This window comes from Cyprinus carpio, chromosome B20 (assembly GCF_018340385.1).
Source record: "Cyprinus carpio isolate SPL01 chromosome B20, ASM1834038v1, whole genome shotgun sequence".
Taxonomy (NCBI): domain Eukaryota; kingdom Metazoa; phylum Chordata; class Actinopteri; order Cypriniformes; family Cyprinidae; genus Cyprinus; species Cyprinus carpio.
The window spans coordinates 25,125,104-25,196,943 of NC_056616.1; the positions used below are offsets into that span (position 1 = coordinate 25,125,104).

General features: G+C 35.0%; 5 protein-coding genes and 1 non-coding gene across 7 annotated transcripts; 2 read left to right on the plus strand and 4 right to left on the minus strand.

Moving 5' to 3' along the window:
* Positions 1 to 2,029: 2,029 nt before the first annotated feature.
* Positions 2,030 to 12,991, minus strand: LOC109053681 (heat shock protein HSP 90-alpha). The gene is made up of 11 exons (XM_042747325.1): positions 12,759 to 12,991; positions 11,742 to 11,891; positions 8,816 to 9,182; positions 7,650 to 7,783; positions 6,588 to 6,896; positions 6,319 to 6,484; positions 6,035 to 6,225; positions 4,919 to 5,066; positions 4,569 to 4,837; positions 3,137 to 3,470; positions 2,030 to 2,422 (listed from the first exon to the last, which is right to left on the minus strand). The coding sequence occupies exons 2-11, from the start codon at positions 11,889 to 11,891 to the stop codon at positions 2,313 to 2,315; spliced, it is 2,178 nt and encodes a 725-aa protein (XP_042603259.1). The 5' UTR covers positions 12,759 to 12,991; the 3' UTR covers positions 2,030 to 2,312.
* A 244-nt stretch (positions 12,992 to 13,235) lies between these two features.
* LOC109053676 (heat shock protein HSP 90-alpha 1) lies at positions 13,236 to 18,796 on the minus strand. Its single transcript, XM_042747327.1, has 11 exons — positions 18,636 to 18,796; positions 17,105 to 17,257; positions 16,654 to 17,020; positions 16,443 to 16,576; positions 16,058 to 16,357; positions 15,796 to 15,961; positions 15,500 to 15,690; positions 15,274 to 15,421; positions 14,927 to 15,195; positions 14,513 to 14,846; positions 13,236 to 13,449 (listed from the first exon to the last, which is right to left on the minus strand). Exons 2-11 carry the CDS (start codon positions 17,255 to 17,257, stop codon positions 13,340 to 13,342), a joined length of 2,172 nt encoding a protein of 723 aa, XP_042603261.1. The 5' UTR covers positions 18,636 to 18,796; the 3' UTR covers positions 13,236 to 13,339.
* A 2,553-nt stretch (positions 18,797 to 21,349) lies between these two features.
* LOC109053673 (WD repeat-containing protein 20-like) lies at positions 21,350 to 30,276 on the plus strand. Its single transcript, XM_042746285.1, has 4 exons — positions 21,350 to 21,656; positions 22,463 to 22,645; positions 23,663 to 24,907; positions 28,774 to 30,276. The coding sequence occupies exons 1-4, from the start codon at positions 21,399 to 21,401 to the stop codon at positions 28,825 to 28,827; spliced, it is 1,740 nt and encodes a 579-aa protein (XP_042602219.1). The 5' UTR covers positions 21,350 to 21,398; the 3' UTR covers positions 28,828 to 30,276.
* A 1,349-nt stretch (positions 30,277 to 31,625) lies between these two features.
* On the minus strand, positions 31,626 to 38,660 carry LOC109077373 (alpha-1,6-mannosyl-glycoprotein 2-beta-N-acetylglucosaminyltransferase-like). 2 transcript variants are annotated; one of them, XM_019092958.2, is made up of 2 exons: positions 38,510 to 38,660; positions 31,626 to 34,245 (listed from the first exon to the last, which is right to left on the minus strand). In XM_019092958.2, exon 2 carries the CDS (start codon positions 34,035 to 34,037, stop codon positions 32,673 to 32,675), a length of 1,365 nt encoding a protein of 454 aa, XP_018948503.2. In that variant the 5' UTR covers positions 34,038 to 34,245; positions 38,510 to 38,660; the 3' UTR covers positions 31,626 to 32,672. The 2 variants fall into 2 exon arrangements, with proteins under 2 accessions (XP_018948503.2, XP_018948505.2); XM_019092960.2 differs by lacking the exon at positions 38,510 to 38,660 and adding an exon at positions 38,377 to 38,505.
* A 703-nt stretch (positions 38,661 to 39,363) lies between these two features.
* LOC122141055 (40S ribosomal protein S29) lies at positions 39,364 to 41,256 on the plus strand. Its single transcript, XM_042746912.1, has 3 exons — positions 39,364 to 39,512; positions 40,758 to 40,857; positions 41,150 to 41,256. The coding sequence occupies exons 1-3, from the start codon at positions 39,451 to 39,453 to the stop codon at positions 41,156 to 41,158; spliced, it is 171 nt and encodes a 56-aa protein (XP_042602846.1). The 5' UTR covers positions 39,364 to 39,450; the 3' UTR covers positions 41,159 to 41,256.
* A 373-nt stretch (positions 41,257 to 41,629) lies between these two features.
* On the minus strand, positions 41,630 to 41,711 carry trnas-gcu. Its single transcript has one exon. It is a non-coding gene; the product is annotated as a tRNA-Ser (tRNA).
* Between the last annotated feature and the right edge of the window lie 30,129 nt (positions 41,712 to 71,840).

A 71,840-nucleotide genomic window follows, 5' to 3' on the forward strand; every position in this document is an offset into this window, starting at 1 on the left:
TCCATCAGGCTGTCCCCCCGTCCGTCTTCTGCCCAAGGCACCACTGAACTATGACCCCCCCCCCCCCCCCCCCCCCCCCCCCCCCCCCCCCCCCCCCAGATCCCACATCCCCAGGTCCTTCCACCCCCTCCCCCCTCTAACATACGATGTCATGCACCAGTCACTTTGTGCAGCAGTGGTCTGCTCACTACCTCATTCACATGGAACTGACGTCATTCTACCACCTCATCAGTCAGTTTAATAAAATAACTGCTCTTAAGCTCTTTGTCACTTTAATCAGACTGAATAAGCTATTTTTTATGCATTGAAAATCTTTTTATCTGCACTGTTTGTTCACTGGTTTGCACTCTATCTGCCATGTGCCTTGCGCTGCTTTTATTTAACCTTATTTTTATTTTATTTTTTTCTATTATGTCTTTTTTACATTCCCTTATTGTATAGTTTTATCTTATATTTTATATTTGATCTAGATTTTTAGGCTGTACTGTTAGTGTTATCTGTATGCACCGGGGGTCTGAGAGTAACACAATTTCGATTCTCTGTATGTATGTACTGTACATGTGGAAGAATTGACAATAAAGCAGACTTGACTTGACTTGTGTGTGTGTGTGTGTGTGTCTGTGTGTGTGTGTCAGTGTGTGTGTGTGTGTGTGTGTGTGTGTGTGTGTGTGTGTGTGTGTGTGTGTGTGTGTCAGTGTATTTTGCGTTTTTTTGTTTTGTGTGTGTGTGTGTGTGTCTGTCTGTGTGTGAGAGAGAGAGCACACACACACACACACACACACACACCAACACACTCATACATTAGCAAACTAAACTCAAATGAACACATTCTGCACCTTCCTTTCTGATGCACTTCAGCTTTAGTTTGTTTTTATCTGATGAAGTTACACAAAGCGCTCGTGTCAGTGCAATGCATGTATTTTATTATTTTACACTAATGAGAACATTAATTACTCAGTGTTGGCATTCAATAATGTGTGCATAGTAAACATAATATTATTAACTTTATTTATTATATATATATATATATATATTTATATATAGTTATATATATATATATATATAACTGTATTTTGTAGTAGTTTTGCTGCCATCTGCTGGACACTCTCTGCATCGCCACAGATAATATTAGATGGGCACATTTGTTTTGTTTTGTTTCTTTTAGCTGCAAATTAGCTCAGCACATTACATTTACAATAAGGTTGTACATTTTTAAATTTTTTTTTTTGCTTTGCTTTTGTTTCTTCTTTAGTGACGATTTATTAGTATAGTATAGTAACTTTTTTGTTGTTTTTAAACACATTTAAACGTTTTTTTGTTTTGTTTTGTTTCTTTTAGTTGCAATTTACAACACATTTACAGAGTTTGAAACATTTTTGTTTGCGAATATTATAAAACATAATTGTTTTTTTAGTAAAAATGGTACATTTTTAAACATTTTTGTTTGGGTTTTTTTTATATATTTTTTATACAATTTATAATAAAGCACATTTTTTTAAGTTACAATTTATAATAAGATTTAAACATCTGTGTTTTTAAGCATTTTTATATTTTTTAAGTAGATGCACAATACATTTTCAGTAAGATTATGTAGTTTTTATGTCTTTGATCAATATTTTTAGGACTATTAAAACGTATATTTAAATTAAAAAGCACATTTGTACAGTAAAATACATTTATAAGTATACACCACTGTAATATTTAACTACATTTATACAGTTTTTAATGTGTGGCTTTGAAGTTTGCACTTGTAACAATTTTTATTTTATTGTAACAACTTACAAGGTTTAAACACTTAATGTTTTTACGTTTATGGCTGAGTCAATATTTTTATGATTCTAAATTATTTAATAACACATCATTGCCATGTTCAATTAAATTTTCGGTCAAAATTAGTCAAATGTCACAATCCAAAAAACTGTAAAGGTCCTAAAACAGCCTTAATCCTAAATGTTTTTGTTTTTAGTGATGAAATGTCAGCTAAAGCAGTGTTTTGTCTGAGCTTCATGAAGACAGTCATCAAACGATCTGATGTGTCAAGCTTTATTTCAGGATCCCGTCATGTCAATAATACAGTATCAGTGTCCCTTAAACACTCAAAATCAAAACTGGAATGATAATCAATAAATACAAAACAAAGTGCATACAAAAAAAATAAAATATACAAAAAAGGGAATGTGGGATGACGAGATGTTTCCGAAAGCTTCCTGAACCGAACTGAAATAAAGTGGTGAAGAACAACAAGAATAATCGATAATCTGAACACTAATCTTTTTACAGAGATACAAGCGTGAATGGGTCGGTGTGCGTCCTCAGTCGACCTCCTCCATGCGAGACGTGTCGTCGTCTCCCTCCAGCGGCGGCATGTCCTCCACGGGAGCCGAGCTGGGCTCTTCTGTGGACACGTCGTCCTCGTCGATGCCTGAAACGGTCGGAAAAACAACATATTAATGCTTGTTTCTGTTGCAATCGCATGCAGTCTCATGCATATCGAGCAGGGATGTAACCATATCAAACTCTCACGATGCAATAATATTGCAGTCCATGATATATTACGATATTTAAAAAAAAAATAATAATAATAATAATTTACATTAAACGTGTTCTTAACTAAAAGTGAATTGACTTGTAGCTTAACTTTAAAGGAGACTAGCCCTTTTTTTATTTGTGATCTGCTGTCTCAGTCTAAATTACACTCACACAGAAGCCAAACAAATTAGAATATAATAATAACTAATAAGTAGCACAGGTATATTTGTAGCAATAGACAACAATACATTGTATGGGTCACAATTATACATTTCTCTTTTATGACAAAAATCATTAGGATATTAAGATCATGTTCCATGAAGATGTTTAGTAAATCTCCTACTGTAAATATATCAAAACTTAATTATTGATTAGTAATATGCATTGCTAAGAACTTCATTTGAACAACTTTAAAGATGATTTTCTCAATATTTAGATTTTTTTGCTCCCTCAGATTCCAGATTTTCAAATAGTTGTATCTCAGACAAATATTGTCCTCCTAACAAACCACACATCAATGGAGAGATTATTTATGACTGGTTTTGTGTTCCGGGGTCACATGTTTCATATCGTCTGTGACCACGATGATCTCGAGTCTCTGACCCACCTAGTCCCAGTTTGATCATCCTGTAGATGCGGTTGGAGTGCGTCTGTGGGTCGTCCAGCGTGAAGCCCGAGGAGAGCAGCGCCGTCTCGAACAGCAGGATCACCAGATCCTTCACTGATTTGTCGTTCTTGTCTGCTTCTGCTTTCTGGCGGAGCGTCTCGACGATGGGATGATCAGAGTTGATCTCCAGGTGCTTCTTAGCAGCCATGTAGCCCATGGTGGAGTTGTCCCTCAAGGCCTGGGCCTTCATGATCCTCTCCATGTTGGCCGTCCATCCGTAGGTGCTTGTGACGATGCAGCAGGGCGAAGACACCAGACGGTTTGAGACCGTGACCTGACGCAGGGAGAAACAGAGCGATCAAATACATGCACCACTGCAACACACTTAGGGGCTTTCAAACTAGAAAACTAGTGTAAGAGATTAAACTAGATGATTAAAACAAATTATATTATATATTCTTTCATATAATTTCTCACACTAGAAATTCGTTTTATACATGAAAATATATAGCTGCCGTTTAAATTTTAGAGACACGGTGTCAATAATTTAAGATAAATTTGATTAAAATGAATCGTTTCAAATTAGATTGAATATATATATAAATGTGATTAAAACAGTACTGTACGGCTAAACAGTGAGTGAGGAAAAATGTAAATGTAACTGAAACTAAATATATACATTAAAATATACATAGCAACTTTTTTAATTTTAGGCACACGGTGCAAAAATTAGTTATTAAGAAAATGTGAGATTTAACTAAATAGATACATTTGATTAAAAATTAAAAAATAAATCAGGAAATTAATAAAATAAGTAAATAATACAGCTAACAGTGCATCACTACAGTGAGAGGGAAAAAATCAAATGTAATAGAATAGAACTAAAAATTCTCCACATAATATTTTACATATTTATATTATTTTTCAGAGTGTAAACTGACTCTTTATACATAAGAATATACAGCCTAAAAAAACTTAAATAAATAGAAAATAAAAAAGGTAAATAGATAAGACAAATAATAAAAAATGAATTTAATTTAAATGAATGATAAATAAAAAACAATAAAAAAAAAAAATATATATATATATATATATATATATATATATATATATAGAGTTAAAATAAATGATTATATATATTTATGTATTTAATTAAATAAACAAATTAGATAAGACAAATAATTAAAATGCAATTAAAATAAATGATAAAATATATTCATGCAATTTTTATATATATATATATATATATATATATATATATATATATATATTCATGCAATTTAATATATATATATATATATAAAAAATAAATTATAGAATGAATTTTTACAGTGTAGGTTGGGTTTTTATACCTGACACTACACATAGCCACTGTTTTAGGATGCTTGTGTCATCTAAAAGACCGAACACTCTTGGTTTAGTGGATCTTTACCTTCTCCACTTTCTTCTCCAGGATGTCTTTCATGATCTTGCACAGGTTCTCAAACTTGGCCTTCTTCTCCTCCTGCTTCTTCTTCTCCTCCTCGTCCTCGGGCAGCTCCAGACCCTCTTTGGTCACCGACACCAGGTTCTTGCCCTCGAACATCGTATGCTGCTGGACGCAGTACTCATCGATGGGCTCGATCATGTAGATCACCTCCAGACCGGCTTTACGCAGCCGCTCCACGAAAGCAGAGTTGGCCACCTGATCTTTGGTCTCACCTGGAGAAGAAGCACGCAAACGTTAGTTAAAGTCATTAATACAGTGATGTCCAGTGCATCGAGAGGTCACTGTGTCCACACCGGTGATGTAGTAGATGTGCTTCTGGCTGTCCTTCATGCGAGTTACGTAGTCTTTGAGGGACACCATCTCGTCTCCAGAAGCTGAGGTGTAATAGCGGAGCAGCTCTGAGAGCTTCTTCCTGTTCTGAGAGTCTTCATGGATGCCCAGCTGTGAGACAGAAATATAGATATATTATATTTATTGCCATGTTCACTGACAATTCATTTAAAAGACTGATTCAATTAATTGTTTAAAATACAATTAATATAATATACTATGGGATGAGAATGAAACTAGAAATGAACTCGTCTTGTGTTTTTAAAATATTGTATTTTTTTTTTTTTTTTTTTTTTACAATTTGCAATAAGGTCATTTTTTTTTTACTTTTTTTTAAAGAAAAAGAAAAATAGCTAAAATACAGCGTGATAATTTAACACAAACTAAATATTTTTTCATAATTTATAGTATAAACGGGGACTTTAAACATGAAAATTTTAATTTAAGGGACACAAAAAAATTTATAAAAACTAAAATTAAACTTAATAGATTAAGACATAATTAAAATTTTGATTTAAAAAAATTATAAATAATAAAAAGATAAATATAACTAACAAAATTGGTTATTAATTGAGCTGAATGATTTTAAACATTTTGTTTATAATTTTTTTTTTTCTTTTTTTCATACATTTAACATTTTTAGTTACTATTTGCAATAAGGTTGTACATTTTTAAGTTTATAAGTGAATCAATATTTTAAGACTATTAAAAATACGTGTCCCTGCAGCACAAAAGCAGTCATCAGTAGCACAGGTGTATTTGTAGCAATAGACAACAATACATTGTATGAGTCACAATTATACATTTTTCTTTTATGACAAAAATCATTAGGATATTAAGATCATGTTCATGAAGATATTTAGTAAATTTCCTACCATAAGTATATCAAAACTTAATTTTTGATTAGTAATATGCATTGCTAAGAACTTCATTTGAACAACTTTAAAGATGATTTTCTCAATATTTAGATTTTTTTGCTCCCTCAGATTCCAGATTTTCAAATATTGTCTGAGTGATTTGTTTGTCAACATTAACACTGTTTCTTTCCTGTTCACTGGATATCTGCGCTTGACTTTCACCTTGATGTTCTTGGAGAACTGCTCGTAGAACTTCTTGTAGTTGTCTTTGTCCTCGGAGAGCTCGGTGAAGAGCTCCAGACACTTCTTGACCAGGTTCTTGCGGATGACTTTCAGGATCTTGCTCTGTTGAAGCATCTCTCTGGAGATGTTGAGCGGCAGATCCTCAGAGTCCACCACACCCTTAATGAAGTCTGGGAGGAAAGAGAGATCGTGTTCAGCTCTGAGGCTGAGGTTACTGGGAATAAATCACCCTGGATGCGCTTGTGCTGGATTCGGAGACTTACTGAGGTACTCCGGGATGAGCTCGTCACAGTTGTCCATGATGAACACCCGGCGCACGTACAGCTTGATGTTGTTCTTCTTCTTCTTGTTCTCGAACAGATCGAACGGAGCTCTGCGGGGCACGAAGAGCAGCGCGCGGAACTCCAGCTGACCCTCCACAGAGAAGTGCTGCCCGGAAACAAACACGTTGAGTACTTCTTCAAACATGATAAACAAAGCAATGACACACGTGTTGTTTTAATATCTGTGCTGCACTGCAGTGTCTGGTCACCTTGACGGCCAGGTGATCCTCCCAGTCGTTGGTCAGGCTCTTGTAGAACTCGCCGTACTCCTCGTTAGTGATGTCATCAGGGTTACGCGTCCACAGGGGCTTGGTCTTGTTGAGCTCCTCCTGGTCGATGTACTTCTCCTTGATCTTCTTCTTCTTCTTCTTCTTGTCGGAGCTCTTGTCGTCGTGGTCCTCGTCGTCGGAACCCACGTCTTCGATCTCGGGTTTGTCCTCGTCCTTCTCCTCTTTCTTCTCCTCCTCCTCCTCCTCCGCCTCGTCGTCGCTCACCTCCTTGTCGCGCTCCTTCTCCACCTGAAACAACGAGACGACTTGATCATTAACACAAAAGCATGAAGCATTAACTTTAAATTATTAAAGTTATTATGCACATTTTAAGTATTAACTTTAATTTAATTTTTTTTATAATATTTACATTTTTAATACATGATAAAAAACTAAATTTAAATATTTAAGAAATATATTTAAAAAAAAAAATTGTTTTAATTTGTTCAGATGCATGACTTTTAACAGACAACAAATAATCATAATCATGCAAATGTTGTTAATTACTAAAATACTATCCTTAAGGTTAATTTATTATTATTAATGCATTTTTTATTATTTTAGATAATATTTAAAAATAAAAAAAAATTAAAAAGGATATTAAAAATATTTAATTAGCTTGTTTAAAAAATATTTAAGAAAGGTATATTTAATGTCATGAATCCACACCAGAGAAGTCTAAATATATTATTAATTAAATTACAGAAATATTCCCTCGAGTTATCTTACTGTAAATCTATTAATTATATATTTTTTAATTATTTTATATATATATATATATATATATAATTTTTTTTTTTAATATATGTAATTAGTATGTTTAAGAAATCTTAACTAAAATATATATTTAATTTGTTTAGCTGCATATCATCAGAGAAGCGTAAACATGCGAATTATAAATGATTGAACTATTATCTTTGAGTGATTAAGTCACATGGGGTTTGTCTGACACAAATGCTAGAGAATGCCTTGTTTTAATGTTTATGTTCTTCGGTGACGTACAAAGAGTGTGATGGGGTAGCCGATGAACTGCGAGTGCTTCTTGACGATCTCTTTGATCCGCCGCTCTTCGATGTACTCCGTCTGATCCTCCTTCAGATGCAGGATCACTTTTGTGCCTCGACCGATCGGCTCGGCTGGACAGAGAGAAGCATCTCCGTTAAACCTCAGGTACAGCTCGCATTCAGTATTTCAACCACAATCTGACAAATCATCCACTACATCAAACTAGGGCTGACATCTCCAATATTCGTCAAATTTAAAATAAAAATTCCAGTGCAAAAGCGTTGAGAATTTATAGCGTTTTTTTTCTCCCGTCCCACTGCATCTCATCATTTTTAATAGAGAAAGTACTCTTTGTGATCAGTTTTCGGTCTTTTGTATTAAACTATATATATATATACACTTCCATTCAAAAGTTTGGGATCAGTGAGACTTGTAATGTGTATAAAGAAGTCTCTTCTGCTCATCAAGGCTGCATTTATTTAATCAAAAATACAGAAAATAAACCGTAATCTTGCAAAATGTTATTACAATATAAAATAATGGTTTCTATTTTAATATCCTTTAAAATATAATTTATTTCTGTGATGCGCAGCTGTATTTTCATCATCATTACTCCAGTCTTCAGTGTCACATGATCTTCAGAAAATCATTATAATATGCTGATTTATTATTAGAATTATCAATGCAATATTTTTTTCAGGATTCTTTAAGGAATAAAAAGTTCAAAAGAACAGAATTTATTCAAGATATAAATCTATTCTAACAATATAAATCTTTGCTATCACTTCTTACCAATTTAACACATCCCCGCTGAATAAAAGTTTTAATTTCTTTCAAAAAAAAAAAGAAAGAATAAAAATCTACCGACCACAAACTTTTGACCTGTAGTGTATATAATACTATTTTGTTTCTAATTGTTTAAGCGACTTACTGTATATATGGTTTATAAGCATTATTTTAAACATTATGCACTTTTCTCAAAGACAAAAGTGTTACTTTATTGTTTTGAATAAACGTGCATTAGTAATATTTAGCTCGATGCGCCCTCTTGTGGCCTCAGGAGAGAAGACAAAGCTTTTGTTCCCAACTAAATTTTAAAATTGGTAACATTTAAGTACAAAATTAGAATAAGCCATTTTGACAGCCCTGAATCAAACACTCACAGTTGTCCACTTTGACGGTGAAGGATCCTCCTGCGGACGACTCCCAGGCGTACTGCTCGTCGTCGTTGTGTTTGGTGATGACCGTGACTTTCTCGGCCACTAGGTAGGCGGAGTAGAAGCCCACTCCGAACTGACCGATCATGGAGATGTCCGCTCCGGCCTGCAGAGCCTCCATGAAGGCCTTGGTGCCGGATTTGGCGATGGTGCCCAGGTTGTTGATGAGGTCAGCTTTGGTCATGCCGATGCCGGTGTCGATGAGGGTCAGTGTGCGCTCCTGTTTGTTGGGAATGATTTCGATTTTGAGGTCTTTTCCGGAGTCCAGCTTGCTCGGGTCTGTGAGACTCTCATAGCGGATTTTGTCCAGAGCCTGATGGAAAGTAATAATATTTCATTTGGTTTATCATATGTGACCCTGCAGCACAGAAACAGTCATCAGTAGCACAGGTATATTTATAACAATAGACAACAATACACTGTATGAGTCACAATTATACATTTCTCTTTTATGACAAAAATCATTAGGATATTAAGATCATGTTCCATGAAGATATTTAGTAAATCTCCTACCATCTTTTACCATCAAAACTTAATTTTTGATTAGTAATATGCATTGCTAAGAACTTCATTTGAACAACTTTAAAGATGATTTTCTCAATATTTAGATTTTTTTGCTCCCTCAGATTCCAGATTTTCAAATAGTTGTATCTCAGACAAATATTGTCCTCCTAACAAACCATACATCAATGGAGAGATTATTTATTCAGAAAGTTCAGAAAATTGACTCTTACGAGTGGTTCAGGGTCACATTTAAGACATAAAATGCATCTTACTATTAACTATTTACATGATTTACTTAATGAAAAACTACTTGAAGGCAACATGCTATTTTTAAAAAGACACTTTTTAATTCTAATTATTAATTTGCATTAATATTTTTATAAGCATTGTAATATTTTTTTGTACCGTGCGTCTTTTTTTGCCGTTTGCATGTCATTACTGAAGTAATGTTTACTTTATGAAAAAGACTACATGCCATTTTCTAAACTTTGATTTAATTGTAACTATTAATTTGTTTCAGTAGTTTACAGAAGTGTAACGGTTCACTCGTTTTCTCGATGCATCGATCTCGAAACATGATTTTTGAATCGTGGATTTCGGACAGTAATCGATTTAAAACACTAAGAATCTAATGTATTGCAATTTCTACAGCGATTCAGTGCTTTCCAAATATACAGACATTAAATTACTACAAGCAGGAATTAATAGAGACCTTGAACAAGAGCCACCAATAATAAACGAGTAAGAAGACATTAAATAAACAGTGAAGCAGTTTTACTTTTCTGTAGTTTCTCAATGGCTCTCGGTCATGACACGTTCAGACAATAAACACAATAAATAAATACAATGTATGAATGATGCAGTGCTGATAGACGTCTCTTTTATTACAGTACAGAAACTATAAAGCATATTTTCTACCTTATTCTGTGCAGAAAATTGTAATAAAGTGATAAATAATAGTCCAGCAGTGTATTTGATTTCCTGTAGCAAATTCAAAGAGATAAGAAAAGAATTCCTTGTAAAAAAAATAATAATACACACATGCATACATACATTAAATGATTGTATTTGACATTTCTGTCACTTCTGAAATGAAGGCTGCACTCCTGGTGTGACAAAACGTTAGTCTATAAATAATACTTTTAAAGCTCTTTTTTAAAATTGTGTCCACAGCTTGATTAAACTAGCATCTAACAATGAACAAGTGTTTTGTTTTTCCCTCTTACCTATAGATCTCTAACAATAAAGACTGCTGTGTAATCTGCCCCCTGACTTAAGCATTTAAAGAATCGAATCGTTAATCGTATCGAATCGTTCTGAATTTGCAAAAATCGTTCTTGAATCGTGAATCGATTCGCTGTCGACCCAAAGATTCCCAGCCCTGGTAGTTCATGTATAGATACATTTACAAGTGCGCTGTTTAGAAATGTACAATATGCATAAAAGCAGTCTTTCTGAAATTAAGTTGCATTGACTGTTGAGGATTTCTTGAAGCATTTTCATTGTAGCCTATTATTTCTGAACATATAACATGTGCGCTATAAGACACGTTTGTACAAGATGTAGCTGTAGTTCATGCATCTCTTCTGCAAAGATATTTAACAAGTGATCTGTTTGACATTTACATTGTTTACAACTTCATGTTTGCTGCACTTAGAATATAACTTTCTTTAATAAGACAGTTAATTTAAAAAAAAAGTCATTTGAATCATTGTAGTAACATTTTTAAGCTGACTAGTTAAAAATCGTGAAAAAATAAAGTTTTTTTTTTTTTGCCAAATCACCCAGCTCTAAATAATTGTAATAATCACTTTATAAAATGACACATAGCCTTGATTTTTTTTTTTTTGGTACACATTTTTTCTGCAGTAACATTTTATCGAAAAACACTTTTTTCATTTTTTTTTTTTAAATATTATATGATTTAAAAAATATGAATTGATATTAATATTTTTAAAAACACCTTCCGTTAAATTGCTTGTAGTGTATGTAATCAGCAATAAAAAACAACAATCAATTAAAGTATGTAAGTATGTAAAAGTATGTAAGTATTCAGTATGTAAAATTGCTTAAATGTAAACACAATGTTTACGTAATAAAAAAAATCCCTGAAGGATGAATGCACTTATTAGTTTGCATCAATATTTGTTGCATTGCTTGTAACATGCATATTTTGTTGTTGTTAATTTATTACTGACTATGCGCCTTCTTATGTTATTATAAATTATAAAAATTATTTCAAACAGTTTAGAAATCAAGTTGTGAAAACTTTAACAGCAAATTAGATTTTTCGTGGCGTTGTTGACAATATGTTGCCATTTGTTTATTACTATGCTACTTACTACACTATTATTACACAGTTACGCACATCTGAAGAGTTGGAGATGAGCTCCCTGAGGAAGATCTCTTTGTTGGAGTAGAAGGTGTTGATGATGAGAGACATCAGCTGAGCGATCTCAGCCTGGAAGGCGAAGGTCTCTGCTTCCTCCTCCATCGGCTGATCGTGTGCCTCCGGCATCTGTGCATGACAAACAAAACATATGACACACACACAACATCTGATGAGTATGCTGTTGCATCAGAGCACATATCTGAGTTACTATACATGAAATGCATTAGTATTCCACGTGCATTTGGCTGATTAATGTAGTATGCATCACTTTGTAACGTTCCTAAACCAATTAAGAACTCAAAGCACGGTTTAATTCAATTGCAAAACGGTTTTGCATTAATGATATTAATATATATGAAGCTGAAGAGATTGCTCGTGGTTCTGGAACAGCGTGTACGAACTCAAGCGCCACCTGTAGGTCCGAATGTGTTATTACAAGCTTCTAGAAACTACCAAACTCTCTACAGTAACATGCATTAACACGGAGCACATCACTTTAGATGTGAACGGGACACTATAATGCAACGAATTCAGTCTTTAAAAACACCAATGCATTCTGTCAGACTTTACGCATTACTTAAGTCAATAATAAATGCACTCATTTAAAACGCGCTCATTAATATAAGCATGCACGTGCGCTAATGACGTCAACGTTCCTCGAATGCGTTCGTTAGCGTCTTTATTGATCGTTAATCTTGTAAAAGCCTCGTTTAATCTCTCAGAGGTAAAACTAATCAACTCCAGATGGACTTATTCACGCATATACGCCTATTTAAATATACTAACAGCAACTTAATGATGTAAAACACTTAAAACTGATGTTAAAAATCGCCCGTGTGAGTGTGTAACGTAGTAGCATCACGACCGTTAAAAGACCGTTGAGGAATGAATGAAGCGCGAAAAAACGTCGAATATCCTCACTGCATTTGCGCGAAATGGCAATTAAGTTGAATGGTAATAACTTGGGATGTTATTGTGGTTCTGTATTCTTACCTTGAATGGTTTATTAGAGTGATTTAGATCAAACGAGCCTGTGAGAGTTTCCTCCTCAGCTGTCACTGAGCTTTAGGAGATCCTCCTGTCGCGTGCGTTACGCCGGTGGCGCGCTTTTATACGTCCTGACGGGAGCGTTCGAGAACGCGGACGCTCCAGAAATCTCTCGAATCTTCTCAATGCTTTCCTATGGGCGCAGGGGGAGGGGCTTAGCTGTCGATCATCCACCGCCTCCGTTTCGACAGTTAAAGGGGGCGGGGCCAAGACTGAGGGAGATGAAATTTCTAGATCGCTTGCGAAATCAGAAGAAATAAAGACTGACTCCAGATCATATATATTATAAGTCGTTTAATTAAAAACTTTCAAGTCAGGTTTACAAAAAAAAATCAAAAACAAAAAAATTGCTTATATTAGAAAAGCTCAAGGTACAGTAACTACACACAAAAAAAAAACATTACGAGAAATTTAATTGGCTTGTTAACTTTCACTTTAGGATGTGGAGATTGTTTTTTTTTTTTTTTTTTTTTTTTTTTTTACAAAAACAATAAATTAAATACATTAAAAACATGAACTAAAACTCTTTAGTCGACTTCCTCCATTCTAGAACTGTCATCGTCACCCTCCAGAACTGGCATGTCTTCTTCAGCGGGTTGAGCAATGTCTTCTACAGCAGAGTCATCGTCATCAATGCCTGAAAGAGAAGAGATTTAATAGAATTAAGTCGTGTCCTCCAATGAAATTTCATTTGTGACTACACACTTAAAAATAAAGGCCATGGAGGAACCATTTTCGGTTCCCCAAGAACCTATCAGTGTACAGTTCTCAAAATAACCATTTTTGTATTAGCGTAACAAACAATTTAATTATCTTAAGAACTTTTTTAGACTATTAAGAACCTTCTTTGCAATGGAAAAGTTCCATGGATGTTTCAGGTTCTTCATGGAACCATCAGAGCCAATAATGACGCTTTATTTTTAAGTGTGTAGTGTTGGACCAACATGTTTTAGTGGATAATTCTTAAAAGAACCATTTTTATTGGTGTCAAAAACATTTTAATAATCTAAATAACCATTTTCTATTAATAAAAACCTTTAGGGCAATGGAAAGGTGGTTATGGAACCATCAAAGCCAATAATGACCCTTTATTTTTAAGAGTCTAATGGTGGACCAACACGTTTTAGGGGATAATTCTTAAAGAACAATTTTTATTTGTGTCAAAAACATTTTAATAATCTAAATAACCTTTTTCTATTAATAAAAACCTTTAGTGCAATGGAAAGGTGGTTATGGAACCATCAAAGCCAATAATGACCCTTTATTTTTAAGAGTCTAATGGTGGACCAACACGTTTTAGTGGATAATTCTTAAAAGAACCATTTTTATTGGTGTCAAAAACATTTTAATAATCTAAATAACCTTTTTCTATTAATAAAAACCTTTAGTGCAATGGAAAGGTGGTTATAGAACCATTAAAGCCAACAATGACCCTTTATTTTTAAGAGTGTAGTGTTGGACCAACATGTTTTAGTGGATTATTCTTAAAAGAACCATTTTAAATTAGTGTGAAGAACATTTTAATGATCTAAAGAAACTGTTTCATTGATGTTAAAGGTTATAGATGCCAATAATGAACTTTAATTATTAAAGTTCATTTTTTTTATGGGCGTTACCAATAATCATGAATGCATTAATAATGGTGATAAACTCTAGGCTGGTGTGTTTAAATGTTTGATTTTGGTAGTCATCCATCTTACCAAGACCAAGTTTGATCATCCTGTAGATGCGGTTGGCGTGTGTTTGTGGGTCTTCCAGAGTGAATCCAGAGGAAAGCAGGGCGGTTTCGAACAGCAGGATCACCAAGTCTTTCACGGCTTTGTCGTTCTTGTCCGCTTCTGCTTTGTCTCGGAGCGTCTCGACGATGGGATGGACGGGGTTGATCTCTAGGTGCTTTTTAGCAGTCATGTAGCCCATGGTGGAGTTGTCCCTCAAGGCCTGAGACTTCATGATCCTCTCCATGTTGGCCGTCCATCCGTAGGTGCTTGTGACGATGCAGCAGGGCGAAGCCACCAGACGGTTTGAGACCGTGACCTGTTTGGACACACTACCATTTAATGGCTCTGAAGAGTGTGCACTTCAAAATCAAAGTCTAGTATGCCAACGGCTCATACCTTCTCAATCTTTTTGTCCAGGATGTCTTTCATGATCTTGCATAAGTTCTCATATTTGGCCTTTAGATCTTCCTGCTTCTTCTTCTCCTCCTCGTCCTCGGGCAGCTCCAGACCCTCTTTGGTCACTGACAACAGGTTCTTGCCATCGTATTCCTTCAGTTGCTGGACGCAGTACTCATCGATGGGCTCGATCATGTAGATCACCTCCAGACCGGCTTTACGCAGGCGCTCCACGAAAGCAGAGTTGGCCACCTGATCTTTGGTCTCACCTCGGAGAAGAAGAGCAAGGTTTGTAGGAAAATTATCTGTGTGGTAAAAATGTTTACATTCGTTTTCCAACTACTAACCAGTGATGTAGTAGATGTGCTTCTGACTGTCCTTCATGCGAGACACGTAGTCCTTGAGGGACACCATCTCGTCTCCAGAAGCTGATGTGTAATAGCGGAGCAGCTCTGAGAGCTTCTTCCTGTTCTGAGAGTCTTCATGGATGCCCAGCTGCAATTGGGAAAATCCATTTTAGCCTGGAAATATGATGAATATGATTTTCAACAACTACTCAGAAAGTTCACACACCTTGATGTTCTTGGAGAACTGCTCGTAGAACTTCTTGTAGTTGTCTTTGTCCTCGGAGAGCTCGGTGAAGAGCTCCAGACACTTCTTGACCAGGTTCTTGCGGATGACTTTCAGGATCTTGCTCTGCTGAAGCATCTCTCTGGAGATGTTGAGCGGCAGATCCTCAGAGTCCACCACACCCTTAATGAAGTCTGGGAGGAAAGTTTAACTCATTAACATCCAAACTCACAAGTCAAATCGATATCAGATGTATAATTTCTAGGATTTGTTTTCAAATGAACTCCTGAGAGACTTACTGAGGTATTCTGGAATGAGCTCCTCGCAGTTGTCCATGATGAACACCCTGCGCACGTACAGCTTGATGTTGTTTCTCTTTTTCTTGTTCTCGAAAAGGTCAAAAGAGGCTCTTCTGGGTACGAACAATAGAGCGCGGAACTCCAGTTGGCCCTCAACTGAGAAGTGCTGCAACAACAAGACGATTTATGGTTTAAAAACAAAATGATTGGTGGCTATAAAATAAAAACTCAATCCATTTTCTGACTCAATATTCCTACCAACCTTAACAGCCAGGTGATCCTCCCAGTCGTTGCTCAGACTCTTGTAGAACTCGCCGTACTCCTCGTTAGTGATGTCATCAGGGTTACGGGTCCACAGGGGCTTGGTCTTGTTGAGCTCCTGAGCATCAATGTACTTTTCCTTGACCTTCTTCTTCCTCTTGTTCTGACCATCTTTGGTGTCTTCATCTTCATCGGCGCCCAAGTCCTCAATCTTGGGTTTGTCTTTCTCATCGCCGGCCACCACCTCCTCCTCCTTTTCTCCTTCTTCAAGGTCAACCTCTTTCTCTCTCTGTTTCTCAACCTGCAAGATGAGAATCAATGCTTTGTTTGTTCAAGTTGAAAGGAAGCAAGGTTTGCAGTTCTTGTACCAAAGTACAAGCACTTACGAAGAGCGTAATGGGGTAACCGATGAACTGAGAGTGTTTCTTCACAACTTCCTTGATGCGCTTCTCCTCAACATATTCAGATTGATCCTCTTTAAGGTGGAGAATGACTTTGGTGCCGCGTCCAATGGATGGACCTGTAATTCCAAAGCAAATGCATATGTCAAGTTCCAGTCCTTTTATAGACCAATAAAACACTTAGGAGAGCTCATACCGTAGTCTGGCTTCACTGTGAAGGAACCACCAGCCGCAGATTCCCAGATGTACTGCTCGTCATCGTTGTGTTTGGTGATGACCGTGACTTTCTCGGCCACTAGGTAGGCGGAATAGAAACCCACTCCGAACTGACCGATCATGGAGATGTCCGCTCCGGCCTGCAGAGCCTCCATGAAGGCCTTGGTGCCGGATTTGGCGATGGTGCCCAGGTTGTTGATGAGGTCAGCTTTGGTCATGCCGATGCCGGTGTCGATGACTGTAAGCGTGCGCTCTTTCTGATCCGGTATGAGTTCAATCTTCAGGTCCTTGCATGAGTCGAGTTTGCTTGGGTCTGTCAAGCTCTCGTATCTGATCTTGTCCAGTGCCTGTTTTGAAGATATGCATTGTGTTAGTGTGCATTTTTGGAACAAATGCTGGTACACAAACAGAGAACGCACTGATTGACTCACATCTGAAGAGTTGGAGATGAGCTCCCTGAGGAAGATCTCTTTGTTGGAGTAGAAGGTGTTGATGATGAGAGACATCAGCTGAGCGATCTCAGCCTGGAAGGCGAAGGTCTCTGCTTCCTCCTCCATCATCGGCTGTGTGGCGTTCTCGGGCATCTGCATAAAAGATATATAATCAGGATTATAAATAAGGATTCTGGAATATAAAGCATTAATATATTCCATTTAATTATTTCATTTAAATAGATTTCTGAGCATTGTCTGTCCTTTAGTAATTCTTATATGTTGGAATGACACCAGTTTTTTTTTTAATAATTATTTTAACTTATTCCTCTGATACTACAAAATATTTTTATATAAATAGTTATGTGGTTCTACTTATGCTCTCATTACTTTCATCCTAACTGCATTATAAATTGCTCAAAGTTTAACTAATTTAAGATACAGATTATTAATAACTAAAAATTGAATTAAAAAATAAAATAAAATAAAATTATATATTGACTTCAGTACAGTACTTTGTCAAAATCAGTGTTAGTTTAGTATCATTGAGATATTATTATAGTTTTTAATATTTTGAAATATGTGTGTGTTTTTTTAGTTAATGTTTTAATAATTTTGTTGTGTGTTTTTATTAGTTTTTGTTGTTTTAAAATATGTCTATATAGCATTTATTCATCCATGATTTTTATCTCAGCTTCAGTTATTGTAGTACATCAAGTTAAACTAAATGAAAATGAGAAATGTTCCCTTGGAAAATTAGCTGAAATAAAATTAGTCCAAGTTTTTCATATTTTATTTTGTTATTATTTTGTTAACCATTTTTTTTCCTTTTAATTTTTTCTTTTTTTTGATTTTATAGATTTAATTAGAATTTTACTTAACTATAATAATCCTGTTCAAATTACAGATATATTTATTCTTACTAAACATAAATGTTGGAATGACAACTTAGTAATATTTGAATAATATATATATATATATATAAGGGTTATATATTGTCAGTTTTTCAAAATACAAGTAAATAACTTTTGTCTCTGGCTAAAAGCCTTTTAACTTTGAATGAATGATAAAAAAAGCAACAGCTGATCCCATTGAATCAACAGCACATGTCTAGCACCTGTCACTACACATGTAAAGGGGGAAGAGTGTCACATGTCACAGAAGCAGAAGGCAAATCGTGTAATTATGCTACCTAAAGTGTCCTTTATACCCCATTTTTAGGGGTTTTACTAATGTAATATGACCTATTCTCATTTTTAAGCGTATATTTTGAGTTACTCTGATGTTTGTAATAATTAGTTATGTTATAAAATTGAGAAAATGCAAATATAGTTGTTAACAAAAAAGAAAATGCAAAGAAATAAAAAATAAAATATTTACTATTAATGCCATTCAACGGTTTCTGTGTACTGATACAATTTTAACATATTTTTAAATGCATTTTTAAATTAAATTAAACCATATTAAATTCTAAAAATTTCAAAAGCAGTGCAAATCACAAATTTAATAAATGGTATTTCATTGTTCATACCTTGATGATTGTCTTCTGTATAAAACGTCTGTGCAGAAGGTCTTCTGGTGAATGGAGATCTACTCCACTGGAGTTTGCTGTGAGTTTGTCTCTTTCTCGCGGTGACTTCTCGTCGCTGCTTTTGATTTATCTGCCGAGCATCGGGCCTTCTTCACTCTTTATATACTCATGAGCAAAGTTTCTCGAACCCCCCATTGAGAAAGTTCCAGAAGGAATGTGCACTAGAGTAAGGAGGGGTGATAGAGAGCTAAAGTAAGACCGGTGTGTGCGAGACGAGGCGAGGCGAGGCCACTACCATATACCCCCTTCTGTCCTTTTTGGGGCAGGGAGTCACAAGAGGTGTCTGTCAATCAAAGCCAGAACGTTCTGGTGTCACATGGGCTGAAAATCTCGAATGCTCATTGGCTGCATCAGTAAAAGATTGCAAAATATCACAGGCTTTGAATTGAGGTGGCAGAATTCACACAAGCCACCTGTGAGGTGAAGGTTCCCATGCATTCTAGTGCATTCTCGCAGGCCTTCCCCAAAACCTCCCTGTGTTGAAATTATGGCCCAGTTGTGTTTTGAGACAATGACCCCCATTGGTTTCCATGGAACTTGCCAAAAAATAACCCTAACCCTAAAATAAAAGTTCTGTAATTCTGTATTTGCTCAGTTGTTTCAAACCTGTGTGAGTTTCTTTCTTCTGTTGAGCACAAAAGGAGAATGTTTGTTGCTCAAAACCTCATTTTAATGCATCTCGATCATCTAATTATATTTCGTTGACTATCCCTAGAAAGAAAACTACTTTCTGCCCCAAATGTGCTACAAATGTTACTGAAACCAGAGACGAATATACCAGTACGAGCGTTTAAAAAATGACTAGTTAGTGCTCTGACTTCGACCTGTAAGTGTTTTAACTGAGAGTTAAATGTGTTTTATGTATTGTGATAAATGTTTGCATGTTTCTCAGGAGATATTAATTCTCCTGGCAGTCTGTTATTGAAAATAAGAACTGGTTATTAATTAACTTGCCTGGATAAATAAATAAACCAAACAATTGACGGTAGCCATTGACCGCAAATATCTGAATGGAATTCAATGTCTAGCAGCTGTCTGGTCACCAACAGTTCTTTAAAAGAAAGAAAGAAAGAAAGAAAGAAAGAAAGAAAGAAAGAAAGAAAGAAAGAAAGAAAAAATGCTTCAAAATTTACAAAAAAAAAAGTTCCTCCCTATTAGGGGTCAGTTTGACCAATTATGTTCAAAATTAGCAATATACAATGATAAACAATAAAAGTTTCTCTTTTTTTTTTTGTTTGTTTTTTTCAAGACAAGCATTATTTATTTTTTAATACAACTTTCAGGCGAAACATTTAGCAAAAACAGGTGTGGAACATCTTGGTGGTGAGTAAACAATGACATATTTTAATTTTTTGGTGAACTGTCCCTTTAAGTAAAAATTAATAAATGTAACAGTTTAATTTATAAACATGCACAGATGAATAATCTCCTGCATGACGTTTACACTCAGTCACGTGACTTGTTTAGGGCCCAGTAGTATGTGGATGTGCTGATGTGTGTTTTTCAGCTGCAGTGCTGTTCTGACCAGAGGAGGCACTGCACTGTTTTCCAGCACTTTCCTTTACATTAGTCGAGTACAGTGTGTTTCACAGGCGTTTCCAGAAGCACACACTCTTTATATGTGCTGATATTTCACTCTTATAATAAGCAGCTACTTCTTGCAGCAGCTAGTGAGCATTTAATCTGTTCAGAAGTGACGGAAATTAAACAAGCATGAATGTACATACTTTGAAAGTTTTATAGTAAGGGCTCAAAAGCTAATATTTTTGTCAAATGCGATTAGTTTGCGTCTCCTCTCCTCACTTTTCCTCGACGCAAACGGCACGCTGTGCGTCATGAATATTAATTACGTTACGTGACGTTCAACGTAGCTGCTTAACTTTATGTATTAGACACTTATACTTTACAAAATCGCATTTATGAGATACATTTAAAAAAACAAGGGCGAAGTTTGTGACTGAAACTTATATCAGTCGTTCGGACTCATGTTTAGTGTAAATGTCACATCTACACAGAAGGGGAAAAATACGAATAAATCGGGCATTTATTTATTTATTTATTTTGACAAGAAGTGACAATAAAGGCACAATATACTATAATAATCTGGCCAGATATATATTTAAATGCTTTAAAAAATAAACTAAATATTTTAAAATAGCCAAAAATATATTTGTAAATATAGGATAAAGGCATTATATTCGGATTATTTTTTGTTTTTATGTCTTAAAAATGTAAAAAAAAAAAAAAATCTTAATGTGCATCAATAATCATCAAAAATAAGTAACAACGGCAAAAAAAATAAATAAAATAAATAAATAAATTATATATTATATATATATGTTTTTAAAATATACAAAATATATATACATATTTGTAAATAAATTTACTTGTAGAAAATATTTTATGTTAATATATTTTGAAAACATATTTAAGTTATATATATGGCCAAATATATATATTAGATATATAGAATTAAGAAAATATTTAAAACATATTTAAGTTTTTTATTTTTTATTTTTGTATAATGCAAAGCTAGAACAGCTGTCTGTCTTCTGGATCCTTTGCTGTATATTTATTTGCCAAATTTTCAAAACCACGATTTTACCTCTCGTCTAAGTCGCGTGAACGCGCAGCGCTGTCGGTCCCGCGCAGAGAAGGAGGAAGGGCGCGCGCATGCTCGTGCACGAAGCGGAATGAATACTAATGTGGAAGATGGCGGCGGAGGGAGGTGGGAAGGAGGCGAACGAAATCAAAACTCAGTTCAGCACACGGGAGGGCGTCTATAAACTCCTGCCGAACTCCGAGTACAGCCGGCCGAACCGCGTGCCCTTCAACTCGCAGGGCTCGAACCCGGTGAAAGTCTCGTTCGTGAACGTGAACGACCAGTCCGGTACAGGAGAGAGAATCTGTTTCAATGTGGGCCGGGAGCTTTACTTTTACATTTATAAAGGCGTCAGGAAGGTAACGGCATGATGACAGCTGCTGGGACGCTTTCGTCCGCTTTACACGAGTTTATGACAGTAAAACTGACACATGCACGTGCAAAAATAAGTGTGCATTGGTCAGGAAAAGCGTTAGACTGTGCACTGTGTGTATGTAATGTTTACAACTCGAGTTGTATGTAAATGCAATCCGAAACTGATTTCCAGCAGATCCAGAGTTATGTTTGCGGTTAAAGCGGTAAACCTGTCGCGTGATGTTTAAATACAGTTGCAATCCAGAACATAGTTTGTAGTCATAGTTTTGGAGCAGATCTAAATTTATGCATGATGTTTGGGGCTTGCATTGTGTTTCAAACTTTTGCATTATGTGGCAATTATATAAACATTTTTAAAACTGCTAATGCATCTTAGAATATATATTTGCTGATTTTTTTCACCGATCCAGAGTTATGCATGAGTTTTGGGGTGGGTTACTTGTTGAAAAAGCTGTTGAGTGTAAACCTTTGTGTCGTGCATCCAAAATATCCTACGCACTCTGTCATTTTGCAGGCAGATTTTGGCGAATGCATGAGGTTTTGGGTGGGTAACCTGTTGCATGTTGTTGCATAGGGCATCATTTGTGTTTACAGCATAATTTGCAAATAATTTTAAATGCATGCAAGTGCAGCCCAGAATATTTTGTGGATCAACTGATTCAGATGCAGATCATGTGTGTGCATTAATTGATCAGTGAGACCCAGATCTTTAATTGCAAATCATGCACTCTTTAACCTAACATAATGCTTGTAAAGATATTAAATTGCTGCTTGTTTCTGATGTCACCAGGCCACTGACTTGAGCAAACCCGTGGACAAGCGGATATATAAGGGAACGCTTCCCATGTGTCACGACTCCAATGCTCTGACAGCCACGGCGGAGAGCGTCTCGCTGCTGGTGGGATTTTCTGCAGGGCAAATACAGCTCATTGACCCCATCAAAAAGGAAACCAGCAAACTTTTTAATGAAGACGTGAGTCCTGAACTCCATTCTAGCAACTTCTTTGTTTAAGATTAAACCTAAACAGTTTTAAATTAGTTGTTAAGTCAGTGATCTGGAATAGATCAGATCTTCGGGTTTCAGACTGGAAAAACACATTAAAAAGCAAATTAAGTGATTTTCTGTGTTAAAGAAGACACATTTTATTGTCTTTCTAATGGAATTAAATGTATATTTTAAAAATATTTCTAAATAAATTATACTTTACATTAAGAAAATTAAATCTATTTTAGGACCATTATTATTATTATTATTATTTTTTTTTTTGCTACACATAAGAGTGTAAAAAAATGATGTGATTAGGCTTTTATTTATTTAAAACATCTTAATTTGCTAAATTGTATTGTTTTTGCATAAATTCAAAAAAATTATATTATATTTGACAAAGAAAATGAAATATATTTTATCTTATGACCATTAAGTCACAGTTAAAATAAATTCAAAAAAAACAAAAAAAAAACAATAATAATGTGATTTAAGGTTTTTATGTTAAAATGCAAAATTTTATATATATATATATATATATATATATATATATATATATATATATATATATATATATATATATATATATATATATATATATATATATATATATATTAGTGCTGTTGAATAAAATGAATAAATATGTTTATTTACATTAATAAAATGAATTGGATTTTTCAACACTAATTTAAGCTAGTTGTGACGTTAGTGATATGACATACATGACATAAAAAGAAAACACACAAAAAAAGCGCATTATTTGATTTTAGGCCTTTTAGTTTAAAGACGTAAAATTTTTATGTCTTTGTAATAAATATATATTTTTTTTAATTTTCAATATTGAATAAAATGAATGAATAAATAAATAATATTTTATATGAAGAAAATTAAATTTTTTTTAAGGACCATTAAGATTTATTGTTTATGTGTAGCTTGCAACATTTTGAATCTATTTTTGCATCTTTTGTAATTCTGTCTCTCTCTTTTTTGTTTCTGTTCTAACAGAGACTAATTGACAAGTCGGCAGTGACGTGTTTAAAGTGGGTGCCGGGTTCAGAGCACCTGTTCCTGGTGGCTCACAGCAGCGGATGTTTGTACCTGTACAATGTGGAGCACACCTGCGGAACGACTCCGCCACATTACCAGCTCCTGAAGCAGGGCGAGAGCTACGCCATTCACACCGGCAAGAGCAAATCGGCCCGCAATCCTCTCCTCCGCTGGACGGTGGGCGAAGGCGCAGTTAACGAATTCGCTTTTTCGCCTGACGGAAAGTTTCTGGCCTGCGTCAGTCAGGATGGATTCCTTCGCGTCTTCAGCTTTGACGCGACGGAGCTGCGAGGCACAATGAAAAGCTACTTCGGTGGGCTCCTGTGTGTTTGCTGGAGCCCCGACGGACAGTTCATCGTTACCGGCGGGGAAGACGATCTCGTCACGGTCTGGTCGTTTTCGGACGCCAGGGTCGTCGCTCGCGGACGAGGGCACAAATCGTGGGTGAGCGTCGTTGCATTCGACCATTGCATCACTAGCACTCAGGATTGCAAAGCGCTGGCGGAGTTTAGCGGAAGCGACGAAGACTTCCATGACAACTCGCAATTCAACGGAAATCGCGAACGGGCGAATAGCGCGCAATCTGGACTATCCAAACAAAACTCTACGAACGGTAGCGTGACGTACCGGTTTGGCTCCGTTGGTCAGGACACTCAGCTATGCTTATGGGACCTTACAGAAGACGTTCTGTTTCCGTTATCCAGAACGAGGACTCAAACGAACGCAATGAGCGCGGAAACAGGCGCTAATGGAAACAGTAGCGCAAACTCTTCGTTACCGCGCTCGAATAGTTTGCAACACTCGGCAGGCAGCAGCCCGAACAGCAACAAACCAGCCAGCATCGTAGACAGTGCTTTGATCGCGACAGGCGTCAGCAAATTCGCGACGTTAGCTTTGCACGAGGTGCGTAAGGAGCGGAATCAGGAAAAGGAGCACAAACGCAATCACAGCATAAGCTACATCAGCAACAAGAGCAGCGACAAGCTCAACCAGATCATCGGTGCGCGAGCGGCTAAAACGGACGCCGCGAGGATGCTGGAAATGACTTCGTGTCCGCGCATGGAGGAAATCCCGCTTCTGGAGCCGCTGGTTTGTAAGAAAATCGCCCAGGAGAGACTCACGGTGTTGGTTTTCCTCGAGGACTGTTTGGTCACTGCCTGCCAGGAGGGATTCGTTTGCACGTGGGCACGGCCCGGAAAAGTGGTGAGTAGCGACTTCTGGGTTGAGTTTAGTGTGTGATGTAGGGATGTAACGATTAACCGCGAGCCGGTTGAAAATCGATTCAATTATGTGACGATTCAAATCGGTTGAGATGCTAAACAAATCGTGATTCATTTAGGGGCAGGAGTTTATATGAATGTGTGTCTGAGGGGAACTTACTGTCTTCATAAAAGTGTAGATGGTATTTTTTCTTTTCATCTTGCCTCTGTGTAATGCACATTAAAGTTCATAAGTGCAGCGCTGCTTTGTTTACGGCGGTAACCAAGGAAACGCTTTAAGCTCCACCTGCTGCAGTGTTCATAAGTGCTTTGTTTACGGCGGTAACCAAGGAAACGCTTTAAGCTCCACCTGCTGCAGTGTTCATAAGTGCTTTGTTTACGGCGGTAACCAAGGAAACGCTTTAAGCTCCACCTTCTGCGGTGTTCATAAGTGCTTTGTTTACGGCGGTAACCGAGGAAACGCTTTAAGCTCCACCTGCTGCAGTGTCCATTAGTGCTTTGTTTACGGCGGTAACCGAGGAAACGCTTTAAGCTCCACCTGCTGCAGTGTTCATAAGTGCTTTGTTTAACGCGGTAACCGAGGAAACGCTTTAAGCTCAACCTCCTGCAGTGTTCATAAGTGCTTTGTTTACGGCGGTAACCGAGGAAACGCTCTAAGCTCCACCTGCTGCGGTGTTCATAAGTGCTTTGTTTACAGCGGTAACCAAGGAAACGCTTTAAGCTCCACCTGCTGCGGTGTTCATAAGTGCTTCGTTTACAGTGGTAACCGAGGAAACGCTTTAAGCTCCACCTGCTGCGGTGTTTCATAAGTGCTTTGTTTACAGCGGTAACCAAGGAAACGCTTTAAGCTCCACCTGCTGCGGTGTTCATAAGTGCTTTGTTTACAGCGGTAACCGAGGAAACGCTTTAAGCGCCACCTGCTGCGGTGTTCATGAGTGCTTTGTTTACAGCGGTAACCGAGGAAACGCTTTAAGCTCCACCTGCTGCGGTGTTCATAAGTGCTTTGTTTACGGCGGTAACCGAGGAAACGTTCTAAGCTCCACCTGCTGCGGTGTTCATAAGTGCTTTGTTTACAGCGGTAACCGAGGAAACGTTCTAAGCTCCACCTGCTGCAGTGTTCATAAGTGCTTTGTTTACAGCGGTAACCGAGGAAACGTTCTAAGCTCCACCTGCTGCAGTGTTCATAAGTGCTTTGTTTAACGCGGTAACCGAGGAAACGCTTTAAGCTCCACCTGCTGCAGTGTTCATTAGTGCTTTGTTCACAGCGGTAACCGAGGAAACGTTCTAAGCTCCACCTGCTGCGGTGTTCATAAGTGCTTTGTTTACGGCGGTAACCGAGGAAACGTTCTAAGCTCCACCTGCTGCGGTGTTCATAAGTGCTTTGTTTACGGCGGTAACCGAGGAAACGTTCTAAGCTCCACCTGCTGCGGTGTTCATAAGTGCTTTGTTTACGGCGGTAACCGAGGAAACGCTCTAAGCTCCACCTGCTGCAGTGTCCATAAGTGCTTTGTTTACGGCGATAACCAAGGAAACGCTCTAAGCTCCACCTGCTGCGGTGTTCATAAGTGCTTTGTTTACGGCGGTAACCGAGGAAACGCTTTAAGCTCCACCTGCTGCAGTGTTCATAAGTGCTTTGTTTACGGTGGTAACCGAGGAAACGCTTTAAGCTCCACCTGCTGCGGTGTTCATAAGTGCTTTGTTTACGGCGGTAACCGAGGAAACGCTCTAAGCTCCACCTGCTGCGGTGTTCATAAGTGCTTTGTTTACGGCGGTAACCGAGGAAACGCTTTAAGCTCCACCTGCTGCGGTGTTCATAAGTGCTTTGTTTACGGTGGTAACCGAGGAAACGCTTTAAGCTCCACCTGCTGCGGTGTTCATGAGTGCTTTGTTTACAGCGGTAACCGAGGAAACGCTCTAAGCTCCACCTGCTGCAGTGTTCATAAGTGCTTTGTTTACGGTGGTAACCGAGGAAGACGCTTTAAGCTCCACCTGCTGCAGTGTTCATAAGTGCTTTGTTTACAGCTGTAACCGAGGAAACGCTTTAAGCTCCACCTGCTGCAGTGTTCATAAGTGCTTATGAAATGATATGCAAGTGCTATACTACTATATTATTATAGTGTTATATTTCAGTTTCACAAAGAAACATGCAGGATTTTGTCCAAGCAATAATAAAAGGACACATTTAATTTATAATGTGTCTTAAATCTCGTGAATTGAATCGTTACATGCCTAGTGCGATGTTATTAGTATGTGCTGAAAATGTTCCATTCGAGGTGTAGATGTGTTTGTTTCTTCATCAGATTTGGAGAAATGTAGCATTGGATCACTAGCTATGTGTCTAACCACCTATTTTTATGCGCATTTTGGAATATCGCATTTAAAAAAAAAAAAAAATGCTGGATGGACACGCCAAGATGTGGATAAATTCTAAAAATGTGCATTAAAAACTTAAATTCAGTTGGATAGACTTTTTATCCAAAAGGAAAAAAATATAACTATATAAAAAAAATATAACACATAAACTACGATGGAAACACATTTACAGAATAAATGTGCACAAGTTTAAATCGCATCTTTGGTTGGAAACATAGCTACTGGTTCAGCAATGGATGCTCTGCAGTGAATGGGTGCCGTCAGAATGAGAGTCCAAACAGCTGATAAAAACATCACAATAATCCACAAGTAATCCACAGCACTCCAGTCCATCAGTGAACATCTGGAGAAGACAAAAGATGAAACACATCCAGCATTAAGATGTTTTTAACTCAAATACATAGAGTCTATAATCCATAATAACACTTCCTCCAGTGAAAAAGTGTTCTGGTGTGAATCAGGAGAGAAATCTGCACAGATCAAGCAGCTTTTAAACAGCTCTAAACAAATATGTGTCTGGATTTTGATGTGAGAGACAACAGGAGATGCACTTTTTCACTGAAGGAAGTGTTATTATGGATTATAGACTCTATGTATTTTAGTTAAAAGCGTCTTAATGCTGGATGTGTTTCATCTTTTGTCTTCTCCAGATGTTCACTGATGGACTGGAGTGCTGTGGATTACTTGTGGATTATTGTGATGTTTTTATCAGCTGTTTGGACTCTCATTCTGACGGCACCCATTCACTGCAGAGCATCCATTGCTGAGACACTGATGCAGTGCTACATTTCTACAAATCTGATGAAGAAACAAACTCATCCTAATATTGTATGGCCTGAGGGTGAACACATTTGTTATAGTTATCTACAGTCCCCTGTGCCAAAGACCGAAGCGTTTTGCAATATGCTTCAGTTTACAGCATTAAATATTGGTTGAAAATCACTTTTTAGTGAGCATTTGTGTTCTATTAAAGTTTTGAGGCGACTGTGAACATTGTGATCATGGTGCCAGGTTTTGTTCTTGCCAAACAAACAAACATCTGATCACTGAACCAAAGGGTTTGGGACTCAACCGTTAGAAAAAACTATTATTTTATTGCTAGAACAGTTAAAACAGCTGTTTTCTGTGTGAATCTCTGTTAAACTGTAATTTATTTCTGTGATGTGCAGCTGTATTTTCAGCATCATTACTCCAGTCTTCAGTGTCACATGATCTTCAGAAATCATTCTAATATGATGATTTGCTGCTCAAGAAACATCTGATTATTATCAATGTTGAAAACGGTATATTTTTGTGGAAACCATGATGCTTTTTATTTTTCAGGATTCACAGATGAACAGAAAGCATTTATTTGAAACAGAAACATTATAAATGTGTTTAGTGTATTTTTTGATAAATTTTTTGCTTGAAAAATAAATCTTTTTTTTTATTTATTTGGGAATAGAAAATTTTTATTTTTTTTTTTTGTCTCTTTAGGGTCTGTTGTCGTCCCAGAACCAAGACAGCTCTCCCAGCGGGACGGTCGTATAGCTGCTCAAACTGGAGCTTCAGACGCATTACATCACGTTTGCTGAGGAACACGCTTTTATTATTCACGCCGAAGCCTGTCAAGATCATATTTCACCCTTAAATATTTCGCATAAACAAAATGAAGCCTTTTTTTTTTAGATGTTATGCATTATTTTCATGACGATTAAACACATTTTCAGCCTAATTCTTGTTACTGTGATGCAATATATTGTGAAGTACGACGGTAAGTACCATAATAGTATTTAATGTATGCGGAGTTTAATTAAAAGCAAAATAATTCTGTCCAAACAGGATGGTTTTCGATACTGTATGACAGTGTTTTTCACATAAGCTACTCAGAATTGGGGAAAAGTGTGTAATTGTCATGAAAATAATGATTAGGGGTTAAATATGACGTTCTCGGCAGGTTTTAAGAGTAAGTCAGTAATTAGTTTTCGTTGTGTTTTATAACTACCATATAGTTCACAGAATCGCAGTCCTTTCCTTCCACTTTCATGCCGATCCTCCGTTTGTCCTCGCTGTATTTCTGAGCTCAGTACAAACCGACTGTGTTTCACGCTGATTGTTGAAACTGTGTTTTTCTCATAATTGCATTGGAACAAAAGCTGACGCGTTTCGGCTCCGTCAGCGCTGGATGCTGCAATCATACTTCTGTTCACGAGTGGAAAATCATTTGCACTGAATAATTAGAAGTAAAATGGCTTTACAAATGTTTGGAGTCGTAAAGGACTCCCTAGAAATGCTGTCAAAGCATAAAGAGAACTTGTGAGCATTTATTTTAATATTGTTTCGAATGAAACGGGTTATTGTACGATGTGTAAATATTGTAAATTACGGATTTATGAGGGAGTGAAATAATAATTACACAAATAGAAAACAGTTGTATTTCTAATACAGAGGCATTTATATATATATAAAATTAAAGTGATCTTAAATAAGCATATTTTTGGCTTGTGTTTCATTATCAGATGGTTTTTGTGAGTATGGTTTGGATATAATTATTAATTTAACCCTTGTGCTGTGCAGATAATTCATCCTTTAGCTAATTTGGTGTTAGAAATTGTTTGTTAATCTCTTGTTATGCTATATTATCAGTAAATCTTCGATTCAATGCTTTTATCAACTTGTTTTTAATATGAATATTAATAATGAGATTTAAGACAAATTATAAATTAATTAAATAAATGCTTTTATTTCTCATACAAAATGCTGCGCATTTCTTTGTGAAGTTGAGATATGTCAAATAACAAAATAATCAAATAACACAAATGAAGGCTCTTTTGATTTAAATTAAAGGCATCCGCTGCATTTTAATCACGATCCAAATAAAGATTCCACATGCATGCAGCGTGAGCCGTTTTTAATCTAAATTATATTGCATGATTTTAAAGATGTGACGCAAAGACAATGCTCTGATTATAGCTTTGTGAAATTATGCTGCATAAAACATCTGCATGAAACAAAAACAGCAGACGGGCGAATGAGATGCAAATTTACATTCAGACAGTAGGTGGCGCTTATGGAACAGGTGGAGAAAATACCATGTGAACTTTTCTGAAGACAGTCAGAGACACACCCGAGTGTTTCGCAATTCATTTAGCATCCAGGGATTAAAGTGTTCTGTCTCTACGACGGATTTTCATCGGTTCATAAAGAGAGTCACTAGCTTCATTCCTGAATGAATCAGCCGTTCGAACGAATCGATTGAATGAACGATTCAGTGATAAAATCAGTGACTTGCTGGCGGATTTAGTTTAATTTTTAGCGTATAATTTCCGTAAGGAGCGCTTGTCCTCTTAATTAAAAAATTTAAGAGCACTTTCTAATCAATAGTCAAAAATAAGCCTTTCTGATACGAGGTGACATTTGACTCCTTAAATTGACTTACAGGAGTATTTTCTTCTTACCCTTATAATGGCATCATTTTCATCTATGTCAAATTCAAAAATGTACGTGTATAAGCTTTTTAAAATTTCTATTTAAAACAATATAATAAGTAGAATAAGACATAAGTTACCAATCGTGTGAATTACTATTAATAAATTCATTTTTTACTACAGAGGTGGCACAGAAGAACACAAAAGTGGCTTGTAGGTACATTTCCAGACGTTTAATGAAGCTCAGAGGTGGCATTAAATTCATAAATTAATGTGGAGATTAACGTTTTAAATATAACATTTTGAATACAGAAATATTAAATGATTTAAATAATTGAAATTACACACTAAAAAAAATTAACTAAATCCTCCAGCAGGTGACGACAAGTCACTGATTTGATCACTGAATCATTCATTCAATCGATTCGTTTGAACGAACGGATGAATCATTCAGGAATGAAGCAAGCGACTCTCTTTATGAACCAACGGAACACTTTTATCCCTGTTTTATTGATTTGGCTTGCATTTGATACATCCCTAGTTTTCATAATAAATCAACTCTTGCAATATTCAAATCTAAAGTTTTGTGTGTTTCTGGGCCAAACCTTTAACCACCACACTGGCATTTTATTCCCTGCTTGAGTTTCCGAACGGAGCGGCCTTTCATCTGATGTGTCCAGACTTTGGTTCTTATAATTGGGAAATTAACTCAGAGAGACAGTTCGGTCTTGGCACACACACAAGGAGTATTTTGATGGACACAGTGTGGTACATACTTCATTCTGATCTGCTTCTGAAAATATGTTTTGTGCATAAAAAGACAAACCTCATAATTATGTTTTGAACATTAATTTCCAGTAAAAATGCATTGCAATTTTTTTTCATTCATTTCTATAGCACAAATGCGAGTCTTAAAGCCAAACCATGCTGAAGGATTTAATATCTGCACAATGTTAGTAACTGGAAAAATTGCAGGGTACTTAATACAATGAGAGATTTAAAGGCAATCTTTAAAAGGAGATCATTTTTGACTGGAAAACCCAAATTGTTGCATTGACGTCGCTCACACAATGTCTATCGGTGTTATTGATCTGCATTTAAACACAAGCATTTAATGATTAATAGGATGCATTTCAGTGGAGTTCTTTGAATTATTAGCTGAAAAGATTGTGGTAAGAACCCATGTATGCATTTAAAAAGTGTTCAGATCAGATATTCACCAAAGAGACAATAAAACCGGTGAAAAATCCCACACACAATGAAGGAAGAATCGAGTCGCATATACTGTAAGATCAACCCTGTTTACATTTACTATACTAACTGTAGTTCTCCTAAAACATCACACACTAGCTCCAAAGGCTTTATTTTCCCATGCTCTGTTAGATCTGTGAAGATTGAGGCCACAGATCTGAAAGCTTGTGTAAATGGGACGAAGCGTCTATAAGGGGCTAATGAGAACTGCGAGACAGTCAATGCAATTTTAATGCTTCAAAACCATTCGAATACTGGAATACGTTCAATATGAAGCAGAACCTTACACCTGGAAAATGGTCAGTTACATTCAAGCAAATAGAAAATAGTTCATCTGCATATCAAAAATAGCCCAGTCGTTTCAGCATAACCATAAACAGAAGGTGGAATTATGATCAAAAGTACACTCTGTAGATATACACACACACATATACACATAATCATGAGAAAGTTCATGCTTTTGCAGATCACACATACAAATGTCATTTTCGGAAATGGCACAAAAATGCTGTTTAATAATAGATAACATGACAACAGTAACACTTGTTTTCAGTGATAATACTTCAGTGATGCTCATAACCACCAAATCCAAACGTCACATACTTTTTTTTTTTATTTGGAATATCTCAATAAAACAGGCAATAGCAAGAAATAGTACGTTAAGAACTCTTAAAGGCTTTCATTAGAGGATGCAAAAACAACAAAAACAATACGAAGTCATTGCAATCGAAGGTAGCTCTTGCAGAGTTCGTGGTCCCTGATGTCTCCCCAACCTCCGTTTTTGACGTGCGGAGCCACTCCTTTGGCTCCGGAAGCTGGGAGTCTCTTTGTAATGAGCAGCTGTTTGGGGAATAACTGGTTCCTGCTGCTTTGGAGAATGTTCTCGATCTTCGTCTTCTGGCTGGATGGCATGCACGACGACTTCTTGTGGTGCATGCCGCAGTCTCCGGCGTGGAAGATGCGTGGCGCCTCGCTGACCATGACCTTCAGGAACGTGGGCAGACAGGTCACGGTAAGGTGCTGCAGCGACCAATCCCAGTTATAGTCGTCGTAGGTGCAGAAGGCATCGGTGCATCTGAGGAGTTTCTGGTAGGTGTCTCTGTTCAGCGCCATTCCCATGTTGTGCTCGGTGGACTTCCATGCTTTCACCTCTACTTTGTTGGCTTTGCTGGAGTAGCCGACGTGTCCGTAGCTTCCCAGAGACAAGATGTCGCAGTCGGGACACTGCTCTTTCTTGAGGGACACCATTTGTTTGAGTAGATGGTAGAAGTCGGGGACGAGGTAGTGGTCCTCCTCGATGAGCAATAAGAGTCCTCGGTGCTCTTTCAAGACTCGGACTCGATCCCAAACGAAGTGGAGCTTCCACCACCAATGGTGTTTGGTCTGCGAGAACTTGGCTTCCCGATAGTGTCCGAAGGAGTCCGGGTACTCTGCGTTTAAGCAGCCTAGGGTTAAGGCATCTTTCTTGGGAATGTCCCGAGGGCAGTCTCTGGGGTCGTTCCCGGGGAACTCTTGAGGATAGAGCTGGATGCTGAAGGGGAAGAATATCTGGAGGACCAAGCAGAAGTCGACGGACGCGACTATCCGGTTGATTTCCGGCGACCAGAAGTCGTGGCTGAATATCAGCAAGACGTTCTCGATTCCTTCCGCTTTTCTCAAGCTGTCCACCAAGAGGCGTAGGTATTCGGGACGGTTGTGAACTTGGACGACGACGACTAGGTCGTCCTTCTGGCGCACGGAACGAAACTTCTCCTCGTTTCTTAGCGTCTGGTCGAAGTTGAGTTGAAAGACGATCCCTCTGTACACCAGAGTTGTGTTGTCCGCTTCAGATTTGGGAACTGCCTGTAGTTGTAACTGTTGTTTTTCCGGAAGAGTTTCGTTGACAGTTTTACGTGTTACTGGGATCGTGACATGTATTTGTTCCTGACCACCAATGCTGCTCCGTTTACCCGTTTCCGCCTCTTTGGGAAACACTGCGGCGCTCGCCTTCTTCGGTTTCCCGTTATTCCAGACGGCGAATCCGCAGATGACCACCACTAGAGTCAGTATTACCACCTTTCGCTTGTAAATTCGGAATCTCATGATAGGCAGGCGCCTCGCGGGACGGTCGGAGAAACGATTCGGGAGACGAGGACGGCAGGTTTGCGATGCAAAAAAAGTCTGATTGGGTACAAAACTTTATAATAGAAAATGCAGCTTAGTCTTGGTCCTCTAATTCTGGAGTGTAATCGAATGACGGTGTTTCCCGTAAGGCATTTTTCTTAGAGGCAAAGGAGTCGCCTTTTAAAACCTGTGGGAAATGAATCAAAAGGGTGATTTTAATAAGCATGGTCTGAGGTTTATTTGCAAATGACTCTGTATTCACTTTACAAAAAACATTAAAATTCATTGTAAACAATGTATTTCTAGTAACCACACCAAAAAAAACATTTAGGCCTAAATTGACGATTTATGTATTTGAATTGCATATGAAATTTCCTTATGTTTGGATTACATTGCTTTACAAACAAATAAAAACTTGATGCATGATGTTAGACCTCCAACACTAGCTTGCTCTATTCTTTTTCTATTCTATTGGTTTTCTTTTTATTATATAATAAAAAAAAAAAACTTGCTTATGTGTACTGCGTTAAAACTCAGACGTGTTATAGAATTTGCATAGCATTGCTCTTTTGTTGATTTTGATTGCTTCTATTGTCCTTATTTGTAAGTCGCTTTCAATTTGTTTTAAATTTATTTATTTTTTTGCATCTATTTGAATGCATTTAAACAATTCTGTTTTTAAAATGCATGTATTCCAATTGCTTAGAATCAGCATAAATTTGTTCACTGTAAAAAAAACTATTACATTTATGCAAAAAAAAAAACATTGCTGAAATATGTTTATTTCAGGTTTATCGGTTTTGAAACAATGCCGATTTATTGATGATAAATATATAAACCTGGCAGGGCTCCTATAAGAAAAAACTTAGGAGCCAAATAATTTTTTTAGGTGCCACAGAATAAACGTGTTTTATTTATTTTATGATTATTATTATTTATTTATTTATTTACATTTTAACATTTCAGTCATACTGTCATGTGTTTATGTCTCATCTTTTCTTGACTTTATCAGCATTTTAATCCATCTTGTAGATGACCTGGGAACTAAGGTTCACTTCAAGTGGGAACTAAATGTCTTTTCCAGCTTGAAATCTACAGTCACAAAGAATTGTTCATTACACAGAATCTGTACAGTATCATGGAGCATAAGCATCACTTGGCCACTGAGTGTAGCTTGGGCTCCTCCTACATGAGACATTACAGTAAGTTGTACTGTAGGGTCTCTTATAAAATAGCCTACCTTTTGATGTTGATTCATGTTCACTATGTACTATGTTAGTAAAGAGAAAGATTAAATGGGTTCACTTGCCCTTGAACTGAGGCGCTAAAGCGACCGCGCCTGCTGCATTAAGGAGCGCCAAAACTGTATTGTTTGAATTTCGTTATGAATTCGGAATAATTTTAAAGCTGGTTCTTTTTATTCAAAAGTGACAAAGCACAGAGTTTTTTGCGATTACTGGACGGCAGTTGCACTTCAAATAATGAAGTTAACGCACTAAAAGAACACAGACCAAGATCTTGTTTAGAAGAAGCCATATTAGTAATTATTATAAACGAGAGTTGTTAACGATATTGCCAATATTCACACAGCTGACAGCTTTACCTGTTCTAGTTTGTTCAAGTTGTGCACGAGATAGACGCTGTATTTTCTGCACTTTCCCTTCTTCCGTCTCCGTCATGTCTCTCTCGCTGCACAGCGGAGCTGCGTTTATCAGACTGTGTGCGTCAGCGCTGATGTGCGGCAGAGATGAGGACTGTTTGAAACTCTCTTTTTCCACTAAAACTTTGATGCGCATCGTCTCAATTTAATACGTGAACATAACAAAAGATTTGATCGCAAAACAATTAGGAAAAAGGCATTACATTCAAATTTGTAAGTTATAAAATGTAAATATATACCCAGATAGCAATAACACTCGGGCTGATTCTGGCTGAAATGCGTCTCTGTCGGTTCAGTCTCGGCATCGGTGAGAAGATAATGGGCCAGAGCCGCGCAGACTCTACAAAACACTTCTGGCTGACAGACGGCTTTTTCTCTATGGACCGATCTCGGCTGAAAGCTGTTGTACACGCGGCAGGTCCACACTCGGTGTAGTTGTGTGTATAACCTTCGGCCCGAGTTCGTTTTATCACAGACGGGGCGCTGCTAGAATGAAGCAGATCGTCCGCCTGAGAAAACTTTTTTAGCGGTTAAACCCTGAGGGGCTTTCGGCGGGTAGTCGCCAGTGGCGACCTCAGCAAAAACATCACTCGCAAATTAATATTTATGGTCGCAAATGCGACTGTTTTAGTCGCAGTTTGGAGCCCTGTATAAACCTGGTCACTTTGTTTTTAAAACACGTAGCTACAGAAATCTGACCCGTTTCATTTATGTATGACTGACAAATGTGCATCAAATTAGGTTTAGTTTGTTTATGTTAAAACTGTAATCCAAATGCATGGAAATTATATATGCATTTTAAGTTTAGGCTTAAATATGTTTGAGTCTAAGCAATGCATCTTAAAGAAATCTATAACATTTACATAAAATGACAAAGTACACACACACACACACACACACACACACACACACACACACACACACACACAAAAGGCATTTTTGTTCCCAATAAACATTCAAGCAAGGATTATTGTTAGGTCGCTGCTATTTTTAAGGCTGACCAAAAGCAAAATGCATGGCTCAAGTATTAAAGCGGATTGTATTTCAAGTGCACAACACACTCTGTGATCTATTGCATTGTGCAGATCAAATCTTTCTCTACCAAGTGCCCTAAGAAACATGAGAGTAATAGTATTAAAACAGTTTTAATATAACAAATGTGGCCCTGGATTCGACTAAAGTATAAACCCACAGGGGTCCAGACCTGATTACTGGTCTCTGTGGATTTAACCTGAAGAGCCGCTAATTAGAAGACTAGAATAGATAATACAGATAATGATAAAATACAAAAATAATGTTTCCAATACAAAGACACTCTTCGCTGTAGCTTCTATTTACATGATTTTAAATACAAATACAAATGCAAACAGATTCTTAAAAGTGGGTTTACATCAATATACTGTTTTGTGTACAGTTACAGAACGATACTGAACGCAGTTTAGATTTAAACTATTTTACGTGCAACACTCATGGCGTGAGATGCTGAAAAAACAGCGAGATGCAACACAGTGGCCAGTGATCCGATGCATGCATCTCAGCTGGTGTTTACATCGTTTACATATTTAAAAAAATGCTTTAACGAGAATTGTAAGCAGCATCCAAAAATCGTCTGATATTTGTGAAAGTAGTCAAATTGAATGGCGTTTACTCTTCTGTCAAACTGATTATTTAATATCTGCAACTCTTTCAGTCACATCAGATCAACATATTTAATCAGGATAAGCCTAATTGTTTAATTTTTGTTGGACTGGGGTGTTTACATCAGGTTAGCTGGATTATTAACAGACTAATAGGATGCATGTAAACATCGTATTTGACCGCACCTGCGACTACATAACGTCAGAAATAACCAAATGATAGTTTTATGTACTGTTTATTACGTTTCACATTCTATACTTTATATTATTTTCCTTACTTGTATGTCTAGTTTGCACTGTTGTCTTTACTGTCACTGTGCAGCTTGAACCGTGTTTCACAGTAAATGTGAGATAAATGACAAAAACAACTACAGCGAAATATAAAAACATTATTTTGAACCTCTCAAATGGGTAAAACATAAAACACTCGCATGCATTAATAATAGTACACACATGCAATCTAATGAAACCTTGCTTTAATGATAGTAATGCTTCCAACATAACAAGCTTCTGCTTAAATGAATGCATTACTGTACAGATTATCCTAACATGATATATCAAGACTATACTGCATATGATTCACTAACTTACCACAATCTGCAGTGAATCACCAAGACAAACACACCTTAATTTCGACATGCATGTCGTGATCTGTGTGCTTTTAGCAGGTTAATGCATTCGTATTTTTATGACCATGAATGCTATGAATAAACCATGCACGGCACGCGCATAACCACAATATGCGGGAAACGCGAGCATGTTTACACCATATCTGCATGACTGTCCACTAATGCAATTCAATTTCATGTGACAGCACAAACATGCACCGGGTAAAGTTTAATAATAAAGAGGTATGAAGCCAGCACGAATGCATTCATTGCAGCTGCATGCTAAAGCGAGCAGCGGCGCGAGACAGAAAAAGCATTAGAGCCAAAAACATAGCATTGCGTTCAACACAAGAGGTATTTTGTTGATACTACTCGTTTTAAATGACAGATGATCGATGCACGCGGATGCATACCGATGTGTGTCTCGTGGTGATGCCCTGTCACTCGTTAGCTTTGCTGCTACTGACTCTTAAAGAGGAGTACTGAAGAGCTGCTGCATACAGAAACACAAGAGACACAGAGACACAGAGAGAAGCAAAGCCTCACCGCAGATGCAGGCATGTGTGGCGGCTGTCAGGTCCACACAGAAGCGCGTGCCATAGCTACTGCTCAGGCTCCACAGTATCAGCAGCAATCCTCTGGGGCCTCAGCTGTAAGGGCCCGCGTGATGTCACACGATATTCAAGTTTGTGCTTGAAAAAGAATGAAAAGATTCATTCAAGCTCCTATTAGATATATCAGCGATCACAATGATTGTTAGGGTCCCTTCCACACTTGCATCTTACAACATTTTTACAAAATAATGTAAGATAATATGAAAGATATGGGTTTTTGCATGTAGAATTAAAATAGATGTGTGTTTTTTTTTCGCCAGATCAATTAAATTAAAACATAAAATGCGACGTTTTTATTATTATTATTATTATTTTTTTTTTTTTATTTATTTATTTTTTTTTTTTATGTTTATTATTTTTTTTTTTATTTTTGTTGATGTGTTCTGAGAAGAACATTAAGGGAACGTTATGGAAGTGATGTATTTATTCTGGACAAAATATATTTTAAATATATGGTAACAGTGTTTAAAGCTCAATATACTCTTGAAACTGAAAATATAAAAAGTTACAACCAAAATGTATTTCAGGGCAAGAAAGTACAGTATAGACTCTACAGTATGCTGTATGTGTACACAACAAATACATGTTTCTTTAAATGTGAATGTATTTTTAAATGCGTTTATAAAATTTATATTTTTATTTTTCAAAAATATATAAAAACACGACCAATATATTATGTCGGTATAACATATATATTTGTAAACAAATTTTTTATGCACTTAAATATATGTATGGATGCGTCGCTAGACCGCTAAGCGGCGCTGTCGTCGCTGGTGCCGCAGGAAGCGCTCGGCTGCGTAGAAGGAGCGCGTCTTTTTTTGCGCCTGCGCACAAGCGCCACTTCCTTTTCTGCACCCGATCGAGAGAGACGAGATGGGCCACCAGCAGCTCTACTGGAGTCACCCCAGAAAATACGGCCAGGGATCCCGGTCCTGGTCAGTTGTGCCTCGGTCGAGTGTTTAATGTGAAGGGCTTGTGTGTGCGCGCGTGTTTGAGCGGCGCGTGTTTATTATAAGCGTCTGATTGTGAAGCACGTGGCTGGTGAAGATGCGCCAATATGGCGGCGATGAAGCTGCAGTGTTCTCCGCTAACACTGCGTTTATAGAAGTCTTAAACCTTAAATAGAAACTCTTGTTATTAATTAATCACCCTCGTGTCGTTCCAAACCCGTAAGGCCTTCCTTCATCTGAACACACATGAAGATGTTTTTGATTAAATCCGGAAAACTAAGGACTCTTAAGCGACTCGGAAACGACATGAGGGACAGAATTTTAATTTTTGTGTGAACAATCCCTTTAGTATTTGCAAATTAATAGCTGCTTCTGTTCAGAAGTACACTTTTTAAAGTAACAAATCCTATCATTGATGCCTCATGATGTTCAAACCTGCACTGCAAAAAAAAAAAATATATTTTTTATTTTTCTTAAAAAATATATATATATTTTAAGTATTTTTGCCTTGTTTTCTAGTGTATTGTGTTCTGAAAAAATTACATATAATTCTTCTTATTATTATTATTATTTTTGCTGAAAACATGCAAAAAGATCTCCCTATGGGCCACGAAAAATCTAGTTTAGCTTTTGAATTTTTTATATGTATATTTTTTGCATATGAAAATGACTTCTGACATAATTTTGAAAATGAAAAAAAAAAAAAAAAAAAAACTTTAGAGAAATTTTTTTTTTTTTCTCAGTGTGTATGCATTTCTTTCTTCTGTTGAACCTAAAATATATTTAGAAGAATATGGATAAACAGCTGCTGGTCCCGAGTGACTTCCATCGTATGAAACAATACAGAGCAGAAAATAGAGTAAACGATGACAGAATCTTCAATTTTGGGTGGACTGTCTCTTTAAATGAAAGTATATTCTTAAGTTTTCTCTTGACGAAGTGTGTTTCTCTGGGTCTCAGCCAAATATCTTAATTAGAAGTTGAGTTTTAATATGCAAGGTTGATTGCAGATTATAATTATAAACTTAACTGATAATTACATAAAACTGTTTTTTGTTAATTACTTTGATGCATTTAAAATATTAACCACAAGGCTTATAAAAATGTGCTAATAAATAGTGAGTGAATAGTAAATCAAATCATGAATCAGTTTAGTATCTTATATATTTTGGAATCCTCTGTCTTTTAGAATATGAATGCATTTCTAACCTGCTGTCTTGTTTCCTCCAGCCGGGTTTGCTCAAACAGACACGGTCTGATCCGCAAGTACGGACTGAACATGTGCCGCCAGTGCTTCAGACAGTACGCTAAAGACATCGGCTTCGTCAAGGCAAGTCTGCATGCTTCTAAGTCTGCATGCTTCTAAGTCTGCATGCTTCTAAGTCTGCATGCTTCTAAGTCTGCATGCTTCTAAGTCTGCATGCTTCTAAGTCTGCATGCTTCTAAGTGTGCTTGAGTTCTGTCTCCAGAAGGCGCTCATAGTTGAATCATGCATGTGTTTATGGAAGCTCACGTGAATGCTGTAAATGTAGAGTTTGTATTTGACCGCTTTATTAATAGAGATGCATGGCTTCCTGATGCATCATAAAACAAACCTAACTATCGTCTCTGTTTGTATCCAGCTGGACTAAACTCAAGAGAGATGAACGTCCGTGATCAGCTCACCATCCTGACGTCATGAAGTTATTCTGGAACGTTCAATAAACATGGCTTTTGTTTCTGTTCTGAAGTCGCAGTGTGTTTTTCTTCATTATCGAGAAGATTGTGCAGGGGAAAAATAAATCAGTGACAATGCAAAGGGCTGTGTGTGTGTATGGATAGTTTTTACTTTTAGACATTTAGCAGACGCTTTAATCCAAAGTGACTGAAAAGGTTGAATTAGAATAACTCCTTATACACAAGTACAATAAAATAGTTTTTGGCTTCTCAGTGTAATTAAATAAGCAAGCTAAATAAGTGCAGTAGTCAATCAATAGATAAATAATAATTAATAACTCAACTATTGAGTTGCAAGCATCAGCAACTACTCCAGTACTGATACAATAACATTTATCTCTGACAGTAACCATAGCAACAGTAACTGTTTACACCCAAAAATCTGTCGACGAGGATGGGATTCGAACCCACGCGTGCAGAGCACAATGGATTAGCAGTCCATCGCCTTAACCACTCGGCCACCTCGTCGCGAAGCCGGTTCCTGAATATCGCACTCATGAATATTAATGACGATACTTGATTGGACGCGCAAGCACCGCTGCCAACGCCCTCAGCACGCGCTAATTAATATTCATGAGGAACGCATCCACTTGGGTGGAGTTTATTTCCAAATTCCAATCACGTTGGCTACGCGTTCGTCACTTTTAACGTTAAATAATTTAAAAACGGCCCAAAATGACGTTTAAAAAAGCTCACAGAAATTAACCGGGAATACATACATATTTATGTCATAACATACATGTTTTGTAAATGGGAGTTCATAAATAACATTTTGTTTAAAAGCGAACCGGGTAAAATGAATACAAAAAAGGCATAATTACATTATTTTTTGTTGCAAATTGTCAATAAACGACATATTGTAATGTTAAAATGTTAATATAGAATTAGTTCAGTTATTAATACATATACAAAATTAATGTGTGTAGCGAAAAACGCCCGTTTTTAAATCGCTGCATGGAAACAGCGCCATCTGCAGGACTGAACGCAGCTCTGCCTCCCAAAACAGAGTCTGAGGTGAGTGTGCTGCGACGGGTTTCAATCAAAATTGATCAAAACAAAAGAGTATTTAGCATTTTTACGCCTTTTGTCATAAACATGTTATTTCTTTTATTATGTTTCTTATTTTTTATTATTATTTTTTTATATGTTTATACAACAAAATAATACCAATCAATATTGACAATTTACAAATTTACACTGTTAAATAATGGGATAAATTAGTCGAGGTTTTATATATCAGTATGTCTTAAGTATAAGCTTTAACTCATCTGTGTAAAGTGCATGAAGTGAGGGCAGATCTGTGAACCTCTTACTGCTGTCAGGACATACACGCCTAATAAGAAATTATAGACATTAATGCTTTGATTTAGCTTTTAATTGATCAAAAGTGATGATAAAGACATTTATAATGTTACAAAAGATTTCTATTTCAGATAAATGCTGTTCTTCTGAACTTTCTATTCATCAAAGAAACCTGAAAAAAATCTACTCCGCTGTTTCTAACATTGATAATAATCAGAAATATTTCTTGAGCAGCAAATCATCATATTAGAATGATTTCTGAAGATCATGTGACACTGAAGACTGGAGTAATGATGCTGAAAATACAGCTCCACATCACAGAAATAAATTACACTTTAACAGATATTCACACAGAAAGCAGATATTTTAAAAAGTAAAAATATTTCACAATTTTACTGCTCCAATGCAGGCTTGGTGAACAAAAAAGACTTCTTTAAAAAACATAAAAAATCTTGGTTGTGTGTAAATAGGCTATATGTATCTGTTTTTCTGATATATCATCTAATGTTTATAATTACGTACAAGTGCATTAAATTTAATGATATCTAACTTATATGAAGTACTGAATTATAGATGCATTTGTGTTAAGAAATATTTGTTCACCTCAGATATTTAGTGTCTGTTGATGATAGTTTTTACAGGTATATGCTGCTTTTGATCGTGATGTATTTGTTTTAGATTGTGACTATTATGTGACAAGTGTTGCAGTGTTGAAACACTCTTAAATATAAAGGAGTAGAAGAAGCATTTTTGGTTCCACAAAGAACCTTTCAGTCAAAGAACCATCTCTTTCTTACCTTTTTATAATCTGAAGAACCTGCAAAGAAGCTTTCGTGAAGCAGAAATGTTCTTCAGATGTTTAAGGATCTTCATGGAACCATTTAGACAAAAAATCTTCTTCTATGGCATCATGAAGCATCTTTATTTTTAAGAGTGATGTGATTGTAAACCTGCTGTCAGACACTAGATGGCAGAAGCGCAAAACATTTAAAGAGTTGCTTTACTATTATAACTGCAACAAAACAAAAGAAAAAAACAGTCAATCTCACGAAGGAGGCTTTATAAAACTGAGTATTCCACTAAAACAGGTTTATATCTGCGTCTAGACAGACAATAAACCAGTTTAAGGTTAAAAGCAGTGGTTTATAGCTCATGCAGTTTTATCATCCAAACATCCTAAACTATGACCTACAGGACACTGACGTCATGGATATACAGTAAGAGATATTAATAGATGTCTGCTGGCTATTAATGCTCTGCTTTTGGCCGTAAAATGAAAGCGGAGTTAAAAGCCTCGTGATTTACTCTGACAGCCGCGTAACCCTTGGCTTGCCATCTGTTTCCAAGATAACAGGAGACTTCAGATGTTGTTTCCGAGGCTGGTTGGCATGGAAACATCGCACATGGGATGCATCCGCCGCCTCTGGATGCACATGAACATACGCTTGTTCCTCGCAGTCTCGTGACCGGGTTTGACCTTTGAGCTTATCTTTTTTTTCCACACCGGCTTCGCATGATTTCATCGTGATATGATAACAATAAGTCTGGTTATACACTTCCCTGCTGTGCACTTGCACAAGGATTCAGCAAATAGTGAATGTGAGCATGCCATGGTCTTTATATGACATTATTTCACCTAAAAAAATAAATTTGCGCATTAAATAATCCATTGTGATTATTTTCTAATTGTGACAGTCATGCGCGTTTCTTTAAAGATTCGAATTGCTAAAAAAAACTTTATTTTTTGTAATTCATAATGCTGATTATTATTGTAATACAGTATTTTCTGTATCTGTTTCAGTAAAAAAAAAATACTGTAATACATTTCTTCTTTTTAAATGGTACAACTTAAAGACAGTATAACAAGGTACTACTGTGAATTAATAAATCATTTATAAATAATAACTGTAAATGATATATTTCTATGTATTAAGATGCAACAATTGTTTTTAGTTCCAATAACATTGCACATTATATTAGCAGCAAAAAATAAAACTGAAAATCGAATGTTTTTTTATTCCTTAAATATGATTTTTTTCTTTTTTTGCATATGAGATGCAATTGATTAATGAGAATATATTAAAGGCAACATAACAAATTAGTACCATGAATTAATATCTAACAGTTATAAATATTATCCGTGAATATATATACATATATTTCAATTACAATGCAACAGTTGTAATTGTAATTTTATCCATAGACACTACAATAGTATTTTATTTAGCAGCAGAAAATACAACTAAAAAATTTAGATGTTTTTCATAATAATTAATAATTTAGTATAAAATTAATGGCAGTATAACAAATTAGTGCCATAAATATTTACCACTTGTAAATAATATCTGTAAATGCTATATATATAAATATATATTTACATAAAAACATTTATATATTTATCATTATCATTTCAGATAATAATGTGTATTTTTAAGAAAATGTGCTTAATGTCATCCATCACAGTGGAAAAGTTTTGTTTTTAATGATTTTAAAATAAGTATATACATAATTTCAATGCTTTCTTATTGTTTTGGGATAAAGCTGAGCTCTTTGTCTAGACAACTTTTGTAAGATTCACTCTTAAATTATGACTGTATGCCCGGCTGTGTTGATGTTTTGTTATAGAAACAGTAATCATAAGCGGTTCCTGTGGTGTTTTTGGTTGCTAGGGTATTATGAGTGTTGCTAGGTTGTTAGTAATAGTGGCTTCCTGCCTGGTGTGGAAAGATCTGTGATCTTTTGCACTCTCTCTCTATATATATGGCTTGGTTTCATCCTTCAGTGTGCATCTGTGTTTTTTTTCACCTTTGCAATCCCGTTCGTGTCCTGAGGAGGCGCTAGTGCACCACACACGGCTCACTGTGCATCTTCAGTATTCAAAGCCATGCTAATGGATGTGGACAGGGTGAGCTAAAGGTGCCTGGCTGTTTTTAAACCCTCAAGGCGCTTCTGAAGCCCTCTGTTAAAAGAGACATGCAAATGGGATAAGTTAAGAGCCAGCCACGATAAGACGATCAATCGAGGCGGAGCTAATTAAATATTCCACGCCATTTGAAGTGCATAGCACGGCTCGCAAACAGCAAATCAAGGCAAAAACTCAAGGCCGGTATAAACAGGCTCTGTTTGTGTGTGTGAGCTGCATCTTCATATTCAGTGCTGACATGCACATGGTCAGATCTGAGATCTTCAAACACAGAAGCTCCTGGTGTTTGTGTGAATGCACTGGGGGATGTATTCCTCATGCATGTAGTGTGTCCTCACGCTCAGGTATTACTGTATGCACAGCATTCTGGGCCTGCAGCAGTGATGGCAGCTCTATGTAATTCACTCACGGAGCCGTGTTGAGATCCCCGCATCTCTGAGTCTGAACCATACAGGGCATTGGGTATTTAAAAATTAAGATGAAATGTTTGTTATTTGTTAAGATCTGAAATGTTAAGGGGATTTATTGTGTATTTATTGTTTTTTGGGCATTGAAACATTGGAAAAAGAATGTTTTTGGCACTCAGTATGTTATGTTTTGATGGAGGGAAATATTTTTTTTACTTTCACCAGAAAAAGGTCAACATTTTTAGCTGGGGACTACTGGTTAAGTCAGTTCAGCATTGTTAATTCACTTAGTTGCAGTTTAATTAAACAAACCATCTCGTCTGAAGTCAGGTCAGATGCTTGTGCTGATAACACCATCAGACACGAGAGCCAAAGCCGTAAAAGTGTCTTTTGAGAGCTATATAGCCTTTTGCTAAGCGTTGATGGGAAGTTGAATTACTCTTGAGTGCAGAAAGATCAAGGAGTGACATTTAACATCATGTAGAGTCAATTCAGACCCGACCCTCTTTAGACGACTCTGGACCGGTTTGGATAATCTCCAAACGCTTTGGAGCTGTAGGTCAGGGATACTTAAAGTCCGGTCCGCTAACACAATCAGGCTTTTCATTTAATTGCTGCCTTTTGCATTTACATCGCAAAAGAGCAATGCAGTGCAACACGTGTTTTATTATTTCATTAACACTGCAAATGTCTTATATTTGCACCAAAAACAGGCACAAAATGGACTTGGCTTTATACCATTTTATAGAAAAATCTGATTTTCTTTTTCTTAAATATGAAGTATACAAGATATATGCGGTGCAACTGAGAAATGCATTAAATTGTATTCATTGTTTGCTCTTGTTAACAATTGCATGGTAACCTTATTGTAAACATATCTATATGCATTTGGCAGATTTGATCCAAAGTGATTTGTATTGCATTTAAGGCTTATTTAATGATTTCTTGCAATGCCTTGGGAATCAAACTCATGTTTTGTGAGACTTACTTTTCAATTCAGTTGTCACCTTTTGCACTTGAACTGCGAATGAGCAACGCATTTTTCTACTTCATAAAAGATTTTGCTATTCAACTAGTACTGTCAGCTCTGAAAATACTGTAATTGCTGACTGGAACATAATGAAGGCTGTTTTTTTGGTGTGAAGTTTATTTTAGCGGCAAAGATGATCAGCAAGCATCTGTAGGCTGGCACCAGAAATCAACTGAACTAAATGAATTTGCATTAGTCCATTCTTGTTAAAAGCATAAAACTGAAACTGAAAACTGCTTAGAAACTAAATATAAAGTGCGTGAGATTGCATACCGGTTCTTGTTAACAACTGCATGCTAAACTCATTGTAAATATTTATTTTTATGCATTCGTCAGCTTTTATTCAAGAAGGCGTGCATGCATTCCCTGCCAAACTCATGGCTGGCATTTTTAATATCATGCTAACTGCTAAGTTTATTAATGCATTTGTACATTTCGCATGTCTACGTTGCAATAAACTGAAAAAACGTACATTAGAAACATGATTTAATTTGAACTGTCGCTCCTTATTAACTTCATTAAAAAAAAGTTCGAGTTAGATCATTTTTTTTATTAGTTCTAGTTAAAAACTGCATGTTAACCTTGTTTGTAAACATCAATATTTATGCCTATGCTTTTGACACCTTTTATTCAACATATCCTACATTGCACGTAAAGTTTGTCATGCTACAGTTTGGCTCATGCACTCCCTGTTCATGTAGCATTTTGTAATCATAAAACCGAAAATGTTTAGAGATATTTGCATATGAGATGCATTTAATAAAAGCTTTACATTCTGGAAAACTTACATTATAAACATGCAAAACATTGTCTGAAAATACAGCAGATCTTTACGCTCCTAAATTTCCATATTCCCATAAATACTGTAATTCATTTTCAGAATAACCAGTGAGATTCAAGCTGAATAATAAGACCTTTCTGTGGTGAACAGAAATCTGAGCTGATAGCAACGGTAGAGACACCATCACTTTAAATAAACAATATTTCTCTGAATCTTGCCCTCAGCTACAGTAGGTCACTCAAACAGAGCTGCTTCTGAGGGAAAAAGGCATGTTTTCATGCAGCGAGCTTCAAGACGAGCGTATGATAGACAAGTAAGCCGACTTACATTGGGCTGACTGAAATGAAAAGACCGGATCGCCACAGCTGCCCTTTTCTCTCTGTCAGACTGAATCAAGTTCAGCGGGAGTTGTTTCATTTGAACTGTGCTCGATCTGTCGCTCCTCGTTTTCCAACAGACAAACTGAGCCCGGCAGACTGAAAAGGTCTTCGTTCATGTGAAAAAACCCAGACGTTTAGTTTGAATACGAATGTGTATGTGTCAGGTGAGCGTCAAACAGTTGTGTTAAACGAGACGCAGCGTCGTTCGTTTTGAGAACTGTGTGTGGAAGATATTTGTATATGAGGTGCAACTGATAAATACTGTAAATGTGGTTAATATAAGTTTGTATGTTTTCTGGAAGAGTGTGTTTCTTCATCAGGTTTGTAGAAATGCAGCACTGCATCAGTGTATCATCAATGGATGCTCTGCAGTGAATGGGTGCCGTCAGAATGAGAGTCCAAACAGCTGATAAAAACATCACAATAATCCACAAGTAATCCACAGCACTCCAGTTCATCAGTTAACATCTGGAGTTGTGATATGTATCACGTATGTTTTAATCTGGCCTGGTTCTCTCTCTTTCCCTTGATGAGGGGTTAACTGTCAGTGAGTCATAATTTATAACCTCAACTCGATAAATGAGCAGATGAGCTTGCATTTGAATTGCAAATAGGCTGGCGTTGATAACAATATGCATATAGACTCTTAAAAATAAAGGTGCTTCACAGTGATGCCACAGAAGAGCCTTTTTTTTGTCTAAATGGTTCCATAAAGATCCTTTAACATCTGAAGAACATTTCTGCTTCACAAAAGCTTCTCTGAAGGTTCTTCAGATTATAAAAAGGTAAGAAAGAGATGGTTCTTTTATGGCATCGGTGTGAAGAACCATTAAAACACCTTTATTTTTATTAACAAAAAGTAGTTTTTTTGAGTAGCATGATAGTAAATAGAAATGCTTTTCCATTAACAAGATATTTTACAAGCAAAATTAATCAAAATAAAATTTAATTGATTTCTGTTGATCCCTCCTTAATTAAAACTAAAATTGGAAGTGAAATTAAAATCATAAATAAAATTTTTGTTGCTTGAAAAGAAATGTAAACTTAAATAAAATACAATAAAATATAAAAAGCATTTTATTTCAGCTGCTTGCCAAAGCAATATTTCTAACTTTTATTTAGTTAAACTTGATTTATAAAATAACTAAAGCTAAAACAGAAAACAAACATTTAGAAAAAGTATATAATAAACACTGATAGTATTGCATTCATACTAAATGTTCACTGCTTTGTGGTTTAATGTTTTAAAGTTGTTCTGTAAAATACATTATTATTATTATTTTAAGGTGAAATATTACAAAGATAGTTTTTATTATTTTGATGAATATTTTTATTTATCAATAATATAATAATAATACATTTTTATAGTCGTAACAATATAATCACAAACCAAACAAACAGAGCAAAACTTTTTTTCCCCCGTTTTTAAACCACATTTTAAAATGTGTGATTAAAAAAATCTGTGTATTGCTATATTAAGTTTGTTGTTGCCCACCAAATTAATTTCCTTTTGTTTTATGTCAGATAGTGTTCTTTTAAATTTTCTAAAATGTATAATAAGGTAATATTTTTGCAAATCATCATTTGGATATGCATTGTGGTTTAGAACTTGATTCAGCTTTTAGTTATATTTGTTTATTTTGCTGCTTCTTATTAGTCGCTTGTAGTTAACTACATTTCCAAACACATAATGTCAACATGAAAAATAAAATTCAATGTTAATTTAATTTTTGATAATCTATAACACACATCTCAATACATCACTATATGGTATATATTGTAGAATATACACCACATTTGACAAAATCTTTAAAAAAAAACAAGGTTTTACAGATGCTTTGTGCTTCATATTATTTGGTTATTTAATTTAGCATATTTTTTTTACTTGAAATTTCAATAAAATATTAAATAAAGTAAAATATAAAAAACTAAAACTGATATATAAAGTGATTAAATCTATACAGACATAAAAAAAAAAAAATAATATAATTGAAATGAAAATAATATATTAAAACTATATATGCTTGTTGAAAAGGAAATATTTAATTTGACAAAAACATCATAAAATTATTAAATGTTTATTGAAATTGACAAAAATATAAAACTACTAAAACTTGAAATGTCACGTGAGTCATGCATAGCTGTAAATGTAATGAAAATATGGCCTTTATTGTAGAATAAAATAATTTGTAGAATAAATAATAAATTATTATTTATTAAAAAATAATAAATAATAAATGCTAATCTTGTGAAAAAAGGCTTTAGAGATTAATTGTGCTTGATCTTATTTGGTTATTTACACAAAGCAAAAGGTCCGATTATTGATAACAAAAGACCGAATCAGTCTGACATTGGTGTAAAATAACAAAACAAAACACCTTTACGTCATAAAACTGTTGAGTTTGAGAGTTTTATTCATAAATTTATTATTTATTGCCAAAAATAGCTCTTCGCTGTCTAGTGTGTTTAAGCTTCAGTATTTAAAAACTGCCATAAGACGACAAACTCCCTAGCGTCAGCTTTATCATAACATTTGCATTTATTCACTCAGTCGAAGCGTTTACCCAAAGCGACTTATAAATGAGGAACATCATGAGCAGTTTCTCAGAAGCATACAGTACACTATGAACACTAGAAGCAATGAGAATACATGGTTTCTGTCCAGTTTTTGTTAGCTCTTCTGCTGGAGCGTGAACTGAACACTTCATGGACAATGTATAGCATGAACACACTTTGGATAAAAACATCTGCCAAATGCATTAATGTAAACCTGCCCAAATCCGATTAGAAGCGAGGACGAGAGCCAAATTCACCCAGTGACTCTTCTGCTTCAGGCTGATGGATGACGTTAACTAACATTGTAAGAAAGACCTTGTTTTTCCATCTTCCTACAGAAATAGTTCAGTAGCTCAAAAATGCATTTCCTGATCCAGCAGATACTCTGGTTGCTGAGTGAACAGAAACTTCTGAGCTTCAAAAACATACAAAAGCACCATAAATGCTTAATCTCATTTGTTCATATGTTTTCCAAGTCTTCTGAAGTCACACAGCTAGCAGCCAAATGTTCTTATGAGTTAAAAAAAATATTATTATTATTATTATTGAATGACAGTCTGTTGCTCACAAAAAACAGTATATTTCAGAAATGGAATATAATCACACAACTTCATAGTTAGTGTTGTTTATAAATGTAATATATACTTACACATACATACAAGTAACTCCATTAAACTACTTTTAATTATTATTAACTTAAATTATTTAATTGAGAACCTAAATTATTTAATTATTTAATGAGTAACTAAATTAGTTATTTAAAAAGTAACTCAATTATTTAATTTAATAATTTTATTTTATTTTGTAAGTAATTAATTGATTTAATGAGTAAGTAAATTAATTGTTTACTTAATAAGTAACTAAATTATTTATTTATTTTATGTTTTTATTTTTTTTTTTTTTTTATTTATTGTTTTTTTAATATATTTAATTCATATACATACACACACACACACACACACACACACACACAGACACATATATATATATATATATATATAATTTATTTATATATGTAACTAATTTATTTAGTAAGCAATTAAACCATTTATTTCTTTGGTAAGTAAATAAATTTGTTATTTATACAAGTTACTAAATTATTTATTTATTTGATAAGTAAATTCTTTTTTTATTTAGTTGCTTATTGAGTTAATTATTTATTGAGTTAGTTATTAATTCTATAATTTAGATCTAGAATTTAATTTTGGAGCTTAACAGCCTCGGTCCCCGTTGCTTTGATTATATGGAAAAGAGCAGCTGTGTGAAAACTAAAGAGATGCGAGTCTGAAAAGGTGTTTTTCACAAACAGACTCTGAGCTCTTCACCAGAAGCTTCTTAAATGCGCAGCGAGCGTCAGGTAAAGACACCTGCCAGGTTTCTTTAGGGAAGCCAGTAAATGATTTAGACAGACGGATCGTTCACATTATTCATGTATGGAAACATTGGAATTCATTTACTTTCCAATTAATGAAGCATGAATTATTCAGCAGAAATGAAGCTGGAGGTGTTTCACAGAGTTCCTGCGCGATCTCGAGAGCTTCTTATGTCGTCATTATTCCAGCTGAAGCTCAAAGTGACGCTGTAGTTCATTATAACCTGAAAAATGAGTCAACAGCACCTCCTGGTTTTCTCGCTTCATTTGTCAGGCCGCAAATCATCTGTGAACCGTGCATCAATCACATTGCACGCTTGGAACGGTCATCACTATAAAACGAATTATTTCTATTGTGAGCTTGAGTGTTTTGGGGCTCACAGAGGGAGTGAGGTTACATTTTTTTATCGTTAAGTAAAAGCAGCGGTTAATGCTGTATGTGAGGATTTTCTGGTGTAATAACCTTGCAAATGACTTTCAGTTGCATCTTAGTGGATATACTGTACATGAAGCTGTGTCTTTAGAATTCTAATTATCAGAAAGGTCTGTTTTTCTTAAAGGAATAGTTCAGCCAAAAATGAAAATTATCTGAAAATGTGCTCATCCGAGATTATGATGAGTTTGTTTCTTGATCAGGTTTGTAGAAATGTAGCACTGCATCAGTGTCTCAGCAATGGATGCTCTGCAGTGAATGGGTGCCGTCAGAATGAGAGTCCAAACAGCTGATAAAAACATCACAATAATCCACAAGTAATCCACAGCACTCCAGCACATCAGTTCACATCTGGAGAAGACAAAAGCGCAGAACATTTGCTAACAATAACATTCTTTGTCTTTAATAACATTCTCAAAATGTTAACATTATTTATACATCATTCATGAAACGTTTTCTTAAACATTTTAGTTTTTTAAACAATAATACTTACTAGTTTCAGAAAATATTCAAAAGTAGCTTTCCTACACACACACACACACACACACACACACACACACACACACACACACACACACATATGTATATGTATGTATATATATATATATATATATATATATATATATTCCTTAATGTTTTCTGTAACATTCACATAACCCATTCCAACATTTAATAAACTGTAGCTTTTGAGCAGAAATAACATTTTTAATAATGAGAACATTAACGAAAAATTCTAAGAATATATTTTTGTTAGCTGTTTAAACGCTGCTTGATCTGTGCAGATTTCTCTCCTGATTCACACCAGAACACTTTTTCACTGGAGGAAGTGTTATTATGGATTATAGACTCTATGTATTTGAGTTAAAAACATCTTAATTCTGGATGTGTTTCATCTTTTGTCTTCTCCAGATGTTAACTGATGGACTGGAGTGCTGTGGATTATTGTGATGTTTTTATCTTTTTTTTGGATTTTTGTTCTGTTGTTATGAATTCACTGCAGAGCATCCATTAATGACTGAAGGCATGGAAATGCAAACCATTTTACTCTGTTATATGTTTTTCCTGCTTGATTCTTTCAAGTTGATTTGTGAGCATGTGATGCTGTCATTATCCTATCGACAAGGTAAATCAGACAGTCGTAGTAATGAGGAGAACATGAGACTGTTTTCTCCTCACTGAAAACACCCGTTGTGAATATTCGACATGTTGTGAATATGTTTTCCAACTACAGCACTGCAGATATAAGGCATTTATGCATGTGCAGCACGGACGCTTGAACTGTATAATTAATCAAAAACAACATATTTAACGTGCAGCTCTTATGGGACGTAACATTTCATTGATTCTGAATGTTTTTGATAGCGAATGCGAGGCAGTTTACTGATTTTGATCTCCAATATAGATATGATTCATACAGAATTATAATTATCTTTTCTCATGAGGGAGTTATGATGTAATGCAGGACATCAAAGAGTGAATCAGATGCTGGTTTTCCAAAAAGAAATGTCTGTTAATAGTAAGTAAAAAATCCCTAAAAATGTAATTACATAGAATTATATAATAATATGTATTCTGACCCAGTCAGGGACTTTCCCTCAGAAAAATATGCAGATTTCTCATTCAGTTTTGATGTGATTTTATCTAAAACTGTAAAAATAACTCTCGTTTTAAGGGCCTGTGAAGATACAGTGCTGATTTCACTTGACAAAATCAATCATTTAATCACTGTATAAACTGCAGCGCTCACATGTTGAGTGATAAAATGTAGTGTCAGGGAAATTTGGGCGTTGAACATAATTGCAAATGATAGAGGTCAGTCAACAAGAGCAGGATGAAATTACTGCAGACGTAAACAAAAAATCAATCAGCGCAAGCAGCATTAAGAGACAAAGCATGTTTAATGAGCCAAGAAACCTTGTACTGTGTGTACAATTTACAGCCGTACGACCCAAAACATACACAGACCTTCCAGATGCTGATCTATTACAGACTGAACGCTGGAGAACAAAAGTGTGTAACACTCAGAGGTCATTAGCAAGAGGCAAGCTGTGCCAATATTGTCGCTCTTACCAATTAAGCATTTTAGAAAGATTAAAGGTAATGTTCAGCCAAAAATGAAAATATGCTGAACATGTGTTCACCCTCAGTTCATCCGAGATCAGGATGAGTTTGTTTCTTCATCAGATTTGGAGAAATGCAGCATTGCATCACTTGCTCATTGCAAGTGAATGGGTGCCGTCAGAATGAGAGTCCAAACAGCTGATAAAAACATCACAATAATCCACAAGTAATCCACAGCACTCCAGTCCATCAGTGAACATCTGGAGAAGACAGAAGCGCAGAACTTTGGCTAACGATATCATTCCGTGTCTTTGATAACGTTCTCAAAATGTTAGCTCGTGAGCACAGACAGCATTATTTGTGGAATGTTTTTCTGAAACATTTTAGTTGGACATTCATCTAACGTTTTTTAATCCAGTCCATCAGTTAACATCTGGGTAAATTTATAATTATGTTTATTTTAGATTTAATGTCTTTATGTTTTCATGTAACGTTCACTTGAATGTTAGCTTTTTTTTTTTGGAATGTTCGCTTAACTTTTTTTTAACATTTGGTTTTTTTTTTTTAATAATTTGAAAATTTTTTAACATTCTTAGAACAGTTCTAAACTGACAAACAGTTCTCTCCTGATTCACACCAGAACACTTTTTCACTGGAGGAAGTGTTATTATAGATTATGGACTCTATGTATTTGAGTTAAAAACATCTTAATGCTGGATGTGTTTCATCTTTTGTCTTCTCCAGATGTTCACTGATGGACTGGAGTGCTGTGGAGTTACTTGTGGATTATTGTGATGTTTTTATCAGCTGTTTGGACTCTCATTCTGACGGCACCCATTCACTGCAGAGCATCCATTGTAGAGACACTGATGCAGTGCTACATTTCTACAAACCTGATGAAGAAACGATATTTCTTTAAAGCTTAGATTTATGACAGTAATAGTGAAGAAAAAGAAGGCTGTCCTTCATCGACAGCTCCACACGTATTTATTTATTAAATATGTTTACAATTTTGACCAATTTGCTTCTGCGTGTTCCTTTTAATACGCCTCAAACTAGGAAAGCGTTTGTGTGCGTTCCTCCCGTAAACATGATCATTACGACTTGACTGAAGGCTGGAAAAGTGCAAGTCTGCTCCATTGGGAGAAATCCAAAGCCTTTAATTAGACCGTACACTTGCTAAGATACAAGCCGCCGCTCAAATACATGCATTATCTCAGACGTGGATGGATTTGGATGCTGCATCTTCTATTTTTATTTTTTTTTTCAATGACTTGATGCATTTTCTGGCACCCGCTGTAATACCTGCCCTTAAATGGTCTCTCTGTGGCTTCATCAGCCTCGATGGCTTCTCTTGGCAGTGTTTGATTTTCAGCTGTGTGTTTCACGTGTTGTTATCGCTCCTTTCAGTGTAACACAAGAGTCCATCACCAGCTGTAGTGGCAGGAAAAATTCACACTTACAGTCCATTTCCACACTGGAAACATGCCATCATTTACTGAGAGTTTACCTTCATCATTTGCAGTTTGCAGGGAGATTTTTACTGAAAATGTGGCTTGTTTTCAATTAGCTGTGACTGTAATTTTTGACTGTAATGAGCATTGTCATGTGTGTTCTTCAGCGTTTACATCAGTGTTATTTATGTAGCAAGATACTGTTAAATGTTTTATTCATAATATGAATTAGCTTTTATATATTTTTTTTAATTTTCTGTTTTTATTTGAAGTTTTAGTAATTTTGTTTTTATTATTAGTTTTAATATTGTTTTAATATAGTTTTTAAATCATTTTTTACATTTCAGTTTAGCGTGAATTATTTTAGTTCATCATATTAATCTAAATGAAAATGAAAAATGTTGCCTCGCAATTAGCAGAAATATAATTTTTGGTTTTTAATTTAATTTAAATGTTTTACTTTAATTTTATTTTACTAGTTAAAGTTTATTTTAAGTAACGTAAATATTTAATTAACTATAACCCTGGTTTACATCTGCAAACATACTTTGTCAATAAAATCGATCCATACAGGAATCATTGCATATTTGTTATTTGTTGCATATTAAATTTTACTCTTTTTTTTCTTGAATGTACTAATTAATTATTAGCATTCTCCTAGTAACAAAAGGCCAACATTTCCTTATTTAATATGTTTTTTTTAACGTTTTTTTAACATTTTTTTATTTTTTTTTGCAAAATGGGCACTTTTTTAAACATATTATTATTTATTATTTTTAAATATAGTCAACAGCGTAGCAGGTTTTTATCAACTAAAACTCAAACTATATAATAATGATGCTAAAATATTTAATTAATTTATTGAGATAGTTTTATAGATTTTTTATAATTTTTATTTTTAGATATAAAAATATATACTATGATGTAATAATAATATTTAAACTTTAAAGACAAAAGTACATAATAAAGTAAAAAAAAAATTTAAGTAGCCTGATATTACAATGAAAACTGAAAACATATAATTAATTTCATTTTTTAATTTGATTTATTATTGAATATTAATTTATATCAATAAATATTCAATCATTGAATTATTAATGAATAATTATTAATATTCAAAATAATAGTTAATACTGCAGCATACTGTAATGCACTAATACTTTGGAAATAATATAATAAATAATACTTTGGCTGTTGAAGATAACAAATGCTTTTATGATGAATATCAAGCATTTGTCAGATGTTTTTATTCAATGCCACTTGTTATCTGGTACTGATATGTACAGTACATTATATTAATGCATGCATTCTCTGAGAATGTTTCTGTTTCTTGTTTGTTCTTTAGGAACATGCGTGTGTGTGTGTGTGTGTGTGTGTGTGTGTGTGTGAGCGAACACTAGCTGTGATCAGGTCAGCGTAGATGTGCTAGTTTGCGCTGTGTTTACTACTCTAAGGGATTGTTCTGTTCCTAACTAGCTAATTAATTCACAGCATGCGCAGCGGTGGATGGGACGCTTTAATCTCCCTGAGATGTCATTGTGTTTGTGTAACTAACAATACTAAATCTTCATTCGCCACACATAAATAAATGAATTAAGTTGAGGAGGGGAAGTAAATTGTCTCCAGAGCTTCTAAAAACCTTACAGAAATACCAATCAGATCCCGGGGCGTCACGGGTTTGTGCCACCGCGGTGAGAATAATACAGATAATTAAGATGCACAGAGCGGCAGAAATTCAAGGCAAACATCTGCAGATGCGACTGAAGAACGAGACCCTGCACAACAGCCACTTCTCCATTTGAAAGGCGGCAGACTGATATATTAGCCAGAATAATAGTCAATATGGAGAACTGAGAGTTTCCATTAATGCATGTTCTGAATGGATAATCCGGTAAAATGGATAAAAGTGTCTGAAAAATGTGTAAATGCACTAAAATAAAATTGGTATAAACCTGTAAAAATGTATTTTTAAGTTTTAAATAGAGATTGCTGGAATATGTTTTACAAGAAAATACCATCTCAGTTTTTTTACTTAACTTTTTCACATTTGTTACTTTTCTTTGTAATTATTTTTTTCTACATCAATTTTAGATGTATTGGGCATTGTAAAAATATTTTTTGAAGTTTGCAAAGATTACTAGAGTACATTTTACAAGAAAATAGTATTTCAGTTTTTATCTCTGTTAACATTTCATGAAATGTGTTACTTGAAATTTGTTTGTAATTACTTACCAGCAATTTCTAAGTGAAAATTGTTTCTACAGCATTTTTTTTCATTGTATTAATGCACTGTAAAAATATTTTTAAAGTTCTAAAACAAATATTTTTAGAGTATTTACAAGAAAATACAATTTCAGTCTTTCTACTTAAAAATGTAATGTTTAATGCATTGTTACTTGTGAAACTTACTAGCAATTTTGGAGAGAAAATTGTTTCTACACCAATTATTTGTATTTTTTTGCACTGTAAAATATATATTTTTAATAATATATGAATTGTCAATAAAACAGGTGGTGTACATGTTACAAGAAATTAGTACTTCCAGTTTTTATGTATAAAAATTCCAAATTTAATTTAATGTGTTATTTGCAGTTTCTTTTTGTATATATTTTTTTAACTTGCTAGCATTTTCTTAGTGAAAATTGTTAAATGTTGCCTAAATGTGTTCAAAGTAGATTAAAAGTTATTTGAAAGAGTTTTCGCTTGCTAATAAATTTTACAAACTAAAAAAAAAGAAAAAAAAGACAAGCAATGCATTGAATTAAATGATTTTTTAAGTAATTGTTTTAAAATATTTTCTTGCAAAATGTTCTCCAATAATCTTTATGTACAACTTTATAAAGCGTTTACAGTGTGTAAATGTAACTGTGGAAACTGTAGTTGTTTAATATTAAAACAAATCTCCGAAAAAGCTGGTTGTGCAGGATCAAGCTGTATTCCACCGTAGCTGAAACATACAGAGATCAATCAAATGTAAAATTAATGTAGTGCAGCCTCAGAGACGAGGTGAAGTAATCTTGTCTAATAAAGTCATTCAGCTATTGAGTTATTGGTGAGTTTCTCTGTTCACACACATTCGCTTTCATATAAAAAGCCACGAGGCAAAATAGTGTGTCAACATTATCCTGTCGATAATAAAGAAAAAACTCAGAAAAGCTTTTGAGAAATGCAGGATTTGAGATGGCTTTGAGGGGTGAGAATATTTATTCACTTTAATGACGAGGCCCTCTATTGACTTTTCTAGAAATCTAATATTCAGCCGGCGAGCCTGTGAGAATCTCATAATGCAATTTCAGATGGATCTAGGGGACAATAAACATTTATAACTTTCCACACAGTGTCTGTTCATTGAAAACTTTTTTTTGTTTTCATATGATCTTCTCAGTTGGTTTTTGGTTAGAAAGAAAAACTCTGGTTAGAAAGAAACAAAAGTAGCTGTTTTGAGAAGCATGTCAGTGTTTTTGTAAATACAATAAAAGTCAGTGGGCTCCAATGCTATTTTGAAAATGTTCTTTAAATTATGGAAAGAAAAGAAAGTTATACAGATTTGAAGGACATGAGGGTGAGTGAATGATGACAGAATGAACATTTTTGATTGAATGATCCCGATCTGAATTAATATTTTGTGGCAGTGTTATTAAAGCTAACTAAAACTAAAACCATAAAAACATTTTTGTTACTTGAAATAAATGTTTACTGAAATAAACTATAAAAATATATTTTAAGTGAGCCAAAAAGGCAACATTTTCATTCAGTTTAACTTGAGATACTATTATAACTAAAACTGAAATAAACATAAATAAAAACTATATAAAACAACAAAAACTAAAAAAAAAAGACAAACACACAACATTGAGGTAAACTTTAACAAAAATTAACATGAAAGCAGAAAATAATAATATCTTATATATATTATAATATCTTAATAGTGTTTGTTTTATGGCACTTTATGTATTTGTGTCTGTTTATTTAAATTCCAATCCATATCTTCAAAAGTTTTTTCTCCACTTCAGCAGTACTTACATAAACTAAATCTTAGAGTTTTATTCCTATCTATATTTTGAAGGTTTTTACTGAGGGGTTTGTTCATATATTATTCACACTGATTTATATAACATTTATTTCCTAAAACGGATGAAATATTTTTTTTTTTCTGTCTGTTGGCAGTTTTTTTTCTGATTTATGTAGTGATACAAAGCAAAAATCCAAAATCCCTTCTGTAAAAACCTTTAACTCTAATATGTCAACAAAATCAAACAATAATGTTGAACCTGGCTTTATCTGATTTTCAGATCTATTCTCTGGGAACATGAAAATTAGTGCATATATAAACATAAAATTTCATAAAATTTCCAATTCAAAAAATGTTTGCAGTTCTTAATGTGGAAGAATGGTGATATATATCAGTTAAGTTATATTCACTTGTAGTGTGTTGCCCTAAATCTATTTATATATTAAAAATAAATGAGTTGAGTAACTTCATCAAGATCCGGTCTACTGGGTAAACGAAAATAAGACAAGATAAGTCTAATGTGATAAAACACAATGCTCCAGTTGATATTAATTCATTTGTGATTTATTTTTTATGCTCTGAACAAAATAAAGAGCACAAAGCAAGAAAGTCTCTGACTCTGAAGATATGGAGAAGAATTACATGAGAGCTTGTGCGGCAAAATTGTGTCACAACATCAAATCTCAGCAAAAATATATATTTTATATAGGTGTGTTAATTTAGGTTTGTTTGTAAAATAATGTGCATAATCTAATATTAAAATAAAAATAACTGTATTTTTTAAATACATTGAATTACTGAACACCTACACATTTTTGAATGATTACAATTTAAGTTTTTTTTATAGCTAGTAAACTACTTATACTACACGTTCTCAACAATTATGCTTTAAGCAGCGTATTAGTAGTTAGTTAGTGTGCTACACTCCAAGAAAAGTCTGTGAAAATAGGTCACAATCTACCATGTTAATATGAATGAATTTTCCGTATTGTTTTGCTAAATGACTAAATCTAAATGTAAATGTAAATGCGTGTTACAGGGTTACAATGGATAATGGATAATGTCTTGGAAAATTACAAGTATCTTTTCCATTTTTCTTACAGTGTACAACTGATCAACAATCGCAAGTACAGGCTACTAACAAAGTGTATAAAAAATGATCAGTTATTCAATTATTCAATTATTATTATGAAATTGAACATTTGCAAATAGCAGCTAACTCAATTCACGTGATGTGTGTACTGCTAGGCATCTTTGGTTTCCTCTTTTTGTGTAATTTGGATGGAAAATGTGTGCTTTTTATTGTCTAAATCCCACTTATCAAAAGTTGCTAAAAGTTGCCAAATAAATGCTAAATTTGTTGCTGGGTGCTTTTGGATGAATATGTATTTTTCAACTCTTTTGCCTCTTTTCCTTGAGATAAGAAGGAGTGTGTAAAGCTCGTGAGACGAAATGAAGTTTGCATTCAGTCTAGTTTATTATCGCGAACACCCACGTTGTATGTGGATTGGTTTTATTCCCATATGTAGCGCATATGGCCGCTCGCCAAAACCACGGTGAGTTTCTCATTGTAAAGATTCCAGCTTAATAGGCGCTGCTTACTAACTGATATTGGAAAAGAGGTTGAAAGCGTAGGAACAAATCAATAATAGTAAATGAGTGCAGAGAAAGACAAACACATCGGCATAATGAGCCCAGCAGGGACCAAAATAAGTATGACACTGATTCATTAACACGTGTTCCTGAGTTTGCACTGGGGTTTTAAAGCTTAGGCCGTGTAAGATTTTAGCTTTAGAGGTTATTGCAGGTCGACGCTGTTTGCTTTGCTTTGAGAATGAGAATAGGAATAAAAACTGGATGCTGTCCACTCATACCGGATTTTAAAGGATATTACAACATGATGTCAAGAAGTTGTTCTGGAGGAAGAGTTAAGCATTAACTCAAATTATATTTGTTATAGCCTATATAGAAGAGAAATATATACAGTATACAAGTTCTGTTGTTTAGCACCTTATTGCAAAATCACATGTTTGATTTTTGCATTTTTTGATCAAAATTATTGCTAGGCACAATTAAGTAGTGTCAGATATTGGATCATATCACATCATTTCTAAACGTATGAATCATAACAATCGATGTCTGACTTTGGAAAGTATAGTTCTCTCCTTAAATATAAAGAGAGATCATACAACAGATTAATGAGTTACTCCAAATTTCACAAAAAGCTTATGGACGTGATTATAATATAAGTGAGACATCAGAGCTGCTGTTTTTGTCTCTTCTGAGGAAGATTCATTCACTTGTTTGCCACACAGAGAAATTTTGATAAGATTTATTTAACGTTCATCTGATTTTTCTTTCTGTTTTAAAGATGTTTTCTTTGGATTGTTCGACTACTCAAAAGTATGTAGGAAAATTGCTCTCTGAAAACTGAAGAAAAGAGGAAAATAAAAAATACAAATAAATTACAGATTAAATAATTAAATATGTACGCACATATAAACAAATCTTGCTAAAATTCAAAACAGAATGAAAAATAAAATCTAATTTTTTTTTTTTTTTTTTTTTTAAAGCGAATTAATGGAATAAAGCTGCTGTCAACTGATTGGTAGGGGCAAAAATTGGGCTTCTTTTCAATCCTTTTGGGGCGGGTTTTGAATAAGTTTTGGGCTGAAAATTTTTCTGGGACCTGGCAACCCTGCTGTTCCTGGTTTTCACTTCTTCAGTGTTTACACCACACTTCTCAGCACTACTGCTAGCTTAGCTTGCGAGTTTTATGACATTAAGTGAAATAAGCGAAAAAAAGAATGATAAAATATCCATATTTCCATTCCAAAGATAACATCCAACACAAATCTGCGAATATATTCAGGTGAAGTATCCAGTTTACTGCTAACTAAAGAAACATGCATGTGTTTGGTATAATAAATATACACAGTACAAACACATAATATGTTGCTAATAATAATAATTGCTCTTCTGTTGCTAGGGTGTTCACACAGCGTTGCTATGCTGTTGCTAGGGTGCTGATATGTTGTAATTAGTAAAGCTACATGGTTATAGATAGTTGCTATACTGCTGTAAAGCGTAGTAAATTCATATGGAATCTCATTCAAACAATAGAAGAAGCTTTTTGGATGTTTGTGTCATTTTTCTGAACTCAACAAGACGCATGATTTGAGGCCGAGCGCTGCAGGACGTGTGGGCTTGGTTGAGTGATAGCGGTAGTAATGCTTGACTTGGCTTTGGTTCCAGCAGGAGTGATGTGCTCTCAGCCTTGTGTTCATCACGCAGACGTGGCCCCATCTGTGATCCAGATCTGGATTGTTTTTCTGCTGTGGTTAAAAAAATCATAGGAGGAAAAACATTCCCTGAGGAAAAACTCCACTTGACCCTTCCTGATATAACTCGATCTGTCGCTCTCTCACATCGCTGGTGAGAAAAACATCATTAAAAGCCTCCGAGCTGCATTCTCTGGGGTCCTGAAGTACATTAATACATGTCCAATTTCTTTGTACTTTCAGCTGAACAGTGTAAATATCTATATCACAACCAAACCATCAGTGCAAATGAGTGTAAATTAAAGGTTTGTGTTCATTCCTACACTCTCAAAAAAAAAAAAAAAAAAAAGGTATAAAAGCTGTCACTGGAGCATCATCTTTTCAAAAGAAACACTTTTGTACCTTATTTACCCCTAAAAGGTGCATACTAGTTATATCCCCTACAAATTCCATATATATAATTGTTTCTTTTGTAAAATTCCATGTTTTCCCCATTTTTACATTTTTCTGGACTCTGTTTATTTCTATTAAAATTTTTCTGGACTCTGTTTATTTCTATTAAAATTTTTCTGGACTCTGTTTTAAAAGTTAAACAAAAAGATAGTATCAAAAAGAATGCAGAAATTGTGATCATGTAAATTTAGGATCCTATGATTTTTTTTCCCCCAAATTCGCTTTTATGTTTTTCCAGATTACATTTTTTTTGTCCGTTTTACATTTTCTGGATTCTGTTTGTTTTCTGTTTAAATTTTTTCTAGATTTTTGTTTCAATGGTTCAATAAAATTTTAAGAAACAGAATTTTTTTTTAAAACATTGCAATTATGAAACTTACATAATTTAATTAGTTTTAAAAATGTATGTTTTTAGGGTCCTATGAAACCGGTTTTATTTTTATCATTATTATTTTTTTTCAGTTTAATTTTTCTGGATTCAATCTTAATGGTTTAATAAAATTTTAATAACCCCCAAAAAGGAACATAAAAAAAAACATTTATTATTACTACATTTACAATTATTATTATTATTATTATTATTTATTACAATAATAGGGCCCTTTGTTTTTCAGAAATTCTGTTGTGTATTTAGATTTTTCTGGTAATCAAATGATGGCATACAGTTTTTCACAAAAGAAATGATAACACGTCCTCATACAGTATATACTGAGATGCAGTAGTTTAAAAAACATTGTAAACATTGCATGTGTTTGAGTTATTAGGTATGTTTATTTCTGCTGTTAGATTAATCCAAAGCGAGTAAAAATGTCCATTGCAACCTTGATATGATTTTGTTTACCGCGCAGACTTATAATACAGTATTCACTAAACTGTAAGCTACTGTCCCATTTGTTTCATTTGTATAAGTGTAGTAGATAGTCTCCTACTAAACTCATTATTTAATTGCACTGCAACAGCTTAGACACTAATATAAAACCAAATGCCGCTCAAATAAAGTGCGTTCATGTTTTATACTCCATTCCTTTATATAGTATGCTGTAAATGTTAATGTAGTCTATATAGGCAGCATAAGGTGCAGTATGCACTAGCCTGAGCATCCTAGAATCCCACCTTCATTAAGAATCTGCTTATGCTGATTATGACGACTGACAGGAGGCGACAGCAGCTTTCAATCAAACACAATTACATTTGCTGTCAGTCATGTGCAGCAATAACTAAAGCTGTGACAACTGATTGTCATTTCAAGGCGAATGCCGTCACCCAGATCTCCTCATTAACCAGCCCTGGCTCTGAGTTTAGATTAACACATTAGCTTTCAGCAAACTACTGCTTTAGTTTTCCTTTGATTAGGAGCTTGTTGTTAACGCTGCTTGTGTCTTGATGTGATGAGTGATTCGGTTGGACAATTTCATGTTTTCTTTTTCCCCTCTTTATTGATTAGCTACCATGATTCTTTAAAGGAACAGTTCAGCCAAAAATTAAAACTTGCCGAAAATATCCTAACCCTCAGGTCATCTGAGATCAGGATGAGTTTGTTTGGAGAGGTTTGTAGAAATGTAGCATTGCATCAGTGTCTCAGCAATGGATGCTCTGCAGTGAATGGGTGCCGTCAGAAAAACTGTTCTGGTGTGAATCAGGAGAGAAATCTGCACAGATCAAGCAGCGTTTAAACAGCTCTAAACAAATATGTGTCTGGATTTTGATGTGAGAGACAACAGGAGATGCCAATTTTTCACTGGAGGAAGTGTTATTATGGATTATAGACTCTATGTATTTGAGTTAAAAACATCTTAATGCTGGATTTGTTTCATCTTTTGTCTTCTCCAGATGTGGAACTGATGGACTGGAGTGCTGTGGATTACTTGTGGATTACTTGTGATGTTTTTATCAGCTGTTTGGACTCTCATTCTGACGGCACCCATTCACTGCAGAGCATCCATTGTAGAGACACTGATTCAATGCTACCTTTCTACAAATCTGAAGAAGAAACAAACTCATCTATATCTCGGATGTCCTGAGGGTGAGCACATTTCCAGCAAATTATAATTTTTGGGAAACTACTTCTTTAAATAACCTACTCAGATCCTGCAGCTTCCTACGAGTAATTATGATATTACGGCTTCGTTCATGAGCACAAACACAATTATTCCGGCATGACTTGAAGGGCAGAATGGGTTTGTAGTTATAAAAACAGCAGCTGATTTTGATTTTGATTTGTATTTCTTGGTAATGTTTTCATTTTATTTATTCAAATAAAATTCATGTGCGTATTATAAACACGAAGCTCTCAGATGAGCAGCTCTGTCTAGTTATCTTGGAATCTGCAGGAAAGGTTAATCACAACCTGGTTATCCAGTCATGACTGTGTCTTAATTAGAAAATCCCAAGGATACCGACTGCTTCATATGCATTTCATTAACGAGCGCCTGTGCATTTTAAGACATTCTGGATTAATGAAAGAATCAGTGTCACAGCTTTGGTGGCAACAGAACATCTTGTCACTGCGGTGGTCTGACAAACAAATGGAGATTAGTTACTGTAACCATAAGAGTAGCAGCAGACAAAAGCTAAAACGCTTATTTCAGACGGGATTATGGGGAAATATATTTCATTATAGACCATGGAGAACATTTACCATGAAAATGTGATTTATAGCAGGATCTGTATTGTTTATTCAAAAGTGGAGCTATAATAATAATCAAATATAAAGTGGCACTTTTAATTATTACCTGGCATCAACAGCAATACATTAAAATGCTCAAGTTAATAGATAATAATAATATTTATCAAACTATTTTGAATAGGTTTTCTATATGTACATGTTATAAAAATTCTGAACTAAATATTGTACACAATGTAAAAATTTAATAAATAAAATGCAAGTCTAATAAATATAAGTTCTAATAGTAAAATAATAAAGTATTATGAATATAAAAATATATTATTTATAATTTTTAATTGTTAAATTATTATGTATTTTGATTTTATATATTATATATTATGTATTATTTTGTTATATATATTAATATATATATATATATATATATATAAATATATTAAATTTCATGTAGTAATATCATATATATATTAAAAAAAAATTATATAAACAATATTCAGAATATTATTATTTTAGTTAATATTAAAGAACGAGTTAATTATAGACCGATCTCGAATCTCCCTTTTCTTTCCAAGATACTAGAAAAGGTAGTATCCTCACAATTATATTCCTTCTTAGAGAAAAATTGCATCTGTGAGGATTTCCAGTCAGGATTTAGACCGTATCATAGTACTGAGACTGCTCTCCTTAGAGTTACAAATGACATGCTCTTATCATCTGATCGGGTTGTATCTCTCTATTAGTGCTATTGGATCTTAGTGCTGCGTTCGACACTATTGACCACAACATTCTTTTGCATAGACTAGAACACTTTGTTGGTATTAATGGAAGTACATTAGCATGGTTTAAATCGTACTTATATGACCACCATCAGTTCGTAGCAGTGAATGAAGAGGTATCATATCGATCACAAGTGCAGTATGGAGTACCTCAAGGCTCAGTACTAGGGCTGTTACTCTTCACACTTCACATGTTACCCTTGGGAGATATCATCAGGAAACACGGTGTTAGCTTTCACTGTTATGCTGATGATACTCAGCTCTATATTTCTTCGCGGCCCGGCGAAACATACCAATTTGAAAAACTAACGGAATGCATAGTCGATATAAAAAAAAAATGGATGACGAGTAATTTCTTACTGCTAAATTCTGAAAAAACAGAGGTGTTAATTATAGGGCCTAAAAGCTCTGCATGTAATAACCTAGAACGGCTAGAATGGCTGCTCTGTCAATTCTTCGTCATCAGTTAGGAACCTAGGTGTGCTATTTGATAGCAACCTTTCCTTAGAAAGCCACGTTTCTAGCATTTGTAAAACTGCATTTTTCCATCTCAAAAATATATCTAAATTACAGCCTGTGCTCTCAATGTCAAATGCAGAAATGTTAATCCATGCATATATTCATGTTTTCTTAGATTATTGTAATGCTCTATTGGGTGGTTGTTCTGCACGCTTAGTAAAACAAACTCCAGTTAGTCCAAAATGCAGCAGCTAGAGTTCTTACTAGAACCAGGAAGTATGATCATATTAGCCCGGTTCTGTCAACACTGCACTGGCTCCCTATCAAACATCGTATAGATTTTAAAATCTTGCTTATTACTTATAATGCCCTGAATGGTTTAGCACCTCAGTATTTGAACGAGCTCCTGTTACATTATAGTCCTCCACATCCGCTCCGTTCTCAAAACTCTGGCAATTTGATAATACCTAGAAAATCAAAGTCAACTGCGGTCGGCAGATCCTTTTCCTATTTAGGGGCCAAACTCTGGAATAACCTACCTAACATTGTTCTGGAGGCAGACATACTCTTGCAGTTTTAAATCTAGATTAAAGACCCATCTCTTTAACCTGGTTTACACATAACATACTAATACACTTCTAATATCCAAATCCGTTTAAAGGATTTTTAGGCTGCATTAATTAGGTAAACCGGAACCGGAACCGGGAACACTTACCATAACACCCGATGTACTTGCTACATCGTTAGAAGAATGGCATCTACGCTAATATTAGTCTGTTTCTCTCTTATTCCGAGGTCACCGTAGCCACCAGATCCAGTCTGTATCCAGATCAGAGGGTCACTGCAGTCACCCGGATCCAGTATGTATCCAGCCCAGATGGTGGATCAGCACCTAGAAAGGACCTCTACAGCCCTGAAAGACAGCGGAGACCAGGACAACTAGATGAGCCACAGAGACAGATCCCCTGTAAAGACCTTGACTCAGACGACCACTGGGACAAGACCACAGGAAACAGATGATTCTTCTGTACAATCTGACTTTGCTGCAGCCTGGAATTGAACTGCTGGTTTCGTCTGGCCAGAGGAGAACTGGCCCCCCGACTGAGCCTGGTTTCTCCCAAGGTTTTTTCTCCATTCTGTCACTGATGGAGTTTTGCTTCCTCTGGCTTGCTTAGTTGGGGACACTTCATTTACAGCGATATCGTTGACTTGATTGCAAATTATTGCACAGATAATATTTAAACTGAACTGAGCTGCATGATGACATCACTGAATTCAATGATGAACTGCCTTTAACCTGTCATTTTGTATTATTGACACACTGTTTTCCTAATTAATGTTGTTCAGTTGCTTTGACGCAATCTTTTTTTGTTTAAAGCGCTATATAAATAAAGATGACTTGACTATTAAAACAATAATCTTCTGAATACAAATATTATAACTAGAATATATGTATATGTTTGTGTGTGTATATATATATATATATACAGTATATATTATAATTGTAATTATTGTTTTAATATTAATTAAAATACTATTCTGAATATTATTAATTTGAATTAATTTATTATATATGTGTGTGTGTGTGTGTGTATGTTATAAAAATTCTAAATTCTAAATATAAAAAATTATATAAAAATAAAACACAATTATTCAAAATATTATAATGTTAAAATCCTTTATAATGTTAAGATAATAAAAATTATGAATTAAAATATTTATTTAAAATATATAATATAGTGCAATTGAATTATAAATATATAAGTTGTATATAAAATTATATTATACATTTATTATATATCTATTACAGAAGTATCACTCATGCATACACACACACACACACACACACACACACATTGAAGGTCAAATATATATAATTTATTTACACATTTTTATTTTATTTTATTTATTTATTTTTTACTCTGGGGTGTAAACAAAAAGTTTAGTTGCCAGTGGTGATTGTATTGCAAAGGTATGTGTGGAGGGTTGTTGACTTGAGTGCATACTTGAGTACTAAAGGTAAAAGAGGGCATGCCCTGCTGTGAATGCGACATCAAGAGCAGCTCTAGTGATGCTCGACTTGGCAAACAGCATTAATCATCAGAAAATCCCTCAGAACTCCATCTCGTCTAGCCGATGCGTGAACACAGAGCAGAGGGCCGAGTGCAGCCAGAAACGCTCATCTGAAAAGTCTTTCACGGATAGCAAATGGTGTTTGGAGAGAAAGCGCTCGCAGGCATTTGAAAGCCCACTATCTGCTCGCAGCGATTCCCTCTGATGGCTTTGAAATATTCAAGTGAAGAAGGCTCAGAAAGATTTGTGTGAAATCCCAACATCGGTGTGATTGAGGCACAAACAGCCGCCCAATCGCAGCTCAAACTAATGCACGTCACTTACTTCAGATGAATCTTTCTGACGAGCCGTTCGCAGATTCTCAGCTCTGTTTTTGCTTCTTGACAGTATTTTAATGTCATTTATGTTCATCGAGTTCCCTGATAATGAATCGACAAACATTTCTGAGCCGGAGATGGGTGTGTGTTTGTGTGAACACAGCTTTGATGCACTAGTGCTTGGTTGAATAATTGAAGGAGTTTCCTTTTAACTCGACATCATTAGACAGGAGTTGCAGGCTTTTTCTTTCAGTTCAACGTTTTTTTGTTGTTGTTGTTTTTCAAATGTGTTTTGAAGTCTTGTTGAATTTATTGCCAGATTTGCACCTTGCTTGGTTCAGGATTTTATGATGTTTTGGGTTAATCTCACAAAAAACATGTATGGGTGATATTTCAACTCAAAAGCAAAAGAAATAAAATGTGTAGTTTGCGTAAAGAAAATGAAGTCAGTTTTTGTTTTTATGACAATTATGGGTTTTGTTTTTCGTAGTTTTGTTGTGATTAAGTTTATATATATTATTTTTAATAAATAATTGTTGTGAATTATGTTATTGTTTTTTTATCAAAAATAGTCATGAAAAATAATATTGTTAAAATATATCAATCCAGTATTTGTTATAGAAAATCCACTAATGATAAGTAAAACATGCATAAAATGAAATAATCATCATCAAAATTCAAAAAATCTAAAATTTGTCAAAAAAAGCTTATATTATTTTTTTGTTTTACTTTTGATTTGAGGGATGAAATGTGATCTGGACAAGTTTTCATTTATTTACTTTTGATTTGAGGGATGAAATGTGACAAAAAATGTAATGAAAATAAAAATATTTATGCTTTTTTTTCTTTATTAAATTTAATTTAAAATTACAGTTTTTTTTTTTTTTTTTTTTACAGAAATGAAAAATCTGATTCAAACAAAATAAATGAACCTAAACCATTAAGAAAATATATCAATCCAGTATTTGTTGTGCTCTTTTTTCTTTATTCAAATACACTAATGATAATTTAATAGAAAATCACTAATGATAAGTAAAACATCTGCATAAATGAAATTAATCATCATCAAAATTCAAAAAGTCTAAAAATTTGTCATAAAAATTGCCTTTTTTTATATTATTTTTTGTTTTACTTTTGATTTGAGGGATGAAATGTGATCTGGACAAGTTTTCATTTATTGCATTATTTTCATGTCATTAAGTTGGTAATTAAACAAAAATAGTAATGAATTTTATATTATTTTTTGTTTTATTTTTGATGCTTTTTTTTCCTTTATTAAATTTTGTTTAAAAATTACATTTTTTTTTTTTTTTTTTTTACAGAAATGAAAATCTGATGAAAACATCCACATAAATGAACCTAACCATTAAGAAAATGTGCAAATCACAGTGCAAAAATCTGAATAGAGAAAATAGGATTTGAAGCTTTTTTCAGCCCGTTTTGATTTTAGCTTTTTTTCCCCGTTTGATTTTATGGGTGAAATGTGATCTAGACAAGTTTTCATTTAATGCATTTACACTTTTGACATCCTTTATATCTTTTGCATTCTTAAGATCGATTCCCATCGCATTACACGCACAGACACTCATTACGTGATTATGAAACAGTATTTGGGATCATTTCACTCACTGAACTGCAATAATTGACCTTATTGTGACAGACAATCTTCTGCAGTTCAAAACATATTCCTGTTTAAATGCCTCAGAAGATGAGATAGCGGCTGAACACAAGATAATGATGTCTTTGACACTTGACATGCTTTTCTTGCACAAAATGTTGTAATTTAGTCTTTCATAATCATTTTCTGCTCTTTCTCTCTGACCCTGCTTCTGCTGCTGTGCCTTTAAGAGTTTATGTTAATGAGGTTTGTTGTGATTGGCTGAACTTTTGTTTGTTTGTTTGTG

What these genes read in the sequence shown, in the direction of transcription:
- LOC109053681 (XM_042747325.1), bottom strand. Translation starts at nt 11,891, where the DNA reads ATGCCGGAGGCACACGATCAGCCGATGGAGGAGGAAGCAGAGACCTTC. An exon ending in CACCGTCAAAGTGGACAACT is followed by an intron (nt 7,784 to 8,815) that starts GTGAGTGTTTGA and finishes CTCTCTGTCCAG; the next exon opens with CCGAGCCGATCGGTCGAGGC. An exon ending in TGGAGAAGAAAGTGGAGAAG is followed by an intron (nt 3,471 to 4,568) that starts GTAAAGATCCAC and finishes TCCCTGCGTCAG; the next exon opens with GTCACGGTCTCAAACCGTCT.
- LOC109053676 (XM_042747327.1), bottom strand. Translation starts at nt 17,257, where the DNA reads ATGCCCGAGAACGCCACACAGCCGATGATGGAGGAGGAAGCAGAGACC. An exon ending in AGTTCTCCAAGAACATCAAG is followed by an intron (nt 15,422 to 15,499) that starts GTGTGTGAACTT and finishes TCCCAATTGCAG; the next exon opens with CTGGGCATCCATGAAGACTC. An exon ending in GCACATCTACTACATCACTG is followed by an intron (nt 15,196 to 15,273) that starts GTTAGTAGTTGG and finishes TTCTTCTCCGAG; the next exon opens with GTGAGACCAAAGATCAGGTG.
- LOC109053673 (XM_042746285.1), top strand. Translation starts at nt 21,399, where the DNA reads ATGTGGAAGATGGCGGCGGAGGGAGGTGGGAAGGAGGCGAACGAAATC. An exon ending in TTTATAAAGGCGTCAGGAAG is followed by an intron (nt 21,657 to 22,462) that starts GTAACGGCATGA and finishes TGATGTCACCAG; the next exon opens with GCCACTGACTTGAGCAAACC. An exon ending in GCAAACTTTTTAATGAAGAC is followed by an intron (nt 22,646 to 23,662) that starts GTGAGTCCTGAA and finishes CTGTTCTAACAG; the next exon opens with AGACTAATTGACAAGTCGGC.
- LOC109077373 (XM_019092958.2), bottom strand. Translation starts at nt 34,037, where the DNA reads ATGAGATTCCGAATTTACAAGCGAAAGGTGGTAATACTGACTCTAGTG.
- LOC122141055 (XM_042746912.1), top strand. Translation starts at nt 39,451, where the DNA reads ATGGGCCACCAGCAGCTCTACTGGAGTCACCCCAGAAAATACGGCCAG. An exon ending in GGCCAGGGATCCCGGTCCTG is followed by an intron (nt 39,513 to 40,757) that starts GTCAGTTGTGCC and finishes TGTTTCCTCCAG; the next exon opens with CCGGGTTTGCTCAAACAGAC.